Source organism: Miscanthus floridulus, chromosome 16 (genome assembly GCF_019320115.1).
Source record: "Miscanthus floridulus cultivar M001 chromosome 16, ASM1932011v1, whole genome shotgun sequence".
Classification (NCBI taxonomy): domain Eukaryota; kingdom Viridiplantae; phylum Streptophyta; class Magnoliopsida; order Poales; family Poaceae; genus Miscanthus; species Miscanthus floridulus.
The window spans coordinates 50,261,619-50,333,707 of record NC_089595.1 but is presented as its reverse complement, the minus strand read 5'-3'; the positions used below and the strand labels follow the sequence as shown (position 1 = coordinate 50,333,707).

The 72,089-nt window shown below is 41.7% G+C and overlaps 1 protein-coding gene and 2 long non-coding RNA genes across 6 annotated transcripts; 1 reads left to right on the top strand and 2 right to left on the bottom strand.

Moving 5' to 3' along the window:
* Positions 1 to 47,756: 47,756 nt before the first annotated feature.
* LOC136513369 (uncharacterized protein At5g01610-like) lies at positions 47,757 to 53,240 on the top strand. 3 transcript variants are annotated; one of them, XM_066507370.1, is made up of 2 exons: positions 47,757 to 48,480; positions 53,100 to 53,240. In XM_066507370.1, exons 1-2 carry the CDS (start codon positions 47,964 to 47,966, stop codon positions 53,126 to 53,128), a joined length of 546 nt encoding a protein of 181 aa, XP_066363467.1. In that variant the 5' UTR covers positions 47,757 to 47,963; the 3' UTR covers positions 53,129 to 53,240. The 3 variants fall into 3 exon arrangements, with proteins under 3 accessions (XP_066363467.1, XP_066363469.1, XP_066363468.1); XM_066507372.1 differs by lacking the exon at positions 53,100 to 53,240 and adding an exon at positions 50,473 to 50,593 and having other exon boundaries at positions 47,760 to 48,480; XM_066507371.1 differs by lacking the exon at positions 53,100 to 53,240 and having other exon boundaries at positions 47,767 to 48,608.
* Positions 53,241 to 60,434: 7,194 nt separating this feature from the next.
* On the bottom strand, positions 60,435 to 61,339 carry LOC136510117 (uncharacterized). The gene is made up of 3 exons (XR_010772618.1): positions 60,897 to 61,339; positions 60,715 to 60,781; positions 60,435 to 60,606 (listed from the first exon to the last, which is right to left on the bottom strand). It is a non-coding gene; the product is annotated as an uncharacterized lncRNA (long non-coding RNA).
* Positions 61,340 to 62,553: 1,214 nt separating this feature from the next.
* Positions 62,554 to 64,281, bottom strand: LOC136509854 (uncharacterized). Of its 2 annotated transcripts, none has more exons than XR_010772558.1 (3): positions 63,908 to 64,281; positions 62,914 to 63,828; positions 62,554 to 62,798 (listed from the first exon to the last, which is right to left on the bottom strand). It is a non-coding gene; the product is annotated as an uncharacterized lncRNA (long non-coding RNA). The 2 variants fall into 2 exon arrangements; XR_010772559.1 differs by having other exon boundaries at positions 62,554 to 62,794.
* Between the last annotated feature and the right edge of the window lie 7,808 nt (positions 64,282 to 72,089).

Sequence of the window (72,089 nt, the reverse complement as noted above, 5' to 3'; positions counted from 1 at the left end):
CCCTTAATCTCTCATACCATGCTCTAGGTGCTTGCTTCAATCCATACAAGGCCTTTCTTAACTTGTACATATGGTTGGGTTTCTTTTCATCCTCAAAACTAGAAGGTTGCTCAACATACATAAGCTCATTAATGTACCCATTTAGAAATGCACTTTTTACATCCATTTGGTACAACTTGATGTTGTGGGCACAAGCATAAGTTAGCAAGATCCTAATTGCTTCTAATCTTGCAACCGGGGCATATGTTTCTCCAAAGTCAAGACCTTCAACTTGAGTGTAACCTTGAGTCATTAATCTTGCTTTGTTCCTTATTACTATCCCATCTTGATCTTGCTTGTTCTGAAAGACCCACTTAGTTCCAATCACATTATGATCCTTAGGCCTCTCAACTAAATCCCATACTTGGTTTCTTGTGAAGTTGTTTAACTCTTCATGCATATCATTGATCCAATCAACATCCTTCAAAGCTTCATCTATCTTCTTAGGTTCAATGGATGACACAAATAAGAAATGCTCACAAAATGAAGCCAATCTTGATCTTGTTTGCACACCTCTTGAAATATCACCAATGATAGTGTCCAATGGATGATCTCTTGCAACATTGGTTGGTTGAAGCACTTGCACTTGATTGCTAGCATTTGATTGATCACTTTGTTGAGATGATGAACTAGCCATTTGTTGATCTTGCACATTGCCATTACTAGTGCTTGCTTGGATTTGATCATGAGAACCACTATCTTGCACATTTGAGTTAGAGAGCACTTGATTCTTGTCATCTTCAACATCAATCACTTCTCTAGGCCTTATATCACCAATGTCCATGTTCTTCATTGCATTGACCAATTGAGTGCCTCTTACATTATCTAGATTCTCATCTTCCTCTTGGGAACCATTTGTTTCATCAAATTCCACATCATGAACCTCCTCAAGAGTACCACTAGCCAAATTCCAAACTCTATAAGCCTTGCTAGTAGTGGAGTAACCAAGCAAGAAACCTTCATCACATTTCTTTTCAAACTTGCTTAATCTAGTGCCTTTCTTCAATATGTAGCATTTACAACCAAAAACCCAGAAGTATGCTATGTTGGGCTTTCTTCCATTCAATAGCTCATAAGGTGTCTTCTCTATCATGGGGTGATAATAGAGTCAGTTGCTATAATAGCAAGCCGTGTTGATTGCTTCAGCCCAAAATGAATGACTCACACTGTACTCACTCAACATTGATCTTGCCATATCAATTAAGGTTATATTCTTTCTTTCAACTAGCCCATTTGATTGAGGAGTATACTTGGCCGAGAATTGATATCTAATTCCAAATTCATCACATAACTCATCAATTCTAGTGTTCTTGAACTCACTTCCATTATCACTTCTAACCTTCTTGATTGTTGTTTCAAACTCATTGTGAATGCCCTTGACAAAAGATTTGAATGTTGCAAACACATCACTCTTGTCACCAAGAAAGAAAACCTATGTGTATCTAGTGAAATCATCCACAATCACAAATCCATATTTATTTTCTCCAATGCTAGTGTATGTGGTTGGTCCAAACAAGTCCATGTGCATTAACTCAAATGCCTTAGATGTGCTCATCATGCTCTTCTTAGGATGTGTGTTACCAACTTGCTTTCCGGCTTGACATGCACTACATAGCTTATCCTTCTTAAATGTGACATCTTTCAAGCCTCTAACTAAGTCATGTTTAATCAATTTGTTCAATTATTTCATTCCAACATGACCAAGCCTTCTATGCCATAATCAACCCATGCTAGACTTAGTGATCAAACATGTTGACAATTGAGCTTCTCTAGCATTGAAATCAACCAAGTATAGATTCTCATATCTAAATCCTTTGAATATCAAGTTAGAGCCATCTACACTTATAATCTCTACATAATCCACACCAAATATGCACTTGAAACCAAGATCACATAGTTGAACTACCGACAATAGGTTGAAGTTCAAGCTCTCTACTAATAGCACATTAGAAATGCTCAAGTTATTGGATATTGCAATCTTATCAAGCCCTTTGACCTTGCCTTTGCCATTGTCACCAAATATGATACTATCAATCCCATTGCTCTTGTTTTCATTGATTGAATTGAATATTCTTGGATCACCGGTCATATGTTGTGTGCACCTACTACTAAGCACCCAATGCCTTCCTCCGGCTTTATAATTCACCTACAAAAGAAGATCAATTCCTTTTAGGTACCCAAACTTACTTGGGTCCTTGTAGGTTAGTCACCAAGATCTTTGGTACCCAAATGGCCTTCTTCTTTGGGTCCACAATTGGTGTACCAATGAACTTAGCCTTCACACTATTGGTGCCCTTATAAAGCATGTAACAAGAATCAAATTTGATTGATGATACATTAGGTAGCTTGTTCTTGTTAGTCTTGCAATTTTGCTCTATATGCCCAACTTGCTTGCATCTATTGCAAAACCGACCATTGCCCTTCACAAAGCTAGCTTTGGGAGTGACAAAGGCTGCCTTGCCTTTCTTGGGGGTATAGCCTAATCCCTCTTTGTTGAGAGAAAACATTTGGCTACCCAAGCACTTTAGCAAGTGGGCTTCTCCACCATAGGCATTGCCTAAGGCACGAGTGAGCTCATTCACCTCCTTCTTGAGGTTCTCATTTTCCACCATAAGTGAGGCATCACAAGTGAGACCATCACTCAAAGGTGAAGTGGAAGTAGTAGTGCTACAAGAAGTGTTAGTGGAAGCAACTAAGATGGACTCATGAAAAGATTCATCAATAAGATCACATGTTAGTCCCACATCACATGTTATGATCACTTGCTCCTTCTTGGCTTCCTCCACTTTGACTTGCTCAATGAGAGAGGAGTGAGCCTTTTCAAGCTTAGAGTGAGCTTTGCCAAGCTTCTCATAGGCTTCCATTAGCCTCTCATGAGTGGCATTGAGCTCATCAAGGGATTGCTCAAGAAATTTGACTTTCTTGTTCAATTCCTTGCACTCCTTTCTTTTCATCTCAAAGCAAGTATGCACTTGCTCACACATGTCCATGAGCTCCTCCTTGGAGTACTCCTCATCATCATCATCATCACTCCTACAAGCATCACTTTCACATTCATCATCATCACTCACATTATATTTTACCTTGGTAGGTTTTGCCATGAGGCATGTCAATGGAGTGTCGAAGATGGAGGGCTTGTTGTTGATGGCGATGCTTGCTAGTGCTCTCTTGGTAGATTTCTTGTCATCATCACTAGAGCTATCACTATCCAAAGAGCCATCACTATCCCATGTGACTACATAGCCTCCACCCTTCTTCTTCTTTTGGAAGGTCATTCTCTTCTCCTTCTTCTCCTTCTTTTCTTTCTTATCCTCCTTGTGCTTCTTCTTCTCATCCTCATCATTGTCACTATTATATGGACAAATTGCTACTACATGATTGGGGCTCTTGCAATTGTAGCATCTTCTCACATGCTCTTTCTTCTTAGTGTGATCTCTTCTCTTTCTTATACCATAGCCCTTCTTCTTCATGAATTTTCCCATCTTGCGCACAAAGAGAGCCATAGCTTCATCATCAATATCACTAAGATCATCATCATCACTTGATTCTTTCTTGGACTTGCCCTTGTTCTTTGATGATGATGAGCTAGCCTTGAATGCTATGATTTTCTTCTTCTTGTCTTCTTCTTCCTTCTTGTCATCCTTGTCATTCTCCTCCCTTTCCACACGATATGTATCTTGTGTCATAACATCACCTAGTACTTGGTTGGGGGCAATATCCTTCAATCCTCCTCTTATGATTAGCAATCTTAACATCTCAAATCTTAGAGGTAGGCGCATCAAGAACCGATGAGAGATGTCATCATCCTTGATCTTCTCTCCCAAAGCCTTCAAGTCATTGACAATTACTTGCAATCGATGGAACATCTCTGAAATGCTCTCATCTTCCTTCATCTTGAAGCTTGTCAATTTGTCCTTGAGAATGTACAATTTGGCTCTCTTCACCGCCGGTGTGCCCTCATACGCTTCCTCCAATCTTGTCCACACCTCATTTTCTCTTTCACAATTCTTGATTTGCTCAAACACCTTGGAATCAATGGTATTGTATATGGTGTTAAGAGCCATTGTGTTGCATTGCTTGTTAGTCTTGTCTTGGTTGGTGGGATTGTCGGGATCAATGATAGCATAATCATTCACGGTCACTTCCCATACTTGATCATTGATTGAACCAAGATACATCCTTATCTTTCTCTTCCAATAATCATAGCATATGCCATCAAAGAACGGTGGTTTGCCCCCACATGGTTGAACACAACTTGAGCCATAATTTGACACTGAGGTTGTTAAGCCTTTAATCAAACGGTGACCACGGCTCTGATACCACTTGAAAGGTCCTAGTATGGCTAGAGGGGGGGTGAATAGCCTATTTAAAAATCTACAAATCAACTAGAGCAATTTGATTAGTATGACAAAAGGCGAAATGCAAACTTGCTCTAGCTCTACAAGGGTTGCAAGCCACCTATCCAGCAATTCTAGTTGCAATGATTACTAGACACACAACTTGCTATGATACTACTCACTAAGAGCTCTCAATCTTGCTACACTAAAGAGCTCCACTAGATGAACTTAAATAACAAATCAAGCTCTCAATTCTAGTTACACTAAAGAGCTTGCCACAACTAGTTTGCAAGAATATAAAAGAGTGAGTAAGATGATTATACCAACGTGTAGAGGGATGAACCAATCACAAGATGAAGATTAAGCCAATCACCGAGAGAATGCAAATGACAAGAGACAACCGATTTTTCTCCTGAGGTTCACGTGCTTGCCAACATGCTAGTCCCCATTGCGTCGACTAACACTTGGTGGTTCGGTGGCTAAGAGGTGTTTCACAAACCTCGTCCACACGATTGGACACCATAAGAACCTATCCACAAGTGAGGTAACTCAATGACATGAGCAATTTACTAGAATTACCTTTCGGCACTCCGTCGGGGAAGGTACAACTCCCCTCACAATCACCGGAGACGGCCACGAACAATCACCAACTCGTGCCGATCCTCCAACGCTGCACCGAGCCGTCTACGTGGTGGCAACCACCAAGAGTAACAAGCGAAATCCGTAGCGCAACACGAATACCAAGTGCCTCTAGATGCAATCACTCAAACAATACACTTGGATTCTCTCCTAATCTCACAATGATGATGGATCAAAGATGGAGATGAGTGGGAGGGCTTTGGCTAAGCTCACAAGGTTGCTATATCAATGAAAATGTGCAAGAGAGTGAGCTTGAGCCGGCCATGGGGCTTAAATAGAAGCCCCCACGAAATAGAGCCGTTGTACCCCTTCACTGGGTACTGATCGGGGTGACTAGACGCTCCGGTCCAGTTGACCGGACACTGCGCCTCAACGTCCGATAACCCGATGGCGGCCATGTGTCTCCTGCGTTCAACGGTGATCATTTGATCTCAACTGTCATCTTCTGACCGAACGCAGCAGCTTCAACTGATCAGACGCTAGACCCTCAGCGTCCGGTCGTTTATAGTAAGGTACCGACGCCGACCGGACGCGTCCGGTCAGTCGTGATCGGACGCAGCCCTAGCGTCCGGTCATTCTCCAGCGACACTGCTTCGTCCGACAACAGGACCGGACACTACCACCAGCGTCCGGTCACCTTCAGAGCCAGCGTCCGGTCGACTGACCGACGCTGCACGCTAACTGCCACTACTGACCGGACGCTGAGCCTTAGCGTCCGGTCACTGCGTGACTAGAGTCCGGTCCACTCTGTGGGACCTTTCTCATCTCCGTTTCACCTTTAACTTCTTCACCCTTGGTCAAATGTGCCAACCACCAAGTGTATCACCTTATGCACATGTGTTAGCATATTTTTCACAAACATTTTCAAAGGTGTTAGTTCTCCACTAGATCCTAAATGCATATGCAATGAGTTAGAGTATCTAGTGGCACTTTGATAACCGCATTCCGATACGAGTTTCACCCCTCTTAATAGTACGGCTATCAATCCTAAATATTATCACACTCTCTAAGTGTCTTGATCACCAAAATAAAATAGCTCCTATGGTTTATACCTTTGCCTTGAGCCTTTTGTTTTTCTCTTTCTTCTTTTTCAAGTTCAAGCATTTGATCATCACCAATGTCATGATCTTCGTCATTGCTTCATCACTTGGAGTAGTGCTACCTATCTCATGATCATCTTAATAAACTATGTTAGCACTTAGGGTTTCATCAGTTAACTAAAACCAAACTAGAGCTTTCAATAGGATGGAGCGGACCTGGAACCATGGCAGCACGGACCAGGGCGGACCACGGCAACGCGGACTAGGGCGGCGCAGCTCGCGCTGTAACGCAAGGGAGCGTTACATTCAGCAGACTGATAGGTGGGTCCCACTAAACAGCAGGTGACGGCGTCAAATCCACCATCCATCCCAATCCTATTTATTCCTTCAACCAAATACAAAATGAGTACATCACATCCCCTGTCAATCAAATAGAAAATAGAGTTGTCCCGTCCTAGAAATAAAAAAACAGGACGGTCACACTCCATCTTGACTCTCAACCAAACGCTACCCTAATACCCGAACAAAAGTTGTCACGTTGCCAGCGAAGATGCAACCCATAGTAGTAGAAATGAAACGAAAAAGTTGCAATATAAGATTGGATTATAAATGAAGGCCGGAATCGAAGGGGTTACGCTTGTGAAGCTGGCTAGTTGTGTGCACACATGTGCAGGTGGTGTAAATTCCTTCCGTCCATGCGAGGGGCAGCACTGGCTCGTGGCCTCGCACTGTAGACGACCCTAATCCCTGTTCAAGGGAGAAGGAATATTCCTGCGCTTGCGCAAGGACGGATGCCTCCTACTGACCTTGCTTGCACAAGCATCCTACCAAAGTCTAATCTGAAAGCAAAGAGGACTGAGGATCCAAACCTATAGAGATAGAAAGCCCCTCATAAAAAAACTAATTGACTTATTTAGATGATATTTTCCTAGATTGCTCACTCTGGAAAAAAAAACTAAAATTCCAAGACAATTTGAGTTTCGGAACTAGCCCTAGGTCTTGAACCATCCTCCAAACTTTTCCACTGGTGGTTTATTAGGCCGAGAAAAGCTTGGATCATGCGAGCGCTTGTATTGCGAACACTCCCAGGCTCAACCGATCGAAATTGCAGTTTCTCCATGCAGATTAACAGTTTCGTGTGGGCATAACAATTAAAACTAGCTGCTGCGTGCGTCGTATACCTAGTAAGCACTGCGAAGCCTAACAATAGTTACGGTCTTAGTACTTCATTTGAATTCATATTTGCACAATAATTCTATTAGCAACAAGCCAACAACCACGTCCAAAATAGGAGCAAGACAATTGTAACACCCCAAAATTTATCTCTTTTAAAAATAGGTTTAAAATAATTTATTTATGAATTTTATGCTCATGACAATGTAGAAAATAATTTTTTTTGTTAAATTAAAATTCATCATAAGGTAGCAACATGTTTGAGCATACATGCCTTTGCATTTGATTTATTTGGGTTGAGTGGTTTTGATTGAAAAATTAAAATGGTCTAAATTGCTTTTGCAAATGAAATTAAAAATGGCTTTGAAATAAAAGAAAAGAAAATTAGAAAATGAAAGAATTTAAAAAGTTATTCTTGGAAAACTTACCCAAAATTTGCTCATTTTTGTTTGAATTAAAAAGTGTATTTTAAATCATATTCAAATTTGATTTGGTTTACATTTGGATTTGAATTTGAAAACAAAATGGAAAAAAAAATTGGGAAATGGAAAATTTCCTTTTCTCTTGATCTGGCCCGAGGCCCAACTCTTCCTTTTCTCTGTTGGCCTGCTTCTCCCCATCTTTCTCCTGTTTCTTCCACGCGTAAGCCAAGCTCCGTGCCCCTCCCGCCTACTCCCTCTGTCCACTTGGTCCCACGCCTCCCCCTTCTTCCACTGACGCGTTGGGCCCGCATGTCAGGGTCGTCACCTTCCGCCAGTCGTTCCTGTTCTAGACTCCAGCCGACGAGAGTCCGCCTCCACCCCGCTCCGTCGACTTGCGTGCGCTGCAAGCCGAACCGCCCCATAAGTATCAGCCGAGCACCTGCACCGCTTTCCTCGAACCCGAGTGCACGCCGCCTTTGCTGCACCGCCGCCTGGAACCCTAGCGCTGCCATCTCGAGCCGTCGAGAAGAGCTCTACGTCGCCGCGTTGCTTAGTTGGTCCTCTGTTATGGTAAGAACATCCTAGAGCTTCTAGTTAAGTTCCTAATCTCGCAAAACTCCTTAATTCCCTCTGTCTCCTTCTGTTACGGCCTACGCCGTGTCGCCAATGCTCCGCCGCCGCCCTAGCTTGCAGCCCATCGTCTCTGTCCGCCAATAGATGCAATAGATCATAGAGTCGAGTTCGCAGTGGTGTTCTCTATCTTCCAATGCCATTACCGAGCCTAATTAAGCCCCGTAGATGTTTCCCCAATTGCTCTGACGAGAAATCGTCAATGCCGGCGTATCCACCGCCGCACGTTCACTGTTTCGGCGCCGGCATCTTTTCCCCTCCCCATCTTCTAATCTAAGTCGATCAGTGAAGATCCAACGACCTCAATTAGTTAATACCCCTTCGCGTTGCTTAATTTCATAAGAGCCCCTCGGGTTTTTAATTTAGAACCCGCCGTCCCTAGATTCTTTCAAAAGGGCCCCTGTTTTTCATCAAAATAGGATCCGCAGTCCTCGGCCGGATTTAGAAACCAGATTTTAATTATTTAATTCAAAAATCAAGTTCCATCTATTTACAAGATTGACACTATCTTCTGTAGGCTATATCTTCTCTATTTTAACTCTGATTTGACCCGTTCAACTTGTGTTAGGTTCGTAATTTCATAATCTACATGTTTATACTACTGATAGATAAGTTTTCAACTTTTAAAATTCCTGGTTAGATTTAATCTATTATTTTAAAGGAAATCTTGTTTAATTCATATCTTCTACGTTTTAGCCCCGTTTTGATCCATTCAAGTTGCATTGGATTTGTAACAACGTAATCTACGCATTAGTAATAATTTTTACTATGGAATTTCATGGTTTAAGCTCTAACTTGAATAATAATTATGCAACTAGATTTTATAAATAAAATATAATTTGTTTTACTTTAGTTTTATAATTCAAATCCAAATTTGACTTAATTCAATTTATATATGCTTTTATATAGTTCAAACACATAAAGTTTATAGTTGTATATTTTCTCTTATGAGTAGATCTTTTGGTAGCCGTTTCTTTTCTCATAAGAGCCCCTCGGGTTTTTAATTTAGAACCCGTCGTCCTTGGATTCTTTCAAAAGGGCCCCTGTTTTTCTTCAAAATAGGATCCGCAGTCCTCGGCCGGATTTAGAAATCAGATTTTAATTATTTTAATTTGAAAATCAAGTTCCATCTATTTACAAGATTGCCACTATCTTCTGTAGGCTATATCTTCTCTGTTTTAACTCCGATTTGACCCGTTCAACTTGCGTTAGGTTCGTAATTTTATAATCTACTTTTTCATACTACTGATAGATATGTTTTCAACTTTTAAAATTCTTGGTTAGATTTAATCTATTATTTTAAAGGAAATCTTGTTTAATTCATATCTTCTACGTTTTAGCCCCGTTTTGACCCGTTCAAGTGCGTTGGATTCGTAACAATGTAATCTACACGTTAGTAATAATTTTTACTATGGAATTTCATGGTTTAAGCTCTAACTTGAATAATAATTTTGCAACTAGATTTTATAAATAAAATATGATTTGATTTACTTTAGTTATATAATTCAAATCTAAATTTGACTTAATTCAATTTGTATATGCTTTTATATAGTTAAAACACATGAAGTTTATAGTTGTATATTTTCTCTTATGAGTAGATCTTTTGGTAGCCGTTTCTTTTCAAACCGTAGCTCTAATTAGAGTGCTTTTCGTGTCTATATGATTGTAGCGAGACATAGATTCATTTTACAAACTTTTCATCTTGATTTTATGTCTGGTGTACAGTTCTAATTTAGATCTATTGTTTGCTTTGTGTATGATTGCATGGATGCTTGTGTGGTGCTTTATGATCATATCTAGTCGGTGAGCTTTGCGTAGAAGGATCTAAGTTTTAAGATAAGTATAGCATGGGATCTTCCTTGTTGATCTATACACCTTTAATCATTTAATTCATGTTGTATGTGTCTACCTCGATTACCACTAAGGATTTCCTAGTACTTTGTACCTTTTGCCTTGATACCTATGGGATAATGCATTGGGTAGTATGATGCTAGTGCTCAACCACAACCATGATCTTGTAACTTGACTAATGGAATATGCAATAAACGTTAAAAGATGTTTTTAGCAACATATAACAAGGGGGCTAGAGCATTGGGCTATTTTATGGTGCTCTAGATTCCTCTCTCTAAGGACTTATCTATAAGTGATCATCCAGGACTTACAGTACAGCTATGAGGGCTACATGGCTCTAGCTTTAGCTCAGTATGAAGACCTTTTATAGCTTGTTAGTGGTTACCTTTATGGCACAAGAGGGGTGTGTTCTAGGTTGGATATAGTGCAGCCTCTGTCCATCAGTGTATAGGCTCGTATCATTGTGCCTATCGGAAGGGGAGCCCTACATTCGTAGGCCATAGAAACCTAGCGGCCCTAACTTGTTAGATAAACCTTTGAAAGGCTTCATAGTGAACCCTATCGACCTTCTTTGGTAGTGGGTCAAGAGGTTGATCACCTCAGGCGAAAGGGTAAATCATGACTTATAGTGAAAGTGTACAACCTCTGCAGAGTGTAAAACTGGTATATTAGTCGTGCTTACGGTCACGAGCGGCCTTGGAACCCTTCCGGAATAGATGATAAACACTGATGATATTGATGATAAAGATGCTGACTAATGATTACTGTTTATGCTATTTATTATTCATATTTACCTGATCATGTGTTTATGTGGGCTTGTGAATAAACTTGTTGCCACCCAATTGCTAAAAGATGACTCATTAAAAGCTAATCACAATTGAACCAGTGTCAGCCTTTTGAGCCTCATGAACCCCGTGTTATATTTGTTGAGTATGACATGTACTTACGCTTGCTTTATTTTTTAATTATTTAGATAAAAATCCTAAATGGGTACCAGACTGCTAGTCTAGAGGAGTTAGGCTTGTGATCAACTAGTCAGTTATCCCTATGAATTGGAGTCTTTACCCGAAGATCGGAGTTGTCTTTCCGCTGTTTGCTATCTAAGGTTATATTATCTATACTAAGTATATTATATATTGAGCATTGTCTTTCGATATTACCTTTATTTGTAGCTATATATGAGATTTGATTTCCTGAGCTCACATATGGTGTGTATCTAGTTTTGTTCTTAAAACCGGGTGCTACAAAAATCTAGAATGGGACTGTGTACGTGTGTACTTTATTACTACAGATAACCAAACATGAGTTTATACTAACATGTGATTAGTGAGTGTAGCTAGACTAGAAGGTGTGGTGAAGTATCTAGGGTATGTTTGGATCCATTGTTAGTTACTATATAACCTTGCCAAGCTAGGATATACAGTGAAGCTGCTTGTTTGGATTTCTTGCTTGGGTGTCTTGGAACCTGTGCGAGGAAGGATTTCCTTGTTAGCAAGGGAGAGCCAAAATGGCTCTTTTGGTGGGCAAGGCTGGGCAAGGCAAGACTAGAAAAGGAACCAAGCATGCCCTAAGTTTCAAATAACTACCTAGTTTTAAGTTCCTAATGACTCAAGTTTAGATTTAGATGCATATTTTCTTCCTTAAGCACTCTTTAGAACAAAAGAAAAGCATAGAAATTTTAGGTCATTGTAATCCTATAGAAAACTTTCATATATGTCGGATTAAATACTTAGATATTCTCTTGGATACTTTGGGATGCATGAATGCATATGGATAATTGTTGAGGAAAACCAGTATGAGGTTTAAATCTCATGGAATATTTCCTTTCTCTCTCCTAGAATTCTTATATTTTTCTTGTGTTGCATCCGAGTGTCACCATAGAAACATTCTTGCATTTTAAATTCATGTTGGATCGTAAGTTTCAAACAACTTCAGTTCTACACTTAATTTTCATATCACTATGTTTTAAGAATCCATCATTTCAAAAAGCTCTAACAAAAATATAGGGTGCACGTCATTCTTTAGTGTCATAGGCTATAGCGTGACATGTCGTAAGTTTTTTTTGTGAGAAATGTTCCTACCTGCCTATTCCATAGTAAAGGGGTTGAAGAAACAACAGTGGTTGGCGAGAGGGACCATGTGAGGTAAGACGAGACAGACCTAGTTATAGTGGTGTTTGGTTTAGAGTTAAGCCCGAGTCAATGACATCTCACTCCCCTAGATGTGGGATGACTCTGCCCAAAAAAACTAAGGGACAGAGTCATCCAAGTGGGATGGGAGCATGACATTGTCTCATCTAATAGCTGGGTCCCGTACTTCATTGTCTCATCTTACTTTTTGATGTCCCTACGTCATAGAAAAAATAGGTCGGTTCATTCCCTCCTTAGCCAAACAGAAAATATCAGTACTAGAAATATTCACTTCTATGACAAATAGCTTTCGTCATTGAAGGAACCAAATTCATCATAATTTCAGTTTTATGATGAATTTATGATGAAAAATGGTTCATCACAGAAGTCACGTCATACTTCAACTTTTATGATGATTTTTGCAAATCGTCATAGAATTGGTTTGATCTGTGACAAAAACAGAACGTCATAGAACTATTTTGGCATGCGTGGCAGGGGGCCTGCCACGCTGGTGGGTGCTTTCGTTGAAGATGCTTTCCACGTGTACATGCTATGTCCAGTTGCATTGGAGATTGTTCAGGTATGTGTCACCTTCTTATTGTACAACGTGGCCATCTCTAGTTCTTGCACATTTTAGGTTTTTACTAGACCACGTGTTAGTTCTTTGTTGTTCCACAAGCCAGTTTTCTACTGGCACATGTGTCGTGTTGCCATTGGATCATGTGTCACTTCTTCATTGGACCACGTGTCGTATTTTTATTGGTCCACTTGTCCATTTTTTTATCACATGTCATGGTATTGTCTGTCCATGTGTCATATTTTTATGCGTCCACGTGGCTTGATGATTTCCTTCCACATGTCGGATTTTTAATAGCCCACATGTCATGCACTAGTTGGTCCACGTGTCGCATTTTTATTTGATTATGTGGCCTCTCCTGGTTCTACCGCGTGCAGGACTAATTACATTAGAAAAGTAATTTCAGATCGTCACTACTGCATAGATTGACAACATATTTATTTAAACTAGCAATCAAATACCAACAATTAACATTCACACATCAGCAGCAAGCCACTGACAGAGTTTCACCACAACAAACCATCACATGAGTCCACACAACAGACCACCAATGTTCACCGCATCAAGCCATAGGAGTTGAAGACTGAGAGTTAATTCCCAGGAGAGCTTAAGCGCATGACTTGCTCATAGAGCCTATTGTACTCCTCCTATCGCTATTTTTTGAATTCCTCAAACTCCCTTTTAGACTTTTCTGTCTTCCTCTTCAGTTCATCTACTAGTTCGACAGGACAGCGATACTTTCCTGTTCACCAGCAAGTTGCTTCCGAAGTGTCATCTCCGCTGATGTCTCTACTCTAGTGGAGCTTCTCAGGATACCAACATTCTTTAAAAAAGGTTTTTCCTACTTGCGTGGGAGGAGGGCTTGCCCTGGTAGAGGTAGAGGACCTTAGAAATAACATCAGTACTAGTCATTGGTTGCTACCCATCAGCAACAGGTTCTGCTTGCATAGCTTCCATAGCTTCCTATGAAATTCAATCAGTAAAACATTAGGTTATAGATAGTAGAAGAGGACTTCAATTGAAAACCCAAGAGATTAATTCATAACAAGTAATGCATATGACTTCCTCAGCCTATTGCTGATAGAGATTACATAAGCACAATGCATAGGTCTTTTGTAGCCTACTGCCGATAGATATTACATAAGCACAATGTACATGTACCATATTGATTGGTGTAAAATTGCATCTACAAAACTAGATGATGTTGCCACATTAGGCTCCTGCTGCATTTCCTTCTTTTATGGCAATGGATTCAATAGATTTTAAGGAAAGCAAATGAGGGTACTTACAACTGTTGCTCTTGTACCATCGCTCATGCCCTTTTTTTTACTGGTATGGAAGTCCTTGAAGACTTCCACAGCATTAACATCTTCATCAGGTCAACCATGTTGTTCAAGTCCTAGATCATCATGTTGTTCATCAAGTCCTTGATCGTGTTCTATGGCATTTCTCTTGTTATCCTTCTATTCACATTGCGTATGAGTTTCTATTTATATTTATACAAAGGCAAGAGTAACAATAAAACACAACCATCACTTACAAATGTTGGTAGCTAGACAACATAGGAGCGAGATCCTATAGACTAGTGGTACTTCACTTTTGCATAGTTTCGCTTGTTCTTCTCAGATGTTTGCTATAACTTCATTTGTGTTAGACTACAGCACAAGTAGACCATAGCAAGACTAGACAGGAAATCGATAGGTTAACACACACCTTGTTCTTCGCACTAGACCAAGTCTCGACAAGTTCACACCACTATGCCTTGTTATGGAAGGGACAGAAGAGGTCGTTGGGATCTGATCAGCAGGGATGCTATTGAAGTAGGTTTGCTTCAACCTGTAGCGTGCCTGCCATACCCTAGACTATAATACATTCCAACATGCTTCTTGCGTTGGTGGGTGAGCCTTGTCAATGTCTAGCCTTGACTACACACAGTAGTGTGAATGAAAAGTAAATCCATTAAAGTTGCTAAAAGAAGAGTTGAATGTCAAGAGAGGATACCCATACATACAGTTAGCCTGTCCATAAAATTCCTGTAATGGACGACACCGTAGGGCTTCTTGTAATATTTCCAATGCGTCAAAATTAGTATTTGATGCCTTACTACTACACCTGCCTCTAAGGCAAACTTGGTAGCTGGCACTGGATCATGTGGCCTTCTGTTCCCCTCAGCAACAGAGATGGGCATCCTCAATCCTCCCATTGATTTGCTCATTTTGTCAAGCAAAATTCCACGAGTTTGAGGCCTCGACTTCCTCGTACTTCTTAGCAATGGTACTACAAAGTTTTCGTACAATCAGATTGTTAGAAAAGTAACATGGATATCAAATGGCTAGTGCAAATTGATTGATAGACATGTGTAAGATAATACCAACCTAGGCAACTTTTATTATTTTGCATGGGGTGGAGATGGGAGTTTGCTTAGAGGGCTCCTCTTCGGCATGGCTATCATCATCTGGCCGTGGGTAGTCTCTCACAGGGCTAGATAGCTCAGAGGGCTCCTCTTTGACATGGCTATCATCATCTGGTTGTGGGTAGTCTCTCATAGGGCTAGGTAGCTCAGAGGGCTCCTCTTTGGCATGGCTATCATCATCTGGCCATGGATAGTCTCTCACTAGGCTAGGTAGGGTGCCATCCCGATAAATGTCTCCAGTCAATTCATGAAGCTTGAATTGATCCCTACGTACATGTGTCCATGGTGATGAAGAATTATGTTCACCTACTGCTGATACATCCACCCTTTTGCCAGTGGCAGCCCTCCGAGTTCGAACTCCATGACCAAACTCTCCTGGTCGTGTTGAATTCAACCACTTGTAGTGTCTTTGCCTAGGACTCATGGCAGTACTGCCTTTTGTCCTTCTGGCAAAGCCTCCTCTATGGCTCCTTCGACCCATACACTGAAATTGGAGATACAAACTTAAGCAGCAAGCAGTACAAATTACATTGCTATCCAAATAGTAAAGCATTGCATTGCTACCTACACCCCCTCCAAACTAAATACAAGATAGAACAAATACCTCAATTGCTAGGGGTACTGGGTCATCTTCTAAATTTGAATCTATTTCATCTGTAACATCAAATCCCTCAACTACCTCTCATGGTTCAGGGATATATTCGAAATCTTCACTATGTCTACCCTTTGTGGTTGACTTTTTTGCCTTTGAAGACACAGGTTTTGGGCCCACATGTATTCCAAGTTCTTCCATCTTTCTAGATTACAAAGGCATTTATTAACTAAAGCTTCAATGAAATGTCAACACAACATTGCAAGAGTATGCAAATAAGCGTCTAACTAGTAACTACAACTTATACAGAAGTCATTAATCCAATAAAGCACATGTCAGCTACACTCAACTGTAACCCCATCACTATCTACATATCCTTGGTTCAGCCTCTATAGTAGAGCACACATCATAAAAGGAATTTGGGTACCTCTTCCTTTCGTATTCGTGTTCAAATCCGGTCAGTCATGGCAGGTACTGAGGTAGGGGATCCAGATGTGTCTTGTACTGTCGTCATGGCTAGGGTTCAGAAATGTATGATAGAGGGTGTGGCTGAAGAGTAGAGAGGGAGTTGAGCTATTGTGCTAATGGTGCCTAGGATTTGGAGCGGGGTGGCAGAGGGGGGCGACTGGAGAGTGGAGAGGGAGGCCATGGGACTAGGATTTGGAGCTAGAGGAGAGACGGTGCGGCTAGAGAATGGAGATGGAGGCGGAGACGGTGACCCTTTGCACTTTTATGTGACCATCACATTACCATAGATGCCCTTGTCTAAAATCAATGGTGTGGTAAACCTATTTTCTGCGTGAAGGGCAAAAGAGAGACATCTAATTTTCAGTGCGTGTTGGCGGGACTGCTCGGCGTGGTGCAAAATCAAATTTTCAGGGCGTGTTGGTGGGACTGCTTGGCGTGCGGTCGCGGTGCTCAATAGATACCATAATTTATTCCGTGTTTTAATAGGAAATGATTACGACAAAATGTTATTTACCTAATATCCGTCTTTTCATTTTTTTCTCCTATGCGCCTGTTTATATATCCGATGAGTTAGTTATTGCCTTTTTGGTTTTTTCATAATAATATAAATAAACATAAAACTAAAAGAGGATGATAATAAATAAATAATTAAAAGATGCATAAATTTGACACCTCAAAATTACCATAAAAAATAAAAAATAGAGCTACTCACTGTAGCTTGTTGTGCTGCATCTATCGATTATTTTTTTTATGTGTGTGACTACATCTGTGGCTGTTTGAACTAAGGCCTATAATTTGGAAGCAAGGAGAAGGCAGGCCCAGGGATGGAAAACCCTCCATAAATAACTAAATGGGTTATTGATATCCCTATGTTTTTTCCAACATGGAAAAGGTAATGGATTCTAAGGGGATTTGAGTTTCCATAGAAAGAGAAAAAAGAATCCTCCTCCTCGCTAGTGCTCTGGTGATTCACCGACTCGCCAGACTCATCGCTAGACAAGTCACAATACTTTGGATCATCCTCCTCCTAGTTGGAGTCACAGTTGGTGTTGTACATGCCATCGCTTGAGTATGTCCCCATTCCTCGTTGCCGTTACTACTTGAATCGCCAGTTTAGTAGTCGAGGGGTTGACGCGTTTCCTACTTTGATAATGAGAAAGTCTGTAGCTCTGTGTATTTAACGCGCTGGACTTTCTCGTAATCAGAGCAGGAAAACATGCCAACCCCTCGACTACTACTCTAACTACTCATATTCTAAATTTATTTTACTAGTAATTAGTAACGCTATGGGGACTCACGTCTTCTAACGTTTGTTTACATCTGCGTCGAGTATAAATATCCTACCTAGTTTCTTTTACTTTTCACTTGCAAGTTGTAGGCAGTGTTACAACTTTGTTAGCAATTGTTGCCCATAGAACAATAGTGATCATCCTTGTTGAGGTGAATTTTAGTTTGTTTATCATTTTATTCTAGTCAGGATCTCAATTGAGGCTATGATATGGACTAGGCAATATTCTGCTTTGTGCTAGTTCTTGCTTGTTCAAGGTGTAGTGTTTCATATGTGGTTTTTTCTAATGATTTTTTTCTTTATGTTTTTTTTTGTTTTGTATGTATATAGGGAGATGTCATCGTACCACAACACCCATGTTTACTCCATCAGCAACCTTGCGCTTTGGCAACTAGGAGTGTCACCAAGTATCGTACAAGGGGTGCTTTTTGCTTGGGGACATCATGTTCATCAACAGCCCCGATGGATCGTTGTTGAAGCTACAGTTCGTTATATGCTTGGTAAAGATTGCTTTGTTATAGTTTCCAAAGACTATGATAGTGGTGAGATTTTTATCCGTGTTAGGAATTTTGAGCAAATGAAAAGACTTGGTAGTGTTACTGTGTTTGTGGGAGGAGACCCTGTCATCTTCACTCATGTTGATCGACTGAATGCAATTTGTCAACCGTCTGACATGAGTCCCCTTGGGGAGATGAGTTCTTTTAGATATTAGAGATTAGAGAAATACTATGTAATGTACTTTTGTATATAATAGAATAAAGTTTTTATGTCAGTCCAACAATATTTATCTTCCTTTATTTCTTTCATACTCCATATACTTCAGTTGATTCTTATTACATTGAGTTTTTTATTTTGTCAAATTTGACAATTCTGACTCATCAATTTGGGATGGAGGAGTAGTTAAATTCAGATTTGGGCTTATCACAACCGTCAAAGGATGGATGCATAGCTATTGAAATGTTTCTGCACCCTATAGACTGAAAAATCCTTCAAAATTTTCACTAGCCGGACACTAGTGGAGCGATAAGTTTTATCACAGAAGGTCCAGCGGTTTGAAATCATGACTACCTAGATAGTATTGATGAACAACGTGTGGTGTTCGGTTTTGTCTTGTAGGCTCCTTGATTCCCGCACAGGCATGCGCGTGTGGGTGGCATCAGTAGGTAGTTCCAACAGGGACGTTGCCTCATGGTCTGTCACATTGTTGTGATGGGGCAAAGTCGAACTGCCTGCCCACACAAACGTGTTAGTGGTTGTGGGGCGTGGGGTGGTTCCAAGGCCCCCAAACTATAGAAGACACAAGGGCACGAGAGGGATGGTTATCCGATGCCTTCTATGATCATCTACCTTCCCTTCCTAGATCTCATCCTTCCATCCCAAAGCTTTTGCCCTCCACCCTACTGCGCCCTTTGTGCCATCGACGCATCCTATGAGGACCATGACCACACAATGGACAAAGTCATCCATTGACTATAAGGCGTTCGATGAGCTACGACTGAAGGCGGTGATCCCGAAGGCCGCCGACGTGATCAGGTGGAGAGTCCCACCGAGAACCAAAGTGGAGCCGAGGCCAGAGGAGAATGAGGTCATCTCTTTCACCCATTTCCACTCTTTTGGGTTCGTGGTGCCGGGGCACCTCTTACTTCGGTGGTTGTACCACTATGGGCTCCGCCTCCACGACTTGACCGCACAGGGGCTCCTCCACCTCTCAGTCTTCATCATGCCGTGTGAGGGATTTCTAGGAGTCCCTGCCCACTATGAGCTATGGTGGTCTTTATTCCGGGTGGTTCGCTCAGTGCCCAGGGGGTCCATCTTCCTTAGATATGGGGCGCCTTGATCCAACTTCATCCCAGAATGGAGGACAGGTACCTGAGCCTTAACTGCTACCCTTCCATAGACTTGGGGTGGCAAAAGTGGTGGGTCTACGTGTGGTAGAACCACCTAATCTAATGCCTCTCAATGGTACTTATCTTCCATTAGACACTGAGTACCCAAGCGAGGACACTAAACTACGTAGTTGTATCGAGCACACCCCAAGGGAGAACTCAAAAATCTATATTTTTCTGTCCAGATCATAAATGAGTGTGTAAAGCTTACAACATCTTTAGGCATTTCTTACATCACTCTATTACAGTAGCAGAATATTACCTCAATTGATTATAACAATGGAATATAACAATGTTATTAGGGTTTTTAGCGGAAATGTGTATAACAACAAGTTTAAGCGCTAAGATGAAGAACATTTATATACAAGGATTGATAATAGACTATAAGTCTTTTCCTTTGCAAAAACATTTTGTGAAAATTTTGAATAAACTCTACGCCAGCAACGTAAGGAAATCCTCGCTGAGCTCACCATGGGGTTTCCACACACAAAAGCCATCTACCATCCATCGGTCACCTACAACAGGGGAAATAAAACCCTAAGTACATGGTTGTACTCAGCTAGACTTACCCGACAGGAGGAAAATAAAAGACTCCAAGCATATACAAGGCTTATTTGGCTTGTGGGTTATTGCATCTGTAGAAGCATTACTAAACATGCATCCTTATATTCAATTATTATTAGCAGTCGTTATTAGTTCATTAACTTACTATTCTATGTAAGCACCTATGCTACTTTCAAGTAGGTGGTAAGCAATCAAAACCAATTTACCATCTTTCATGTTCCAGTTCTTACTACGATGCTAGACCATAGCCAAGTCATACCATCTCATAGAAATGGCGATTCATGAATCAATGTATCCTAGCTGGGTACCCCGAAACACACGCCTCGCTTGTACCCCAGGCACAAACAAGACCAACCCATTCCACTCCTATCAAGGGGTCCAGGTCCCATCCAAACTTGGACTCCAAGCCCCCAACACCTGAGACCCGGTCTCAGTATGGTGCTTAGACCTCCACCTAATATCCACCCCAAAAAGTCAGTCCAGAAAGAGCCAGAACCCATGACAAGAGTGTAACGAGCCTTTCCGCTCCCATAAGCAAGTATGTGCTCAGGATAATAAGTTTGTGACCTGACTACCATCCACAGCAACGGACGGTCCACAATCAACACAAGCGAAACAAATGCAACCAGAGCCTCACTCGGTTGCCTAACCAAATCCAAATCTAAATCCAAAGCACAGTCCCACCTGGTCTCCAATTATCATCCATATATATTCCATGTGATAGTTATATGATAATAAGAACAATAATATCTTTCCTATCTCTCGCAAGTGATAGGTAATCACTTGACTTCTACCAGAATCCTTTAGCATAGCAATCTACATGATCCTGACATACTAGTAGGACTCATAGGATAAGGATATATATATCCAAGTGGTTTTCATTCAACTCCTTGAAACTTAATGCACAAGCATAAATTAAAGTGTAGAATAATAGGGGTAATACACCGGGGCTTGCCTGGGAAAGATATAACCAAGGATTTGCATTCCACCATGGCGACATGATCACCAAGGCACCATCCTCCTACTCTGATTGACTCTAGATCCATCATTTTCCTATTATGATATTCGCAGATGCAGCGCAAAAAACATAATTAACCAACGACAGCCACAACTCTAAAACACTATTACGCTTCGCAAGCTATGAGCTAGCTCTAATGGCTAACATACTAGTCTACATATCCACATTATTAAGTAAGGCTTTGTTTTTAGAAAATGTTTTAGTTCTACAATCCCAAGGTGTTTCGGTATTTTATTGATTAAATATATATTTTTGAACTAGGGCTCATTTTGCTACCCAAGCAACTAATTATTATGGTGCTACAAAAATTACAGTGAGCACCTAATAATGTTAGGAATTTTCTATAAAAATCCAGAGCCAACACCACTACCAATTCCTCACAATAATTCCTACAAGTTGATGTTTTAATAATATTAAGTGCTTCCAATTAATTAGATTACTCTTGAAATTTCCATGAAACTATGTGAACAAAATACACTAACAGGTAGATAATGATTTTAGGAACTGAACAAAATTGGTCTCACAATTTTTGGTCAACTACACAAATTTCTATTGAATTTACAAGTTTGGTTTTTAGAAACTCATTTAGGTAATACTTTAGAAAAGAAAAGGGTCGGTGGCGACTTAATCGGCCCAGCAGCCCAGCGCGGAGGCGGCCACATGCGCGTCACGATGGCACAGCGCGGCCCAAGACCAGATGGCCCGCTGAAAGGTCCTAATGGCTAGAGGGGGGGTGAATAGCCTAATAAAAATTTCTACAACAACACTTAACCAAATGGTTAGACACTTATGAGGTGAAGCAAGTGTTGCGCTAGCCTACTCAAAATGCAAGCCACCTACCACAATTCTAGTTTAGATAGTGTCAATTCACACAAGAGCTATGACACTACCCTATGTTAGTGTGCTCTCAAAGGCTAACTAAAGAGCCGTACTAACCAAGCAAGCAAGCTCTCACAACTAACTACACTAAAGAGCTTGTCAACTAGTTTGCGGTAAAGTAAAGAGAGCGATCAAGACGGTTATACTGCCATGTAGATGAAGGAACCAATCAATCACAAAGATGAATAACAATAAAGACCAATCACCTCGAAATCAATGATGAACACAATGATTTTTACCGAGGTTCACTTGCTTGCCGGCAAGCTAGTCCTCATTGTGGTGATACACTCACTTGGAGGTTCACGCGCTAATTGGCTTCACACGCCAAACCCTCAATAGGGTGTCGCACAACCAACACAAGATAAGGATCACACAAGCCACGAGCAATCCACTAGAGTACCTTTTGGCTCTCCGCCGGGGAAAGGTCAAGAACCCCTCACAATCACCATGATTGGAGCCAGAGACAATCACCACCCTCCGCTCAACGATCCTCGCTGCTCCAAGCTGTCTAGGTGGCGGCAACCACCAAGAGTAACAAGCAAAATCCACAGCGAAACACGAACACCAAGTGCCTCTAGATGCAATCACTCAAGCAATGCACTTGGATCACTCTCAATCTCACTATGATGATGAATCAATGATGGAGATGAGTGGGAGGGCTTTGGCTAAGCTCACAAGGTTGCTATATTAATGCAAATGGCCATGAGAGTGAGCTTGAGCTGGCCATGGGGATTAAATAGAAGCCCCCATGAAATAGAGCCGTTATACCCCTTCACTGGGCACACTGCGCTCTGACCGGACACTCTGGTCTTATTGACCGGACCCTAGACCCAGCGTCCGGTCCACTGATTTATGCCACGTGTCACTCTGAGTTAAAACTGAATCGTCAGATCACAACGGCTAAGTGCCGACCGGACACTCCGGCAAAACTGACCGGACCCTAGAGCCTCAGCGTCCAGTCAAGTACAGTAAGGGTCCAAATCCGTTTTTCCTCGACCGGACGCGTCCGGTCCACCTCGACTGGACACAACCCAATGTCTGGTGGAGTACCCTAGCTACTGTACCGCCAGGTCAGCGCGACCGGACGTAGGCAAGTCAGCGTCCGGTGCATTCAGATCCAGCGTCCGGTCACTGGATTAACGCTAGCATCTCCTCTGTCTTCTTCACCCTTGCTCAATTGTGCTAACCACCAAGTGTATCACCTCATGCACATGTGTTAGCATATTTTCACAAACATTTTCAAGGGTGTTAGCACTCCACTAGAACCTAAATGCATATGCAATGAGTTAGAGCATCTAGTGGCACTTTGATAACCGCATTCCGATATGAGTTTCACTCCTCTTAATAGTATGGCTATCAAACCTAAATGTGATCACACTCTCTAAGTGTCTTGATCACCAAAACAAAATAGCTCCTACAAATTATACCTTTGCCTTGAGCTTTTTGTTTTTCTCTTACTTCTTTCCAAGTACAAGCACTTGATCATCACCATGGCATCACCACATCATGTTATGATCTTCATTTGCTTGACCACTTGGAGTGTGCTACCTATATCATGATCACTTGATAAACTAGGTTAGCACTTAGGGTTTCATCAATTCACCAAAACTAAACTAGAGCTTTCACCTGTGCGTGTGCTCATGTTTTGCAAAAGAACCCCCGGACTAACCGGTTATTACACGGCGCCTCTGATCACTATTGCACAAGAGACGTGCTTTACATTAAGGACCTTGGAACATGTTACCTTCATAACAGGGCGGTCCCCGGTGTACCCACGCGTGACGACACGGCACACCGATGGCAACGACGGTTACGCTGGGCGAGGTAGACCCACTGTGACAGGAATAAAGGGCAGACCACCATCTACGACTAAACCTGCAAGCATGGATGGCGGTTGGGAGCTCAGTGGTGTACTCCCGAGAGTGGCAGTGGCGAGTAGCTAGCCACGATGGCGGCATGCCTATTCCAACAAACCTAAGCACCCTTGGAAGGGTAGAGGTAGCATAGAAGCATTAGTAGCTCACCGTGGTTCACGCTCCAATGACGGTTGAAATAGGGGAGCACTAGGGTGATCTAGCCACGTGTGACCGAGCGGGTGGCGGCTCTCCAAGCACGGCACTGTCGCTTCACCGCACCCATGACGAGAAACCAAGCCCACCTATCATGAGCACCACCTAGAGTGGATCAACATGAGTCCAGAAATGCCACCAATTGGGTTCTTTCCCCATGGATTGGGAGTTACCCCTGATCCACTTGCTACGGTGACACCCATGGCCGGCGGTGAGCAAAACACTAAATAGGCAGTCGGTAGCGCTCGACCAGGAATGGGGAAGATGGTATGCCTAGTTGCCATCCTATTCCACCTACTAGTACGAGGAATCAAACTGTGAAGCTCTAGCCATGGTTATGCTATGGAGAGTGCACCTGAGCGTGGGCAAGCGGATTAAGACGGGGTAGCTCCATTTGAAGGTGGTAGCTCGAACACGTCAGCACAGGTGATAGTTCATGGGCTTGGCGCGACATGGTTGAATGGAGCGGCAAGACCCAAGCGGGGCTCACTGGCATTGGCTAGCGGGAGAGGCAGGGAAACATCTCATCACCACAGTGACCGGGGTCATCAACTGAGGCGTGGCGGTAGTGGCACACGTCCAAAGACTCGACACAGTAGGTAGGATGAAAGGTGGGGCGAGCACCACAACAGCAAGGTGTTGATAGCCGTAGCTCCACCATGGCCCCACACACAGCTCGATGGCTGGCATTGGTGTGCGCAAACCACGGATGGGTGACTAGACCACTGCCAGCCGGGTTAGGCCACGCAAGACCTAGGCACAGCGCGGCATGAGCCGAGCGCACGTGTGGGCCGGTGACCGTAGCTTGGTCGCAATGTGACCCTGGCGCCACCACGTAGTGCCCGCAGTGACCGTGAACCCAGTCCAAATGGCTGCCCTAGGTGATGTGCACACATTTCAAAGCGTAGCAAAAGTCACTAACAATCATAGTTGAGGTTCAACTAACTCCCCTATCATAAAGTCCATACTGCCAACGACCTAGCAATGCCATCATCATGACTAGAGGACCACCAGGGAAGGAGATAGACGGATGCCAATGTGAGCTCATCGCTCTGACATCAGTTCACAAAAAGAGCACCAACGACATAACTTTGACACATTTTAACAAGGTTCAGGCAATTTTTGCGAGGGTATCGTGACACCCAACACCACTACCACCTAAGCCATGCTCAAGTACTCACTTATAGGCAACCAACAGAATGAGAACATGCAGTTAGTGTTTAAACAATTTGGTTAGAATTTGAGTGTCAAAACGGCATGGTCTACTATCATTTCCAGACTTAGAAGAGGGCAAGGTTCGGTTAGAACTAACAACAATTAGCACTTTTGTTGCAATTTTTTTAATATGTCTAAACCTTATTAACTTCAACCAATGAATATTTCACTCAATAGCCCATACTACATACTAACCCATCAGAGCAAAACATCTAAGCACCTTTTAACTATTTTGCTCAGTATAACTCACCAAAAATGATGTTCGTAACCTAAGTTCAATTTCTTGTCGATTCAACAAAAAGTTCTAGTTTAAATTTTGGATTCAATTTTTGAGCTCTCAAGAACACTAGTTAACAACATTTGTTTTCAAAAATTAAAGCTGCATTTTTAACTACACCACTTGCTCATCATCTTTACTTAAGTACTACACACAAGTTATATTTTATTTTTGTTTATATAAATTGTTTTTCATTGACCTTAACCTAGGTGCTAAGAAAGCTCATAACACCAAAGGTATTACACTATGTCCCCAATGAGAGCCCGCCACTGCCATCTTATTCTCCTGACCGGCTGCGTGGTGACCTCCCGGAGTCATGGGAGGAACTATCACCCTAGGAGGACACGCAAGATGTGCCCTACTTGTTGGATGCGATCATGGACCTGAAGGGCTAGGGCCTGATGGGGATGAGGGTGATTCGTACCTTCATCAGCCGTCGGGTCCTCCCCTTGAAGATGAGGCACCACCCCCAGTGAGAGTTCTATGGCACGACGGACCCTACAATCGAGTCGAGGCTCACCATCCATGAGGATGACCTAGACCAATGGGTGATGAAGGTTATGGGAGAGTACATGCTGGATCATGGCAGGGGGAGTCTCTAGAGGCCTTCAGCGCTGACCATTCTCCATCGATAGATGGACCTCTCATTGGTATGGTCTCACACCCACCCCCAGTTCCTATTAATGAGATGATTTTTTTCATGTATCGCTATTCAAGTTGTTTCTCTTCATTAAATTAACTAGAGTATGCAAGCAATGGTCATGCTAGAATTTGTGTTCATGCTGCTTAATTTAACTAGTAGTTGGAAATTGCCTACTCTCTCAACAGGTGGACGTGGGCATGATGGCGTCCCGAGGATTGTTGGCTCTGGAGCTAGTTGTGGCAGAACCGCCTAATCTAATGCCTGTCAAGGGTACTTGTTTTCCATTAGACACTGAGTACCCAAGCGAGGACACTAAACTACATAGTTCTATTGAGCACACCACAAGGGAGAACTCAAAAATCCACATTTTTCGTCAGGATCATAAATGAGAGTGTAAAGCTTACAACATCTTTAGCCATTTCTTACATCACTTTATTACAGTAGCAGATTATTACCTCAATTAGTTATAAGACCAGAATATAATAATGTTATCAGAGTTTTTAGTGGAAATGTATATAACGACAAGTTTAAGCGCTAACATGAGGAACATTTATATACATGGAATGATAACAGACTATAAGTATTTTCCTTTGCAAAAACATTTTATGAAAATTTTGAATAAACTCTACGTCAGCAACGTAAGGAAATCATCGCTGAGCCCACTAGGAGGTTTCCACACACAAAAGCCATCTACCATCCATCGGTCACCTACAATAGGGGAAATAAAACCCTGAGTACTTGATTGTACTCAGCAAGACTTACCCGACAGGAAGAAAATAAAAGACACCAAGGATATGCAAGGCTTATCTGTCTTGTGCATTATTGTATCTATGGAAGCATTACTAAACGTGTGTCCTTATATTCAATTTTTATTAGCAGTCATCATTAGTTCATTAACTTACCATTCTATGTAAGCACCTATGCTACTTTCAAGCAGGTGGTAAGCAATCAGAACCATTTTACCATCTTTCATGTTTTAGTTCTTACTACGGTGCTAGACTATAGCCAAGTCGCACCATTTCATAGAAACAACGATTCATGAATCAATGTATCCCAGCTGTGTACCCCGCAACACACGCCTCGCTTGTACCACAGGCACAAATAAGACCAACCCATTCCACTCCTATCAAGTGGTCTAGGTCCCCATCCAAACTTGGACTCCAAGCTCCCAACACCTAAGACCCGGTCTCAGTATGGTGCTTAGACCTCTACCTCATATCCACCCCTAAAAGTTGGTTCAGAAAGAGCCAAAACCCATGATAAGAGCGTAACGAGCCTTCCCGTTCCCATAAGCAAGTGTATGCTCAAGATAATAAGTCTATGACCTGACTACCATCCACAGCAAGGCACGGTCCTCAATTGACATAGGCGGAACAAATGCAACCAGAGCCTCGCTCTGTTGCCTAACCAAATCCAAAGCATAGTCCCGCCCGGTCTCCAATTATCATCCATATATATTCTATGTGATAGTTATATGATAATAAGAACAATACTATTTTCCTATCTCTCGCGAGTGACAGGTAATCACTCGACTTCTACCGGAATCCTTTAGCATAGCAATCTACATGATCTTGACATACTAGTAGGACTCATAGGATAAGGATATATATATGCAAGTGGTTTTCATTCAACTTCTTAAAACTTAATGTACAAGCATAAAATAAAGTGTGGAATAATAGGGGTTATGGACCGGGGCTTGCCTAGGCAAGATATGACCAAGGATTTGCATTCCACCATAGCAACATGATCACCAAAGCACCATCCTCATGCTACTCCGATTGACTCCAGATCCATCCTTTTCCTTTTATGATATTCGCAGAAGTAGCGTAGAAAACATAATTAACCAATAGCATTCGCAACTCTAAAAACACTATTATGCTTCGCAAGCTATGAGCTAGCTCTAATGGCTAACGTACTAGTCTACGTATCCACGTCATCAAGTAAGGCTTTGTTTCCAGAAAATGTTTTAGTTCTACAATCCCAAGGTGTTTTGGCATTTTATTGATAATATATATATATATTCAAACTAGGGCTCATTTAGCTACCCAAGCAACTAGTTATTATTGAGCTACAAAAATTACAATGAGCACCTAATACTATTAGGAATTTTCTATAAAAATTTCAGAGCCAACACTACTACCAATTCCTCACAATAATTCCTACAAGTTGATGTTTTAACAATATTAAGTGCTTCCAATTAATTAGATTACTCTTGAAATTTCCATGAAACTATGTGAACAAAATACACTAACAGGTAGATCATGATTTTAGGAATTGAACAAAATTGGTCTCACAATTTTGGGTCAATTACACAAATTTCTATTGAATTTACAAGTTTGGTTTTTAGAAACTAATTTAGGAAATGCTTTAGAAAAGAAAAGGGCTGGTGGCGACTTAATTAGCCTAGCAGCCCAGCGCAGTGGCGGCCATGCGTGCATCGCTATGGCCCAACGTAGCCCAAGGCTGGAAGGCCCGCACGCGACGGCGTGGCACACCAACGGCAATGGCGGTTACACCAAGCGAGGTAGACCCGCTGTGACAAGAATAAAGACCCGCAAGCATGGATGGAGGTTGGGAACTCAGCGGCGTACTACCGGGAGCGGCAGTGGCAAGCAGCTAGCTAGGGCGGAGGTGTGCCTATTCCAACGAACCTACGCACCCTCAGAAGGGTAGAGGTAGCGGAGAGGCATCAGTAGCTCACCGTGGTTCTCACTCCAATGATGGTTGAAACTGGGGAGCACTAGGGTGATGTGGCCACATGTGACCAAGCGGGCGGTGGCTCTCCGAGCGTCGCACTGTCACGTCACCGCACCCACGATGAGAAACCAAGCCAACCTGTCATGAGCACTAGCTAGAGTGGATCAACATGAGTCTAGAAACACCACCAATTGGGTTCTTTCATCATGGATTGGGACTTACCCCTGATCCATTGGCTATGGCGATGCCCACGGCTAGCAATGAGCAAAATGCTAAATTGGCGGTCAGTAGTGCTCGACTGGGCATGGGGAAGATGGGACGCCTAGTTGCCTTCCTATTCCACTGCCACTAGATGACGAAGATTATATGGATGATCTGTTTAAGCGCGTCGAGCTAGTCACCAATGCTATCTTAACGAAGGTGAACGTGGATGATATCCTACACGCCTGCCTCGACTGTTGATCTATGTGGGATGTATCAGTAGTACAAGTTATGAATAGGTTTGGTCTGTGGGACAACCGTATGTGGAGTCTTAATTATTTGCATGCATGTATGTGTTAACTTTTGTTAAACTTTTGGTGAACTTTGTATTAGTTCAGTTAAACTCTACTGCTTTTGCCTGTAGATTTCTTTCTGGTTCTCTTTCTAATCTATAATATACTAACAGTGTTCGCCCTTTCTGATCGGAGGACATGGGTGTATAGATGTTGAAATTTTCTTTGATAAAAATTGTTGAACTTGAAAGAACCATGCAGCAAGGAGTTCATCTGAACAAGTCTTGCCCTGATCTAATGCAGAATGGATGAGCCATAGCTATTGACATTTACTATGAACGTAAGAAAGTCCGCCCGCTGTGTATTTGATCTCGTAGGATAGTATAAAGTGTCATAGCAATTAGTCTACCCCTCAACTGTTGTGATTGTTTGGATTGGAGTGAAATAAGTATATAGAAAAGACCTATCACAACCACACTAGACATTCAAGTGTCAAGCGTGTCATGGTGGTCAAAAGCTCTTTTTTTTCTTCACTCTCGTTAGCCGTGCAAGGTCTATATGAAAGGAGCATCCCCCCTTCTCCTCTGAGAGTGCATATGATCAAACATAGCTGAGGGAGTGCAGACGATCAAAACCTATGAAACCATATAGCCATCTCTAGCTATTTGCTGCCCCTAGGCAGTTGTGAGCCAGCGACTACTTGGATTGGATTGCACTATGCCACTGTATACTTCATCGGATGATAGAAGGTCCGACCTGTCTAAAATATTCACTACTTGGAAGCCTGTAGCAGCCCTAGCGTCCCTGTGTGTACAATGCCTGGCCTCACTTGCATTATTTGACTCCCCCTTTGCATTGCATGAAAGTCATTGTGAGTTCCCACGCTAGTTCGTAGAGGGTATTTCAAGAAATCCTACTATAGCCCCCGCTCGGCGGCCTCCCCTACCTCCTCCTCAATCAACCTACGTCGCTCCACTTTGCCTCTCTAGCCCTCTGGCTCACCACCATCCACACACCATAGCTCAATCCTCAATCAATCATGTCCCTTACAACGCTCCCTACCGAGCTACAAATTGTGATCACCGGCCACCTCGCTGTGACCTCAGAGCGGCCCATGGATGACCTCCAAAGCTTATGGGCAACCTGCTCATCCATGCGACGCATCTGTGGTGACCCCACCGTCGATCGGTGTCTAGCACTGGATCGGTTCAGACATGGGAAGATGTGGGATGACCCTGTTGACTATGAAGCCCTCCATGCTAGCATGACCCGAGTAGGCAACACAGAGGCTTGCTTCCTCACCGATATACAAAATGTATTCATGGAAAAGTACAGCCCCCGGCCATGTCTTGATGAACTCACCCGCACCGCTGATGGTAGGCACAATCTGGTGACATATCTGGTCACCCCATTGCTCTATAAGCACAATGGTGATGTCGGCGGTGACAACACTATGAGGTAGTTGTTGGTATTTCTTAACGCATATAGAAAAAATCTACAAGCGCACGGAATTACCATTGTAGCACTTCACCCTGAAGTATTTAGGGTAGCGTATTTTCCACAGGGAATGAAGGTACTCTTCTAGCTAGTTCATCCAAGGACAACACAAGGGTAGAATTAGCAGAGGTTGAAATGGATTCCTATGGTTTTATGGTCTAAGGATAGATAAACACGACTCCTACTTGCTCACTTTGGGCGCTGGCTTACACCTGGTCTACCAAGAGATACCGGCCCTCGCTCTACGTCAAACCTAGATGTGGGGGAGTACGAGGGACGAATAAGGCTGTCACCAGCTACCGCCTACCCCTCAACCATGGGGAATGAAGCAAACAAATATAGCTTCTAGCCCAGACACCACGTCTATGCTATCAACTATTACTCTAGCATGCATGCAAGGGTTATCCATCTCTATCGGGGCCCTTCTACTAGAGTACCCACCATAAGGACGGACGATGAACCAACAAACAAGTAAGAGTATAGCTTAACTAGTCAAAGACTTTATACCAAAGGAACCACGAACACTCGCTTAGCAGGAGAACCCGTTGAAGTAAAGTTGCTCGTCGAGGTACAAGTTCGGGAGACACCGACAAACCCAGTCTTCCTTGAACTCTCCCTCACATCTATCCCTTACTACTCTACTAGCTACTAGGGCCTAAGCCCTTTGGAGTGTTGCTCAAAAGTGGAGAAGCTCATTACCTTGTTGTGTGTCTGGAATAAGGAGGGGGAGGCCTCCTTTTATAAGTGGAGTAAGGCAGTGTGTGCGTCTATATTTGGCGTGAAGCCTGGTCTCCACCGCCTCTGCATGGCGCCATGTGACCGCCATTCAAAGGAGTAGCAGAGAGGCACCAGGGAGGGGGTGGGCGACCCTAGGGGTCAGTCGACCCCTGACCAGGCCCTCTCACCACCGCCTTTGCACGGTGGGCCTCTAGGGTGTATAGGCCATGCCCGTGAAGTTTTACGCCAATTGGAGATCATTTGATTTGGGTTTGGGCTCTCTTTCTCCACATGGTTGGGCCTTGATTTGGCTTGGTAGTGGGCCTTCTCCTTTTGGGCTCTTTTTGCTTTGCACAATACCATGTTGTACTTTGTTTCTTTGCGCATTTTGAATGTATTTTCTATGTATTCCATGAATGCCCTCCTACAAATGGTCAAACGCCAAAACTTGTGAGATTGTTAGTTCTAAAACCCTATGTCTAAGCATTGTGTTTATTTCATTAGTTTTTATATGATAGTTGGCGGTTAGAAATGTGAGTTAAAGACCGCCAACAAGCTCCCCCCACACATAGCCCTTTGCTCGTCCTCGAGCAAAGCTCTAGAGATAAAAGTAATCATGAGCATAACATCCTAAGATATATGGCTTACAAAAAAGTTATTCTAACACAATCCTTACACTAGTGGGATTTGTGGTGTCAGCTAACATGTTACCTTGGGTTGTTGAAAAACCAAAATAGTTCTCGAAACAAAGTTGGAGTTTTTGGAACTTGGAGTTTTTGGAAGTTTTTCTCAAGAAAAAGCATAGTTCACTTTATACTCCTCAAATGGCACTCTCAAATCACTCAATAGTGTATCAATCCTTACCAAGGCATAGCAGTGTTTTGCCTTCTTTTGTTTCCTCCTACTTCTAAAAAGGATTATGTGGAGCTTTAGGTAGGGGTAAACAATATAGCATACTTGTATTGCATATGTTGTAAAAGTCAAATCGAGGATCTAAGGAGAGAAGTGTCATACTCTTAGATCAAGACATGCATGTGTGTGGAAAAAGGTAAACTAAAACTATACTCCTTTTGTAGATATGATATCTCTATAACTTATTATTTTGAACTTATTATTTTGAAACATGGCTATCATTCTTTCTTCTTTTTTTCAATACATGAGCCTTCATGTGCTCATTGTTTTTCATTTTTTCTTTCTTTTGTACTTGGACCTTCATGTGTCCATATTTTTTTACCTTTTCGCATAGCCCATGTCTCTTCTAAACCACATATTTAGAGAGAGAGATCATTATCTTTTTAGAACATGGTGTATTTCCCTAATTGACATTGTTTTTGTGTCTACTCCAAATGTAGGAGCAGAGTTTCTGGTGGATGGAAGCATACTTTTGCATACTCCTAGTGTAGGAGCAGCATGTTTATGTGGAGTGTATGTGATCTTGATCTTGGGAGCATGATAAATATCTCAACAAGGGTCAACAAGACTTGACCAAACTCAACACAATAACAAGTAGCATATGTGGAAGGCTTGAAACTTGTAAGAGATCATATTTGGCTTTGTTAGGAGTTGTTCACCAATTGAGGAGTATGTGATACTATGGTTTTATAACATTTTTATCAAAACAAATTCTCTAAGTACTTTAAATAGAAATGGTAAGTTTTTTAAGTCAGAACTATATCACATTTCACAACAACTTAGTCAACGTGATTATCCTATTAGAATATTTTCCCACAAGCATAAGCGTGTGTATATGGAACAAACTTTATGCAAGCTTCTATCTTAAACATGTTATGAACATGTCACTTTTCAAATTTTTAGTGTGTTGCATAGGGGCATTGTTCATCAGGAGAAGATAGCAGGGATAAATTGAGTTTAACTTTTTTGTGATCAAGATTCATGTATGTTCAAACTTAGAATTGTAGGGAGTTGAGGGTTATGTGCAAAAACTATCGTTGAAGAAGAAGGAGCTAAGTCAGAGGTGGTTTGACTAAACCAAAGGTTCAGCCAACCCTCTTTAGGACTATCTGTTTGTCCTTCTTGCATGTTGGATCGTTCGATGTTTGTGCAACGTGTTGGTGGGAGATCTCTAATGTGTGTTCACCATGCTCGAGAGATCTCCCCCACACTTATCTTGCACCTATTTTATTTGATAAAGAGAAACAAAAGTGGAAACAAACAAGGGCTCTCCGATTTGAAAACACTGGGAAGCCTTCATTATTTAATTATTATAATAATTTATTTTTTAAGTGTTCACCTAACTTTTTATTTTTTTTAGCATAACTCAAACAAGGCTAGAGTAAGGTTGCAATTTTAATCATAGCCTTGATTCATCTCCATTATAAATTACTTCCATTGGCTATGACAACAATTACTCAAAGTTCATTAATCAAAATTTAACACCATGTTAAGTTTTGATTAAAGAAGGCTATTTCAACCTAGGCACCATGCTTAATTTAAAAAGCCTATGGGTGTACAAAATTTGAATACACCCAAACTAGACCATTCATCATAACCAGGGGAAGTATGAACTTCAATCTATCTTTTTATGGGGACAGATATGAGTAAAGGAGTTGGTGAACAATGAGCGACCTTTGCATACCTAAGTATACTTACTATCAGCATATGTGGATGGAGGTTGTGAGACTGCTGCAGCGGTGGCTTGATTGTAGTGGTAAGCAAAGGCCTTCAAAGAGGAGAACCCTTCTGCTCTTCTTTTTTTGTTTAGCTCTTATATATTTTTTGACTCTTTTTTTAACTTCCTTTTTTTAGCAAGTTAGAGCTGACATCATTTTCTTTTCTTTTTAACCAAGATGGTCTTTGGTGTGAATGGAACTTGTGGTGAGACTCTCACCATCCTCCCCCATACTTGGACTTTTGTGTAAAAGTCAAGTGTGTTATGTCGGGGTCTACTTTTCAAGCGTGTTCCATCACCAAAGATCATCAAGGTATGTAGTAGATGTAGCTTCCATGTTTTTAGGCATCATATGTCCCCTGTTCTTCTTGATCTTAATTTGAAAGGGTTAGCACACAAGAATACCCGAAGGTGCATACTATCTTGTCAACATGTTCTTGCTTTTATTAAAAAGGAAAGTTGGGGTTTTTTATAATAATATATATTTTTATAATTGTATATATATATATATATTTATAATCTGGGGTATCTCCTAGTATTGCTTAATTTATGGTCTTAAGCTTGACTATGGGAACTTCACCTTGCAGCTATGAATGGTGGTATAGTTCCCAACTTTATCACCAAGCATTTATCATTTAATGTTCAAGCTACAAGGTTAGTACCACAATGCCACTATGGGATTTGCAATATTTATGATAAACGTAAGCATCAACAACCATCCTCTTGAAAAGTTTGAAAACAAGGATCGAGAGATGGTTGTGATCCTCGTAGGGGCATGTGGGACTAAACAAGATGTCCATGGCACATAAATTTTTGCTCTCAAGAAATATATCGTTAAGGACCAACATTGAATCTCGACCACCATCGAGAACAACGTTTTGATGGCTAGAGGGACATGGTTTTTGTTCGAGCGAGGGTGATGGTGAAACGAATAGGGTTACAAACTTTGCCTCCTCGAACGGGTCATGGTTGGGGTAATGCTTCACCATTGGAATTTTTGAGTGGGTGGCGAAAGCAGTTTTCCCAAATTTCTCATCAAGGCTCCCAGGGGAAGGTTTTTTCTGTGAAAAGTTTATCTAAAGGGTAGCCTATGAGAAGATCAAACTCAAGGTTGGCAAAGATGTTAAAAATCTAGATGAACCTCGGTTTCATCAATTTCAATTGGTACATCCCTGACAATCCCACTACACTCAAAGATGAGTCATGAGGTACTTTTGAAAAGTTTGTTGGTCACGATTAGTGGTATGTTGCCCAAAAGATTTTTCACTAGAAATTCTGACATGATACTAGTCCCAACTATGGGGTTGTGTAGGGCTTCTATGTTTGTTCCCCTTAATGAACAAGGCATGGTCGTGGAAGGTGAAAGAATCCAGATTGCTTTGAAAGAATGTTTTACTTCCAACAACCATTCATTTGATGTTTCTATTTTAGGAGAAACTTCCTTAGAAGGACGTGTAATTTTTTCATGCCCAAAATATTTTGAGGTATTGCTGAAATCCCTGAATTTGATAGCGAACTCTGAAGGATAAATCATTGTTTCCTTCAGTGTTTGTGGTTCGGGTGAGGGCTCATTAGTTGAATCTAGGGATGGTATGGGTCTAGATTCGACTGATGAGGCCTCCTCAACGCTTGACATGACTTTTGCCTGAAGGATTCTATTTCTTATGATGGGGGAACTGTAACTTTCTAGGAAGTTTTCAAGGATTTTCACTTGTTCTATCATGGGTTTGTGTATAAACTGGCCACCGCCAGTTGCGTCTAGGCATAGGTCAGCATGCATGTCGATACCTAAACAAAATAGTCACAACAATATGCTATCGGGTAAAGACAAGTTTGGGCTGGTGTGTATTAATGCTAAAAATCTATCCCAGACTGCACCTATAGACTCCTTCCCATACTGCTCAAAGTCAAGGATCGCCCTTGGTAGAGAGTCGATATAGGACATAGGGAAGAATGCAAGGTAAAACTTGTTCTTAAGTTCATCCCAATCCCCATTCATACTTTCTACAACGTGTGTGTACCATTGCTTCGCCTTCCCTGAAAAAGAGAAGGGAAACAATTTTCACCTTAGTATTTCCTGTGTCATGCCTAAGATGCTCAGGCATGAACACATTTCCTCGAACTCTAGTAGCTGATTGCATGGGTTTTCATTTTCAAGCCTAGAGAAGGGTTGTGTCCAAACCATGGCTATCAAGCCAGGGCGGAGTTCATAGCCAAATGAAATCTTTGGTTTAGAAGGTCGCTTAGGCAACTCGCCCTTTGAAGCAGAAAGGGTTGGATTTGGTGTAGGCTTCATGGTAAAAGTATTTTTTGTGTTTTTTATACAAAAAGAAAATATACAGATATGAGGACAAACTAGGTTCAAAGAAAATACGGCTACCGTTCCCCGGTAACGGTGCCAAAAATACTTGTTGGTATTTCTTAACGCATACAGAAATAATCCACAAGTGCACAAAATTATCATTGTAGCACTTCACCTAGAAATATTCAGGGTATCATATTTTCCATAGGAAATGGAAGTACTCTTATAGCTAGTTCATCCAAGTACAACACAAGGGTAGAATTAGCAGAGGTTGAAATGGATTCCTATGGTTTTATGGTCTAAGGATAGATAAACACGACTCCTAGTTGCTCACTTCGGGCATCGGCTTACACCTGGTCTGCTAAGCAATACTGAACTTTGCTCTACATCGAACCCAGACGTGGGGAGTATGAGGGACGGACAAGGCTGTCACCACCTGCCGCCTACCCCTCAACCGTAGGAAACGAAGCAAATGAAGATAGCTTCTAGCCTAGACACCATGTCTACGCTATCAACTATTACTCTAGTGTGCATGCAAGGGTTATCCGTCTCTATCAAGGCCCTTCTACTAGAGTACCCACCATAAGGACGGATGATGAACCCATGAACAAGTAAGAGTATAGCTTAACTAGTCAAAAACTTTATACCAAAGGAACCACGAACACTCACTTAGCGACAGAACCCATTGAAGTAAAGTTGCTCGTTGAGGTACAAGTTGGGGAGACACTGACAAGCCTAGCTCTTCCCCAAACTCTTCCTCACATCTCTCCCTTACTACTCTACTAGCTACTAGGGCCTAAGCCCTTTAGAGTGTTGCTCAAAAGTGGAGAAGCTCTTTACCTTGTGGTGTGTCTGGAATGAGGAGGGGGAGGCCTTCTTTTATAGGTGGAGTAAGATAGTGTGTGCATCTATATTTGGTGCGAAGCTTGGTCTCCATAGCCTCTGCATGGCACCATGTGACCGCCATTCAAAGGAGAGGTAGAGAGGCACTAGGGAGGGGCGGGCGACCCTAGGGGTTGGGCGACCCCTGACTAGGCCCTCTCGCCACTGCCTTTGTGTGGTGGGCCTCTGGGGGTGTATAGGCCATGCCCGTTAAGTTTTACGCCAATTGGAGATCATTTGATTTGGGTTTGGGCTCTCTTTCTCCGCATGGCTAGGCCCTGATTTGGCTTGGTAATGGGCCTTCTCCTTTTGGGGTCTTTTTGCTTTGCACAATACCGTGTCATACTTTGTTTCTTTGTGTATTTAAAATGTATTTTCCATGTATTCCATGAATGCCCTCCTGCAAATGGTCAAACACCAAAACTTATGGAGATTGTTAGTTCTAAAACCCTACATCTAAGCTTGGTGTTTATTTCAGTAGTTTTTATATGATAGTTGGTGGTTAGAAATGTGAGTTAAAGATCGCCAATAGCGGTACATAATACGGGTCGAGGGTGAGAAAGTATCATGGGTGATAGTGGCAGACCAACGAGTAGGTGGCTAAGCAACAAGGGGTGTGTGCTATGTCGCTTCCCGATCGCCGAGGTGGTCCTTCAAATGACATGGGGCAAGTTATCGCTGCCGCCACCGGCATAGGAGCGTGGTGATCTTCCATGCACAGGCGGTGTCTATGGCTATGCAGATGGATGGGAAAGAAGGCCTCTGTATTACAGCGAGGACTGTAGGCTTTGCCAAGAAATCCATATTTTCGAATGGAAAATTGGAAGAAGAAACTAGTAATTCACTCTTTTCGAATGTAGTGTATTCTGATATTTGAAATTTGTCCTCAAATATAGTATATTCTATAGCTTTTAATTTTCTATTGCTTTTGCTTTTCTGTTGTTTTGTTTCAATTTTATTTGTTTCCTTTAGGCCTTGTTTGGATGAATGTGTATCCACTTCAATCCACGTGTTGGAGTGGAATGGAATGGAACTTAGTTTAATTCCACTCGAATCTACTTCAACACATGTGGATTGAGATAAATACATGCGTATCCAAACAAGGTCTTAGGGATTCAACAAAAGTACAAGTACAAAATAGGTTTCCCTGTATAACGTGAGATGTGTCTGGCTTGATTAGATTTATGATGCTCGAACTTTCTTATGTGTGCAGTAAACTTCGAACAGCTATGTGGCTCCTCTGTTAGGCATTAGATCTATGGGAGACTTGATTGGATGAAATCTGTTATGCATATTTACCATACCATAGATCAGAAAGAGAACCAGAAAGAAATCAGCAGGCAAAACCAACCAACAGGGGCTAGAAAATTGCTACCAAATGACCAAAGGACCTAATCTACACCACACTCAATAGAGCTTAACCCACGCAATCGATATGTCTGTGTTACCTTTTATTGAAATTTGTATTAGGTGGGTTAAACTCTATCTAGCCCCAGTTGGTTGCTTTGCCTATAGTTCTCTTTCTGGTTCTCTTTCTGATCTATTGTATACTAATGGTGTTCGCCCTTTCTAATCGGAGGACATGGGCGTATAGATGTTGAAATTTTTTGGATCCTAAGATAGTTTGACCGTAGGAAATATAGATGATCCGAATCACTACGAGTCGATGAACAATGAAATACAGTGATGGCAAGTACCAGGGGCCATCCAACTCGTCCATAGAACCCAACAATTAGTTCAGGATACAAATAGGTATGGCCTAATAAAACAACTAATTAGCTAATTTTTAGCCATGGCTAACTAGTCGCAGTTCATCCAAATAGGGCCTAAGACAGTCCAATACTTAGAAATCTTGACAGGTCGGATAATAGTTTTGATGAAACAACAAAATACAGATCGTGTCCACTCTTGCGCCGAGTTCACCACCTCCATCTGCCATTTATCTTGTGCACCTCCACCTTGAGCTTAGCTTCATCATCATCCAGCTCCTCCCATTCCTCATTGTCATCATTGCTATAGGTGGCCTCACGGATCACGCTAAAGAAGCAGGTGTCACCGATGTTGAGGTTGTTGTCAGCGTAGAAGGCACCCCACCCGTACTTGAATGACACACACAAGACTTTGTTCATGAAGGTCCTCTCTAAGCCCATGAACTAGGTCTGCCCAGCCATCTGCAGCTCGACCATGCATCGCTGCTTGTAGTCGTGCGCTCGCTCGAAGTCCACTAGGACGTTCTTCGCCTCGCACAAAAAAAGACTAATGACAAAGAGAGCAATGGTAACTTGCGACATCATCGGTACGTTCTGTGTCTCGCGCGAGTGCTCACTAGATACTTCGCTTTGAGGTGGTACTTCTTCAGGATCACTACAAAACTCCTCGGCTCCACGATGGGTAGGGAGAGCTAACTATCATCGGCCTCGAAGTTGTGCGGGTACTGCTTGCGGCAGGTGGTAAGGTCAAAGACCTTGACATTAATATATGTTCGGCCATCATATCGCAATACAAGAGAGAACTCGTCTTGAAGGTTGAGGGCATGGGCGAACTGCTTCGTTGTCCACCGGGCTAGGCTCTTCTCGTCGTCCAAACAAAGCTTGAGTTTCTAGAGACCTCCGACAGCCTAGGCAATTGCAGTCGGCAACTTCTACGTTCACATAGATCGACATAGCTAGATAAAGGGACAAGTTCGTTCCCAATGGCAAACCCCTGTAGATCAAATTCAGCAAATAGAAAACGGACACTTACCAATTTTTTTGCATACGTTCTAGGATGAAGGACCTTCAAGCACTCCAGGCCGCTCTGGCTCAGTCCTGCCATGTCTTCTTGCGGACCCGCCGTGCCAACTAGGGTACTTGACAATATTAAAGAATCCTTGCTGATATATCTCTGTTCTTGTTCTCCTCTCATGGGGGGCTTTCTTTTTATGTGTTTCTGGTGTTGTCACAAACATAAGGAGTGCATGCACTAATGGGGCATCAGTGGAGGAGCTAACATGTAGTAAAAACCAACGCTGAGGCTCATGTTGTCTCATCAGCTTAAATGGAGAAGACGTGCTCTGTTTTGATCAGTGAATAGTTGGGAACATCAATGCTCCTGCATCTCTGGTCGAACACACCTTCTGTGGTATGACAAGTTGTGATTCCCTAGAGAGCATGATGGTACCCGAGGCAAAGCACACCGGTTAGAAAAAAAATCTTTATCTTGCGTTGCCCTAGAGTTTCTGTGATGGTCTGAGCATTGTAAATCTAACCGAGCTGGACACGCCTTCAGTCTGCCCCTCGACTACTATGATTGCTTGGATTGGAATCAAATAAGTACAAAAAATACCTATCAGAACCGCACTAGGCATTCAAATCTTGAGCGTGTCAAAAGCTCCTTTTCTCGAGTCACTTCTTGTGTCTAGCTTTCCTAACGCATTTGCTTCACTCTCTTATTTTACTATGCTCATAAGAAAGTCCGACATACAACACATTTGATCTCGTTGGACACTATATAGTACCAAGCTATGAATATAACTATTGCCTATGGAGTGCACTCAGTCATAACATTTGTATCAGTAGTAGTACTAGTCATGAGTGACTTTGATCTATGTTGAACCCAACTCATCTTATTTTTGTGTATTTGATAAGATTTATTGAACTTGCAAGAACCATGCATCAAGGATTTTTTTTTATTCAGAAATTTTATACTTTACAGGATCACACAAGGTTCGGATGTCTGAAATCTTGACTACTCGGATGACATGCTCCTGCATTCCCGCATAGGCGCGCGCGCATGGGTGGTGTCAGCAGCCTATTGCAGCATGGGACGTCGTCTCCTGGCCTGTCGCATTGGCGTGACGTGGCGAAGCCTCGCCGCCCACCCACGCAAATGTCTCGGTCGTAGGGTAGTCGACGGCTCCCAAACTATAATAGCAGAGACAAGGGGTGAGAGGAAAGGTTATACCTGCTACCTTCTCTCTCTAGAGCTCCCGATTCTATCCCAAAACTTTTGCCTTCCATCCTACAGCGCCACCAACGCCTCCTGCCAAGACCATGGCGGAGCGTACGATGTCGTCTGTCGATGTGGAGTCCCCGGAGGCCTTCAACACCGACAATCCTCCACCGATAGATGGATCTCTCATCGGCCTTCTCTCTAACCCGCCAGTTCCTCCTTTGGAGATGGATCATCACTGCTCTTCATGTTATTTATCTTCATTTAACCAATGTATGCGTGCAATGCTCACACTAGTATTTTTGTTCATGCTATTTAATTTAACTAGTATTTGGAATTTGCCTACTATCTCAACAGGTGATCATGGCCGTGATGTAGGGTTTTCCGCCGGTGTTCGACGGACGATGACATCGCCTATCTGATTGAGAGTTTCGAGCCGACCGCCAATGCCATCTTACCAAAGGTGGACGTGGAGGAGATCCTACATGCTAACCTCAACCCTTGATCTGTGGGACACATCAGTAGTATTAGTAGTCATGAATAGGTTTAATCTATGGGACACGCTTGCAAATATGTGAACTATTATTTGCATGTTGGTGTTCACTTTTGTTGAACTTTATATTAAGCCTTGTTTGGATGCATGTGTATCCACATCAATTCATAAGTATTGGAGTGGAATAGAATAGAATTTAGTTTAATTCCACTCTAATCCACTTCAACATATGTCGATTGAGATGAATACATGGACATCCTTATTTGGATGCATGTGTATCCACTTCAATCCACATGTGTTGGAGTGGAATGAAATGGAATTTAGTTTAATTCCACTCCAATCCACTTCAACACATGTGGATTGAGATGAATACATGCGCATCCAACCAAGGCCTTAGGTGGGTTAAACTCTGTTGAGCGTGGTGTAACTCAGGTTCTTTGGTCATTTTGTAGCTGTTTTGTAGCCCCTATTGGTTGCTTTTCGCTGTAGATTTCTTTTTAGTTGTCTTTGATCTAATCTATAATATGCTAAATATTCATGAGTGCCTTTGATCTCTATTGAAGCCAACTCGTATTTTTTATAAAATTTGTTGAACTTAAAAGAACCATGCAGTGAGGAGTTCATTTGAACAAGTCTAGAATATTGTTTTTGCTTTTGCTTTTCTGTTGTTTTATTTTGATTTTATTTGTTTCCTTTAGGGATTCAACAAAAGTACTTGTACGAAACAGGTTTTTATGTATAACAAGATATGTGTCTGACTTAGTCTGATTTACGATGCTGGGACTTTCTTGTGTGCATAGTAAATTTGAATACCTATATGGCTCCCTAAAGGAAACAAATCTGAAGAAGGTACATGTGACAACTATTACAATTTCAGCACCAGGAGCAAGTCTCGCACTTACAATCTGTTGAGCGTGATGTAGCTCAGGTCCTTTGGTTTATGTTTGTTTTTTGTTGTCTTGGTGTCTTTGTCAATCTTTGTTGAACTTGCAAGAACCTTGCAATGAGGAGCAAGTCTCGCCTCAGTGTAATGCAGAGTAGAGGAGCCATTGGTGTTGAAATGTGATTGCACATGTAAGAAAGTCGACCGCAAGTCTCGCCTTAGTCTAATGTAGAGCAGATGAGCCATTGGTGTTGAAATGTTATTGCACACGTAAGAAAGTCTGACCTCTGTACATTTGAACACGTCTGATAGTATCCTCCGTAGTTTTCCTTGTCTTCCTGTGATGCTTGTTACTATGTCGTTTATGATTTTAAGTTTGACTCACTTAATAGTAGCATAGCCTAGTAGTACAATATGGTGGGTGCATTGTAGTGCTTTCAAAGTGTCATTTTTTGTGTATTTTGGAGTGCCCTCATCAGCATACCTCATGTACCCATGACATTAGAAATCAATATAAGTATTGTACTATAGCTGAATTAACGGATGAAACAGCGACAGGAGCTATAACACCACCGTAACACATGTGCACACCAAACAAATAATTCAATTTGCAAACAAAACAAAGATAGCACACTAGTTTAGCTGAAATAATGACAACATCCATCATTAAGCAAATTAACATGTCCATAGACAAGCAAACAATATTGGTCCATTTAAAATACATGACAGAGAGATACATCAAATGCAGCTTTATTTACTACTCTACTAATGAATCCAAGAACAAAAAACATAAGGAAGGTAGTATGGTCTACAGATGAACTCTTTTTTAACGGTACGTCTACCATACCGAAAGTCACAAATAGGGATGGCATGAATTTGTTCCATCCTCCCTAGCAAAGAAAATCAAATTCTATTCTGGGTGAACTGTGATCACTATGTCCTTGTCAACAAAATATGGGTAACCAAATCTCATATTAATCCTTCCAAACAGGATCCACGTGGTGACCGTATATTTCAATGACCAATTATCAGTACCAAGTCTTCAAGGATCTAGATTGAAAGCTTGAAATCATTGGGACCATCAACAGTACATACACACAAGTGACCCTAAGCTTGATGCATGGAGTGGTGAAGACCATCTGGCCTATCAATTTTCCTCCATGTGTTTTCCTCCATATCCACAGCAAGTATCATATAGTACCTCCTAAAGTGTCCCATAATGTGCAAATAACCGTTAAGAAACACACTTGGTTGTCTATAAAATGTCACAACAGTATGCTCGCCCCATTCAGATTTCTTATAGATCCATGCTACAGTTGAGATGAGTAGATCTCCACACCTGCGCACACAGCGTTGACATCCATATATTTAATCACGTGGAAGTACAAGGAGGCTGTGGATCGAATGACACCATGGCCAACATCATGGGTGCTAGGGGCGGCAGAATTTTAAACTTCTAGGTCATTAGATTGCAGACGACATAACGGTATCCATCAGTCCTAAGGCACCAGCATAGGATGAGGCCATTGCAGCAATCTGAGAGAGCTACATTGTCAATATTGAAGAGCAAGAATTCCAAGGAGTGGGGCCGTACACCACGGACGACACTAGTGAAGTTTTGATTGTCGTTCTCACTATCGTAGAAGAAGCCAGCCATAGTTTGGGACAAGTTCTTATGGTTGTTGGGGTCTGAGATGAGTTTTTTCTAGGAGTGACATACACATTTGCAGCAGAACAAGGAGCGGGTGGGGAGGTGGTGGGCGATCTAAAAAATGACATCCTCCGTGAGACTGGCTAGTGCGTTGCTCTTGTTGGGGGCCTCTTCCATTTCGTTAGTGTGCAGTATGATGAGAGCTTCCTCAGTAATGAGAACACTAAAGAGGAAAATAATCCAACAAAGATCCATCAGTGAAGTCCATAACTCATACCAAAGTACAACTTTAACAACCATTAACAATTTTTATGGTACGACCTCATCTAAATTTATAGTAGCACCACATAGATATATATAACTCAAACTAGAGTAGCAGTTAATGGAGCTGTAACCATTACAATTCTAGCTAAATTAAGTCTAACCATCACACTTACAGTCAGTACATGAGCTCAAAGCTTACCTCCTCTATGCTGAGATTGGCAGTGAGTAAATTTTATAAATCCACAACTTGTATCAAAATGCAACTTTAACAACCATTAATAATATTCGTGGTACACAATGCACAAACTTTAGCTTACATTACAAACAAGTTAAAGTTGCTGCAAAATAATAACAACATCCATCCAAGACAATCAAACAACAATGATCCATTTAAACATGTCATGACAAAGAGATACATCATGGAACTTTATTTATTCCTCGGCTAATGACTCCAACTCCGAGAACAAGGAAACATAGGAAAGATAGTAAGGTCTGCTATTGATTTCTGGTAGGATGCCATGTTTCAAAAACTAACTATAACATGTAGGGATGATATAAACTTTTTTGTTGTCCATGTTATATGCAACGATGCCATTCCCCCCCCCCAACCCCAACAAAGAGAAGCAAATTCTATTCTGGGTGAACCGTTGAGTAGTACTCATTAACATCGTAGTACGAGTAATAACTAAATCCAATGTTAGTCTATGCAAATACCTTCAAAATGCTGACAATATGCTTCATTGTGCATTTATTAGTACCATAGTCATCAAGTATTCAGATTGAAAGTTTGGACATATTGCGACCATGAACAGTACATACACACAAGTGACCCTAAGCTTGATAGATGGAGGGCAAAGAACCACGCGGGTAAGGAATTTTCCTCCATGTCTCTCCCTCCATATCCATAACAAGTATCTGAGGGTAAAACCCCGAGCACCCCATAATGTGCAGACAACCGTTGAGATACACAATTTCTGATGATCTTATTTCTTCTGATCTCTCAATTATCACACAAGTATTCGGTCCCTATTTAGATTCCTTACAGATCCATGCTATAGTGTTAGATGAGTAGATGTCCACACCCTTACACTTATCATCCTACTCCTCTTCTATATATTCAATCACATGGAAGTGCGAGGAGACTGTCGGATCGAACCCCAATCGAGCCTCATCAACTGAATGGATGCTAGGCGGTAGTTTCTTGAACTTCTTTGTTGCCGGATTACAAATGACATAGCGATATAATCCATCAACCCCTCGCACCAGCATAGGATGAGGCCGTTGTAGATATCTGAGATAGCTATATTGTCCAAGGTGAAGGGCAAGAAGGACAAGGATGGGTGTTCATCGGTGACTCTGGTGTAGCGTCGATGGCCTTGGTTGAGGTCATAGAAGAAGCCGGTCAGAGTCCAGAGCAACACCTTATAGTTGTTGTAGTCTTTGATGAGGTGGTTCTAGGAGCGACAGACACATTTGCAGCAGAACAAGGAGCGGACGGGGAGGCGACGGAGGATCTTGACAACGACATCGTCCGTGAGGCTGGCCAGTGTGTTTCTCTTGTTGGAGGCCTCCTGTATTTAGTATGTGTGCAGTAGGATGAGAGCTTGCTCAGTAATGAGATCACTGAAGAGGAAAATAATCCAACAAAGATCCATCACACTTATAATCAACACACGAGCTCAGAGCTTCTTCCATAGGAGACATTATAGTAACAAAACTGAACATATGCAGAAAATCAAGACATCAGCAAAAAACCAACCAGTGCCACCTCCTAGTTCTTTTCATCATCATATCATTGGCCTAACCAGATCTACAACGCAAGAATGTTTCTTGTATACCTCATGTTCAAGCAAGGACCAAAACAGTGAAGCGAACAGGAAAAGGCAAGAAAGGAGACCTGCGGATCAGATCTGTCGCCTATGCCACAGCACACAACGGACATGGACGCCAATGCAGCCGCGCTCCACTTGCAAGCCCTACCGCCTAGCCTCCAAAAGGACACGGAGCCACCACAGCACACTGGGGATCCTCCACCGCCGCCGTCGCTAGTCTAACGGGCATAGATTTGTTTTCACTTGAAGGAAAAATATCCAATATTGGTTAACCTGTAGGGCATCCACACAGAAAATATAATACTATAACAACTTCAAAGACATGTCAATACAACCAGGCATTTAGCGCAATGGTAAAGACCGTGCATTCATTCCTCCGGGTCCTGGGTTTGATTCCCAGGCATTGAGGGGGTTTTTTTAATTTATTAGACTCCGGCGGCACAAAAGGTACAAGTGACACGCAAGGCATTGGGTCCTATAGGTCGGATGGAGATAGAGAAAGGTCCCATAGGTACACATGACACATGAGCCGTCGGGTCCCACAGGTCGGATGGTCCCACAGGTACACGTGACACGCAAGCCGTCGAGTCCCAAAGGCTGATGGAGATGAAGAACGGTCCCACAGGTACACGTGACACGTAAGCCGTCGGGTCCCATAGGTCAGATGCTAAAGTGTCCCATAGGTATACGTCGGACGGAGAAAGGACCGAGCGGAGACTTTTACGATGAATTGCAAGCGTCACGGATGAGTAACTGCAAGTCCCACAGGTACACGTCGGATGGAGAAGGGTGTGGAGATCTATGACGAAGCCATTCGTTACAGATCGAATATTGTTCATCACAGATGTGTAATTAGTTCAATGACGAAGCCCTGTTCGTCACAGGTTTAAAGAAAATCGTCACAGATAAGTCACGCGAGTGATCTGTGACGAAACCATGCGCTCTTCTATGACGTTTTTTATGACGATGCCTAATTTCGTCACAGGAAGGGGTTGTAGGACCATCACCTCCGATCTATGATGAAACAAAAATATTCATCATAAAAAACGATCTTCTATGACAGTTTTAGATTCTTAAGATTTTCATCGTAAAAGTGGATATTTCTACTAGCGTTAAAAAGTGGATTTTCGTCGTAAAAAGCGATCTTTTATGCCAGGTCCGACGAGGGCGAGCTCCGATGAGGGTGAGCTCCGGCAAGAGGGGAGGGGGAATGGCAGGCACGCTAGGGCTTGGCCAGAGTTCCGTGGCCCTAGTGCGTCGCGGCAGGGCTTGGGCAGCGGCGGCCGGCGGGGGCGAGAGCGAGGAGGAGAGTGGCCACCGGCCAGGAGAAAGAAGAGAGAGGGTGGCGAGCAAGAGGTCGAAGGCGGCCATGCGCACCGCCGCCGTCTTTTTTACAGTTGACCCGACGGTATAGGACCTGGCGTTTAACCCCCGAAAAAAAAAGAAAAAAAGAAAAGAAAGAACACCCATCCACTCTTCTCCTTCGCCTTGTTCACCAAACCAAACAGAAGCCGTACTCCACCGCTCCTCTCCCCAATCAGCCATGCTCGCCCACCGTTTCCTCCTCGTCGCCGCCGCCGCCGCGGCTGCTGTGAGCGTCACCGCCTTCGCTAAGCCGACGGCGTATGAAGCCCTCGCCGACTTCGACTTTCCGCCGGGGATCCTCCCCAAGGGCGTGGTCGCCTACACGCTCGACAACGCAACGGGCGCCTTCACGGCCACGCTCGATGCCTCCGCGTCCGGCACCGGATCCTCCGTCTGCGAGTTCTCCATCCAGGGATCCTACTCGCTCCGCTACCAGACCAAGATCACCGGCAAGATCGCCCCCGACCACCTCACCGACCTCCAGGGGGTCTCCGTCAAGGTCCTCTTCCTCTGGATCAACATCGTCGAGGTCACCCGCCGCGGCGACAACCTCGAGTTCTCCGTCGGCATCGCCTCCGCCAACTTCGGGATTGAGAACTTCCTCGAGTGCCCCACCTGCGGCTGCGGGTTCAACTGCAACGACCTGCTCATGCTCCAAAAGCCGGGGGCCGCCACCGCCAAGCTGCGCCTGCGAGGTGCCTTCTAGAATTCCACTTCTGCAGATTCGGTGACTGCTGCTGTAAGCTGCCACTACTAGTATGTCTTAGTAGATGTGGGTTAATAAAGAGGGCAAACTTGAAAGATCCCAGCTTTTAGATGTGGGATGGGGGTAGCAAGTTCAGGACTCGATTTCATGTTTCACCAACTGTTTCAGACAGTTTTAGGAACGACCAGAGAAGCAATTAAGATCTTTCAAATATTTTAATTTATATTTCTCTATGGAAATTGTCTTCTTTCCATTGAGATGTTTGCCCTCATGTGAATTAGTTTCTGAAGTGGTGACAGTTGAATCGTATGGTTATGGATGGTTGCTTCAAGTGCTTGTTGTCACGCAGTTTTCTTTTTTGATGGGACAAAATATTTGTTCTCACACAGTTGGGAGAAGCTTAAATCAGTAATAGAGTAACTTTTTACTTTACAAGAGCAACACCATTGTTGCTACTGTGATTTCACTTCAGAAGCAATCAGATTTAAGAAAGGAGTTAACCTTTTTTCCTAAAAAGGAGGAGAATTGCAACAATATTTAAAGTCATTCAAAGGTTTTTTTTTTGGTTTACAGTTGGAAAACAATGATGAGAAATAGAAAAGTATAATTTGTTAATTTGTTGTAGTTGAATTGCCGGTTATATATGGTGTGCTTTAATTGTCTGTTTGTAGTTGGTTTAAGGCTTCTTTAATTTGCCATTTTGAGAAGAAATGAAGTTTTGCTTTTGGACCATTGTGTGTGTGTGTGTGTCTGGAGATTGTTGCTACAATGATTTCAAAAGGAGCTAGATTTTTCTAAGGACACTACAGTTTTCTTCCAAAAAGAGTGGAATTGCTTAGTACAAAGCACCATGTACCTAGTACCTTTGACATGGCAGTTTCTGCTTCACTATAGCTAGTTTACTATCATCTTCTCTTTTTTTTTTGTTCTCGAACATGCAGAAGAGCTGCATATGCATTAATAGAAGAAAAGAGTTACAACACACAGGCATGCTAGTTTATTATTATCATTTGGTTATGTTTATAGTTCCCTTTTCTATACTTCTCAGCTTTTAGTTTGATAGCAAGTTCAGAAAGAACTTGATTTCATGCTTCTTGTACTATTTCAGACAGTTTAGGGGCTGTTCGGTTGCCAGGGAATGCATCCCTGGAGCCATTCCAACCAGGAATGATGTGTTAATTTAAACTATCTTTGATCACCTGGAATGATTCCTGGTGGAATCAAGGCCAAACGAACGAGCCCTTAGAGAGACCAGAGAAGGAATTAAGATCCATCATCGGTTCTAATTTATGAATCCCTTGTGGAAATTGTGTTCTTTCCCTTGTGATGTCTGCTGCATGTGAATCAATTTCTGAAGTGCTGGTTGTTGAATCCAATGGTTATGGATGGTTTGCATTTTGATGGGAAGTGGTTTCTTTCCATCCTAGTTGGAAAATAAGCATGGGAAAGGGAATAGAAATTTATGTACATGTGTATGTGAACCTTATATGCTGCTCCCAATCTCCCATTGGAATTCCAAAGCTTACTTTATTATGTCCTGGTAGTTGAAACCCACGGCTGTGAATGGTGTGCTTTAATTGTCTGCTATTGTAGTTGGTTGAAGCCATGAAGGCTTCATTAGTTTGCCATGTCAAGTAAAAATGAACTGTTGCTTTCAGACTGTCGAGAGAGATCTTAATTTAGTATGTGTGGTAGAAGAGATATTATTGTTGCTACATTGCTTTCGAAAGGAGCTAGAATTTTCTTCCTTTGTAATTTTCTATGCTTAGTATAAAACACTATTTACCTTTGACATAAAATGTCTTATTTTTGTCCAGTTAGATTACTAGTATTGTCACTTGGTAATGTTTGTAATTTCTAATAACTGCACTCTCTATACTTCAGAAGCAATCAAATTTTAAGAAATGAGTTGACCTTTTTTCCTGAAAAGGAAGAGAATTGCAACAACATTTAAAGTTATTCAAACTTTTTTTCTTTCTAGTTGGAAAATAATGGAGAGCAAAGGAGCTACATTTTTCTAGGGACACTACAGTTTTCTTCCAAAAAGAGTTGAATTGCTGAGTACAAAGCACTATGTACCTTTGACATGACAATTTCTGCTTCACTATAGCTAGTTTACTATCATCTTCTCTCCTTTTTTCCTCAAACATACAGAAGAGCTGCATATCATTGCATTATGGAAGAAAAGAGTTGTAACGCACAGACATGCTAGTTTATTATTATCATTTGGTTATGTTTATAGTTCTCTTTTCTATACTTCTCAGCTTTTAGTTTGATAGCAAGTTCAGAAAGAACTTGATGTACGCTTCATGTACTATTTCAGGCTGTTTAGAGAGACCCGAGAAGGAATTAGGATCAATCATTGGTTCTAATTTATGAGTCCCTTGTGGAAATTTTGTTCTTTCCCTTGTCATGTGTGCTGCATGTGAATGAATTTGTGAAGTTAGTTGTTGAATCCAATGGTTATGGATGGTTCGCATTGGTTATCTGTCGTGGTTGTTGGCTGAAAACTTCAGTAGTTTGCATTTTGATGGGAAATGGTTTCTTTCCATCCTAGTTGGAAAATAACCATGGGAAAGGGAATATAAATTTCTGTGCATGTGTATGTGAACCTTATATGCTTCTCTCAATCTCCCATTGGAATTCCGAATCTTAATTTATTGTGTCCTGGTAGTTGAAACCCACGGCTGTGAAATGTGTGAATGGTTTGCTTTCATTGTCTGCTATTGTAGTTGGTTGAAGCCTTGAAGGCTTCATTAGTTTGCCATTTCGAGTAAAAATGAACTATTGCTTTCAGACTGTCAAGAGATCTTAATTCAGTATGTGTGGCACAAGAGATATTATTGTTGCTGTAATTTTCTATGCTTAGTATAAACACTATGTACCTTTGACATGAAAATGTCTATTTCTGTCCAGTGATATTACTAGTATTATCACTTGGTAATGTTTGTGCTTCGTAATAACTCCACCTCTGTACTTCTCAACTTTCCGTTCGCATGGCAAGTTCAGGAAGAACTTGATGTCATGTTTCATGTACTGTTTAATACAGTCTAGAGACCAGAGAAACAATTTAGATTTGTCATAGGTTCTAGTTTATGAATCCCTTTCGGAAATCACGCTCTCTACCTTGTGATGTCTGCTTCATGTGGATGGCTGTGATAGTTTAATCCCATGGCTTTGGCCTATGGATTGTGGTTTGAACATCTGTTCTGGTAGACTGGTAGTTGTTTGATGGGTTCATGCCATTTTGAGTGGACATGAAGATGCTTCCGGGCTGTTGAAAGATGGCTTAGTTGAGCAATCATTATTGTACTATAGGAGCACTGTCTTTTTTTTCAGAAGGAATTAAATGTTAAGAAATAGCTACAATATTTTCCCTAGAGAAGAGGGGATATTGCTATGTAGTTTCTAAACTGCAAAGAATGGTGAAGAAGGAAAAAAAAAGACATAATTGGCTTCAAACATTCCTGTAGATATGTCTTTTTTCCCTTCCCAAACACAAAGGATAACTGTGCATCGTTGCATGAAGAAGAGAGTTATTTCTAGTTTGTTAGATTACATTAGCACTGTTTACAAATTGAAACTCCAACATAGCGTAGCTGTCTATTTTGTGCTGTGTTGATATGTCTTTGAGATAGTAATTTCAGCTGCTCTGGAGCTATTTCGCAATTATTACTTGGTATTGTCTCTAGTTCCTTATCGGTACCTTCAGAGAATTGCAAGATTGTGTGCATTTATATTAAATGCTGTAATTTAAGAGGTTTATACGTAGCCTCATGCTTTGATATTCAGAATCAACAGTGGAGTGATCTTTGGTTTCATTTGTGAATTAAGATTGCTACATTGTCCTTCTATGTGAGTTTCCATTTCGAGGAGTCGTGGTTGTTTTCTTTAGACATTCTGGCTTACAAAGAGGTCATGGCCTCACCAGTTGAACTAGCTATTGGTTGGCGTGTGCTGTAGTTATTGCATAGGAAGAAAATGGGATATAACTGTATGTGAATGCAGGTGTTCTCCCCCTTTGATAAAAAATAACATGGACCTCGAAGTTGGTCAGGTACTGAACGAGTTGTAGACTTCTAGTGGACCCAAGACTGAATCTATTTGGCTAGCACACAAGGGTGTAAACTAAGTTCGTAGGCATTGAAGAGTTCCAGTATCCAGATTGCTCAGAAGAAAGAAAACTCTCTGATTAGATTGCAAATCATTTGAGTGCTTTGATTCCAAAGCTGGTCACCCATTGCCTCAGTAGGAAACTTAATTCAGAACAAGAATACAACTGTTTGAACATTAGAAAAGGGTCAGCCACATACAAAATTAACTAGTTAAGGTTTAGATTTTACATCCCTCAGCTAGATTTCAATGTTCTCTGATGCAACAATTTTGAACTGAAAGGGAAAAAAAAGCAAATATGAAACCACAAAGTGAAAATTCATGTGTTTCAACTATAACAGTTTTTGTCAGTATTACTATGTAGGCAAATGCCTATCAACATCCAATTACTGAAAATTTTAGTCAAGCTGTGCTGTGCAATATCACTCAGCAACCAGCATTGAGTCTGGCAACTCATACTACTAAACGGAATGGATTGAATTGTTTCTGTTGCAGTTACACAGCAAAGAGGCTTACTACATTAGTAAAGCAAGAATATGAAGGGAGATCTTCATAATTGTGTTGACAAATTAGAATCACCATTTGAAGTTGAAGGAGACGAGTTTTTGCTTTATTCTGTTATGTACCCATTTATGTTGTTAGAGATGTATGCTAGATTTGCACCAGAATTGTGAACTTGGCCCCTCAAATACTTGTAACTATCATTGTTATTCCTGTTAGTGAAGGGGTAAAACATCATTTATAGTGTTGCAGTCTGTTTTGCAAAATCAGCTCGTTATTATCTACAAGAATGAGAGATTCTTCTAGCTTCCATAGTTGAAAGATCAAAATAGACGCTATTACAGTTTTAAGGCCAGGTTGTTCAGGACAGATTATATACGGTAGCTTATAACAAAAGATGCGCTCCAGTGTCATAGGTGTAAACTGTAAAGAAAGAACACAAAACACCTTTCCTAGTGGAGAAGATGGAGTTGTTTTCTCTTGTGGTTGTGGACAGTTCACTCTCCAACCCTGAAACCAACGGGATAACAGTGGATTGAAAGGTTTGTTTTGTGCTGTTATAAATGTAGTTAATTCCGTGCTTTCACTGTTGCTTTTGGTATGATGTCCCACCGTATGACGACATGAGCATACAATGGACCCACAAGAATTCCCAATGAACTGCTTAGGAACCGGATCAGTTGGCACAGAAATTACACGAAATTCCTCTCAAATTGGCCCAGAATTAGGATAGCCAATAACAATCGGCTGCCATCTTCAGATAAATAGATGTACATGTAGTTTGGTCGTGTGATCTTAACGGACAGTGCATGCGTCAGTCGTCCTGCAGCATCCTCTGCTTGAGCATCTCGGCGCGCAGGTCGGCGGCGTCCACCTCCTTGGTGCCGGTCACCGGACAGTAGTAGCCGGTCTCGGGGTCCGGCTCCCAGAACGCCGTCTTCTCCTCCGTCGTGGTCGCCATGGCGCTGGCGATGTCCTTGGCCACCGTGCCCAGCTTCACCGCCTTCTCCTCCACCTTCTTCAGGGACTCCTCCGCCACGCGCCATCCGATCGCGATCCGACGACAGATTAGGTTCAGCTCGATCTAGCCTTCTTCCCTGTTGATTCTCGGTGCCCGACTGCCCGTTGCCTTCTCTCTCGATCTTCTCGGAGGAATGAAGGCTACGGCCAAGCACACTAATACGCTTTTACTCCCATTATTATAGAAAAAAAAGGATGGTGGAACCTAATAATGAGCAATGGCAACGAGAGGTTGTTAGAACTTGCCGGAAGGCACGTTTTGTCACACTTACCGTTATGGTTTCTGTTTTTAGGGTTTTTTTTTTTTGGAGTGAATTCTGTTTTTAGGTAGGAAAGACGATGATGATGACACTTAGCCCATTAGCGTCTATTTTGTGGGAACAGGCCTTCAACATAGATGGGCTTCCAGATATTAAAGGCCCAAGGAGCTTTGTATTTCATTTCGTTTCGTGAAAGCTGAATGATTTATTATTTCACCAGCAAACTTGACGTACAACTTATAGCCGTGTATTACCTAGACCCACTCATGCCAATGATAATGAGCTAACTATCTTTCTTTTGTTTAAGTAGGCTTGACCAACCATATTTTGATTAAATTAAATAAATTTCACCAATAAATGTTAGGTGCAATAAATAATTCATTTTATAGGAGAAATTAGTCGGAGATGGACCTAGCTTAAATTGACTTGAGGAGGATACAATTTTTGTGTATTGGGCTTCAGCGTAAAAGCAAGAAAGTGGGGTGATAGATGACATAGGAGTATTGCAGGACAGAAGAAGAGGCGTTGGAGTAAGGGATTGAGATCTAGTGCAGTTGGTATCACTACCACAAAACCAATTGTAGGAGACAGTCTCTCTGATTAACCGAGGCAGACACATCTAGCGACTGTCTCTGTAAATGATCTAGCAACTTCTAGGAAAATGCTGGCCTCTGAAATCATTTATGGAGACGGGCATATCCTCCAGGAAAATGTCTGCCTCGGAAAATCATTTACAGAGACGAACGTCTTAAGGCGACCGTATCTGAAAATCATCGATCAACAGAGGCTGTAAATTGATTTTTTAGAGGTGGACATCTTTATATGCTTGTCTTTGAAATTCACTATTAACAGAGACAACCATCCTAAGTAGTTGTTTCTAAAAATCGATTTTCAGAGACAGACATAAATAGTTGCATCCAAAAATAATTCATAACTTTTTTATATGAACTCTGACGAAGACAAACTTCATATCAAAGTTGTAGCCCTCAACACGATCTACAACTTTATAGTTAATTTTTTTTATTTGAATGGCTTAAAGTTTCATAATATTGTTTTAAATTTATTGATTTTAAAATTTAAAATTTGAAATTTTCAAACAACCTCGGATGTTGACATGGTCTATATCAAAATTGTAGTTCTCAATACAATCTAGAACTTTGTAGTTGAAAAGTTTTTGATTTGAAGTCGCTTAGAGTCCAAAATATGTGTTTTAAGTTTATAGATTTTGAAATTCAAAAATTTGAATTTGTAAATGGCCTTGAATGTTCACATAGTTCATACCAAAGTTGTAGTGGATGACACAATATACATTTTTTTGGTTGATAAGTTTTGATTTGAAGTTGTTTGGTGTCTCAAATATTTATTTTAAATTCACATGTTTTTTCAAACAATCTTGGATGGAGACACATTCTATACTAAAGTGAAGGAGCTAGGACCTATAAATGTGAAGCATTAGAGATGAATGATACATGCCGATCTGGGGAAACAAATTTGAAGGAGCTAGGATCTATAGGCAAGAACAACTGCTGATGTTGAAAGCTATTTTGTGTTGTTTGTGTTTGTATCCTGTTAGTCTAGTTTCTGATGCTGATTGTATTGTTGGTGAAGTGAATTCCATGTACTTGTGATGTGTTAATGTTGTTGACTGGTGTGAGTTGTGTTCAATATCAACTGTATTTTGTACCTATGTTAAATACATGTTGTTGTGTTCTTGAAGGCCACTGAAATGCCAATTGTTGGTAAATGCTATGGAAGATGTATTTCAGAAATACAGTGCAATGTTTGTGAGTGTCAAAGTTGAAACAAATAAAGCATCATAGAAATGGAATGGAAACAAAGTTAAGGCAGAATTCTGCAACATGTTTCGTTGCTTTTGTTGACTGTTTCCCAGAACTGAGCATGAAAAGCATCACAGTTTGATGCATCCATCTATATCTGACCAATTAATACCATACACAAGAGTAGACAACACCCATCCAAGCATCATTGACCATAGTTTGATGCATCCATCTAGCTATCTACTCGAGCCATAAATATCATACAAAATAGTAGAAAGCACCCATCTAGACAAATTTTGGTGCATTTTGTACATTAACATTGTCCTTATCAGTTCCTTCTCCAAAATGTATGCCTATACGCACACATACAAAAAGCATCGTCCTTTTGTCATTGACGTGACATAGGAGGAAATAGGGGTGCTCAAGGGCCACGCATCCTCATGCGCGCATCACGTGCGGCTAGGCACCGGTTCAGTCCACGTTGTCCATGCCACGTCGGCAAAATGACGCTAACGAGGTAGAATGAGCCTACACTGAACTAATAATTAAGTTCAAGGGTCCATAAATGCAATTCCAAAGTTTATGAACCTATATGGCACACTCAGACAAGTTTATGGACTTCCGGTGTATTTAACTCATGCATATATCTACCACTTTTCTAAGATACTATTTTTTTGAAAGGGAAAAGAAAAAATGACAACAAAGACCCTCTATATACTTGGATGTTTATAATCGTGTTAATAAGGAACACCGATCCCTCTCTCTAGTTCCCCGCTCCCCACTCCTGTTTCTCTGCACATGCATGCGGTCAGATCGTATTCAGAAACGCACCATGCCTGGCCCCAAATGGCCAAAGAAAAAGCCACTTCTCCGGGGCACCCCTTACGTTGCTCCCGTCACCTAGAGATCTAGCATACGAGTAGTTTTGTAGGAGCGTGCGTGCACACACCCCTGCCAGTAGGCTGCCACAGTGATCAGATCAGTCATCAGTTCCATGCGTCATGTATATCAAATGTGTTTTTGTTGTCCATAGCTTCTGGCTTCTGCCGTCCGAACTGGTTCGTCAAAGATGGATGGAACCATGGTAACAGGCGGACAGAGTTAAGTGCAAGGAGCCAAGCAAGCAACCGTCTAATTCCAGGTGGTTGAGTGTTGGCGACGACCAAGCAAACCTCCCCGTTCCCCGGTCGGCCGTCGTCAGCTATCCAAGTCGAATGCCAACGCTACGGAAGTGGCCGGCCGATGTGACTTTTTTCCTCGGAATGGGCCACTGCATGCAGCGTGCGTCTGTCAATTGACGATGACTAGTACATCATGCGCGCCATCGTGCGCGCCGGCAAATCACCTGGTTAAGACGTAGGTAAAGAAGATGTTTAATATCTGCATGAAAACAATATTAGGAGTTTAATGTAGATATGTCATGCACAAGAATTGAACGATTGGAGGTCTTTTTATATTTAACATGGTAAAACTATTCAGAATTGTAAACATGAAATGATTGATGTGGTAGATGATATTTCATAGCAAAAACATAGAAGGCAATGCAATAAACTATTTGAGGTGTTCACACTGCATGAGAAATATTCTAAATCCTCTGTTTTCACACCGACCATGAAGCATGATTTTTTTTTCTCTAGAGTCACATAGAGATTAGATACTGGAAGGACATGGGATTTACCTTACCCGTGTATTTGCGTCTTTGTGGCCTACACCCATGAAATCTGCACTTAAGCAATCAGCCATAAATATAGTGTTAAGTTTAGGTACAACAGGTGTGGGAAAAACACTTTTTGAATAAAAGTAGCCGATTTGTGAAATGTGCTAAGGCATCTGAACTTGCTTGAATACTTTAAATGCATACAGAAGCAACTAATTAACTATTTCTAGATTTTAACATCCTACCTTCTTCATTTATACAGAACGCTTAATCTCTTGTTAAAATAAATACAACTGTTTTATAAGCCACAAGATCGTGCTACCTTCCTGGTAGAAGCTTAGTAACTTCATAAATTAGGTCAACAGACTATATACAGCGCAAACCACCTTTCTGGCTTGGTTGAGAAGGAAAAAGGCCTGGAAAACTGTATAATCTACTACAAAAATAAGCATGCTAAAATCCCTAGAAAAAAACAACAATAAAGGCACATCATCTCTGTTGGAACCATACTCTCTTGTACTGAATGACTTCTGTCATCTAGAATGCTGTTTTTCCTGTACTAAATGACTTGTATCATCTAATGCTATTTCAGTTGATTCATAAAAGATTGCAAGTGGTATGGCTCCAGTAAATTTGTTATATATAGGACTGTGGGGTGTTTGGTCAACAATACTACACAAATGGTGCTATGTCACCATAGATCTTTATCGACTAAAACATCTTTTTTTTGTGACCTCCAATGCTCAGCGCCCAGATTAGGCCACGAAAGAGGTTTTTTTTTCTCTGAAAACCAAGTAGGAGACACCAAAACAAACAAGACAATGCACAACCTGAAATCGATAAGCTCATAATTTATCTCAACACAAGGTAAGAAATAGTGGTTATGTTGAAACCTGGGTAGGAGTCATAATAATTTTAGCCTGTATTTGTATCAATCAGATACAAAGCAGGAACACAAAGGTGCTTTGATCTGACCGTCTGTACCGAATCTGGAGGTAATGTTAAAATGTTTGTTTATTTCAAAATTTCGTACGCCTTATAGGTAACACCCAAAAAATTGTAATGTTTTGCACAATGATTATGAGAATAGTGCTGTCCAGATATGCAGTTAACTAGGGGGTTCAATATGGCATTGGAAGAGGTACGTAGTCTTGGGTAGCAAGCATTTGACAGCAGGCTACGGAACCATATAGGAAACCAAAGACATCATTCTACCTGAAAATAATACCGATATGGGTGCTGAAAATAATAACCATGCAACCACGAAACTAACGATGCTGAGATTATTGCCTTGCTGCAGGCAGCCTTGAAACTGAAGCATGACTGACCTGGTTTTTCAACAAGCATGGTCTGATCATGCACCTAAAAAAAGAGTGTGTTTCTGAAGATTAGCTATCTGGGAAATTAATGACTGTAGTGCATCAAACTATGTCGACGAGATTAGTTAAAACACGGATACATCGATAAGATTGTTTATTGCAGCTAAAAAGACCATTAAATATCTATGTCGCTTTGAAACGTATAAACTGAATATATATCATCAACGAGGGATGATGTATGTGTAGAGCCAAAACGTCTTAAGGGACAGGTGGTGGTACCTTGTCGTCAAATGTATGGCCCATGAGCCTTATGGTTCTGGCAGGGTGCACCATGTCACAAAAAAATATGTACATGTACATGGCAGTCTTCCATGCATGCAGATGGCAGCCCGCAAAACAATAACAAATGCAATCAGTGCTTAGCATGTAAAACCAAATTCATGTACTCCGTCGCAGCAGGCGGATGGTAAGAAAATAAGCACAAAAGTAAACCATGCACGTGTTCCAAAGCAAGACAACAAATTGCATAGTGTGTAAACCTTTAGAATCACATACTGGGAAAAATTAAGGATGTAATCTATGCACTAAAAGTATGGAGCAAGAATGTTTTGATGCAGGATGATTGTTTGTAGAGATTTGGGATTAACCTAAACATGAGGGAAATTGAAAGGAACCTGCGAACTAATTGTATCATCATGCTGAAATTATTTGTACCTGTAAAACTATCGCCTCAAAAAATGAAGTAACTTTTGAGAAATTGTACTGTCGCTGCATCATATATGGGAGACGTTGACTCTCAGGAGCTAGCTGAATTTTAGATGCTGGTGCCTAATGTGTATATTTTAGGTGGCGGTATCTATAAGTTTAATAAATCAATTTATCACCTAAAGGAAATGAGATATGTGCTTATTGTGTAGATTTTAGATGGCACTTCATACTGGGCAAACCAAAAAAACTTCTATGATTGGTTTTGGCAATAGTTTAATTCTTTGTACTGTAAAGGTTATATGGTATTTTGAGCAAAGAACAATAAATCATTATATCACCAAAAGCATGAGATCAACTATCTCTGTCGGTGTACATTTCATATGGGAGTTCATATTGGCCAAAGAAATAATATCTTATAAATTATAGAAGTAAGAGTACTGCTCCACAAAATTATAGAAGCAAGAATAATTATGTCTACGGAGAAATGTAAATAGCTGGTAGAACAAAAACAATAAAGCAAGCAAAATCATAGCCTCTACGTATGTGGTGGCAATGTTACAGGATGAAGCAGGGAAATATTAATAACATCAAGGTAGCGTTGTTGAGGCATAATACATCAGATGTAGGTATCTTACCTGTAGCCTGAATAGCTTCACTCCAAGGATAACAAGGCGTTCAAAGAGAGCTTGTGGTAACCCTGCATGTTTTTTTTGACATGATGACTGGACCCAGACTGCAATGATCTCCGACAAGGACCACCTACAATTTCAAGAGTATAAATAAAGGATAATAAAATTAAACTTTTTTTTTACTTGGTTGACACCAAGCACGAAAGGAATAAGGCGTTCAAAAAGAGATTGTGCTAACCCTGCATGGGGTGTTTTCTGCACATGATGAGTGGAGCCAGTTGGCAATGATCTTCAACAAGGACAGCCTACAATTGCAAGAGTATAAATAAATAAATAACTGATAATAAAATAAAGCAACAAATCTAGATTGTGTAGGTACGTGGAGAAGCACATAGGTAAACGCACGCTGTTATCATGTACCTTGGACCAACCATAGTAACCATACTCATTCATTTGATCTAATCTTTTAGTATGGTATAAGGCATAGTAGCACAGTACATCAACATATAACCATATATGATTATTTAACCTTAAAATTTATCAAAATAGCAGCTCGCTGTAGTCCACGAGATATATCAGCATTTAGAAACAAACCAACTGTGTGATGTTGGATTATGGTTGGTTGCTTCTTTGTACATTTGGTGGATCAATCTAGCTGAGACCATATGAATAAGTGAGAAGGTAAAAAGATACTAAGAATCTTAAAATCAGTGTAAACTGCAGTGAAGAGCCCAAACAAATTTAGCTGACAAATAAAGATGCTAAAATCTCAAATAAAAGGCACCGTGCACACACACAATCATAGGAGGAAGGACAATAACTAAAATGACTGAACTGCAGGTACAGTTAAGGATTTAGGTGCGGAAAGGGGAAAAAATATTTGTTGGAAGTATCTAAAGGAGTGGTTGTCCTCACTTTTCATGAGGATATGATAGATTAGCAAACTTAGTTAGATGTGCATGTATATCTGTAAATAAAGAAGGAAGAATTACATTACCAACATACAGCACATAGGAAGATATTTTGCTCTAAAATTTTTGAGTGTTGCATGATGTCTAAGCTGTAATACTCCTATGCATGTTTCCTGATTTCCTGCATGAAAGCATATATAGGTGGATTCAGTTTATATATTAAAAAAAGAAAAAAGGAAGAGTGGTCAGTTATGATTATAGAGTGGCACAGATAAGAGAGTAGCCAGCATTAGATGAGGAAACCAAATAGATAAATTGATGGATAAAAATTTAAAGACGGTGGTGCTATAATAAATCTGTAAGGAAGGCGTGTGTATCAGCTGCAAAAATTACAGTACTAATCAAATATGTAAGTTGCACATCAGATATAGAAATTACAGAAGAAACTACTGAAATGGCAAGAGTAGAGGATGGAATTCATTAATCTTTTTGCATTGGGAAATCTGAATACCGACAAAATAGACATAGCTTTAATTTTGAAGAGTAGACTATGTAGATATAGCACTAACTTTACGCGATCGTAGGTATGAATTCCATCACACGCGCCATCGCGCGCGCCGGCAAATCACGCACATAGGTCTGGCATATAAAATTGAAGGTTATATAGATTATGTTAGAACCCATGCGCATGTCTAATCTTCATCATGAATAATAATCATGTAATCTAACATGATTGCTGTAAAAATCTGCATACCTATGTGGGGCTGGAGGGGATCAAACCCATTTTCTCTGCAATACTCAACCTCTTTTTGGCATAGTCATAATAGGTCTTGAGCCTTGGAACCTACAAATGAAGTTAGCTTCCAGATAAGTGAAGTCAAGTGAATATTTGGAACACATTGAATAAAAATCCTGTCTAGAAGGATTTGCAAGGATACACATGTTTTAACCAACCACTGAAAATTCCTGTAAGGAGAAAGAAGTATAAAATATTTAACAAATAATGAGCATGACCAAACGCTGTGATCTGAACTTGATTATGCATGAGAACATAGAACCTTAGACAAAACCATAGATTACTAACTCTATTAAGGTGGTGGTGCCGACAATTCTAATATACAGATGTTGACTATGTTGGTATAGTAGATCTTCTTTTGGTATACCAATCATCATAGCTCGTCATATAGTATGTAAGAACAATAGGAAAATAATCCAAAAAGGTTGAGATGGCTTTCACAGCGCCGATGCTTTATGGTCTAAATCAAATCATGGTTGCGCCATTGTAGTAGTAAATTATATATTAAACACATTTGGATTCATAATATAGATATCCTGATTCAGCAACATATCAGCTGTAAACCCACCAATCAACCTGCATGTCATGTTGCCTGGTATGGAAGGTACTGCCTGGCTTGAAATTTGCACAGGACACGGTTCTAACATTAGTATCTCTATTCAATACTGTAGTAACTTTGAAACGGTAAAATCGTAAGCATGTCTTGATGGAAAACGTACATGGAACTTACTTATGTGTCAGTAGAGGCACAAAAAACACTTGAGTGACCACCTTCCACTTGCCAAAGCCCGCAGATGTTAGGGCTATACCATGCATCATTTCTGCAAAACAGTTGTGGCAATGATTTCAGCAGCAACAGGGAGCGTCTTATGAAATTTTAAGGTTGGAGCTACATACTGTAAGCGAGAAGCAAAGATGATGGAGGTGGAGACAAAACAAATAGGCACTGAATTAACCGACATAGGTTCTTTGAACTTTATTTTTTTAGAAAAATCTATACAACTTTGCCCTGAACCGTTAGACATGGTTGTACAAAACTTTTGTTGAGGTAGAAAATAAAACTATTGCTTACTATGAGACCTGCTTCAGACAGTTAGAGTCAACAGTATAATCGAACTAACAAACATGATAATTCTTTCCTATCAATTCAACATGCAAGTGCATTTCTCAAAGGTAATTTGTACACATCACCCAAATTTGACCAATCGATCAACATGCAGTACCAATGGTTGGATTTGGAATCATGGTTGTGCCATTGCAGCAGCAAATTATATATAAAGGTCATCAACGTCCACAATGTGGATCAAACAAGGAGACCCTTTTTCCCAGAAGACGAAATCAATACACTAATGCTGTAAATAATGCCCGCACTTTCGACGAGCGAACTAAACCTATGATTCATGGGGAAGAGTTATTTGCTCAGCAACTATTTCTTCACATCAAATTATCAATCATCACTGGAGCCAAATCTGATATCTTTGTTTCACAAAAACTCACCCTTTTTTATATTCTCGAACTCATCCACATCTGCAGTAGAGAAAAGTGTAATTCAACAACGCTGTCGTTGACCGGCCATGGCGTCCCTTAGGCTTGAACCAATCAAGATAGCCCATCCCCTTGCTATTCCCTTGGGAGGATCACGGATCTACGAAGAGATGAGATAGGAAGCTGAGGGCTACAAGAGGAGGAGGAAGTCGAAGAGGAGGCAAGCGACAAGGACTTACCTCATGGCAGGGAGGCGCTCGAAGAGACGACGACCCCGGCCGCATGGGGCAGCCTTGGAGCGGCAGGCGCTGCAGCCCTCGAGCCAGTACTGGACGGCGCTGAAGCCTTGGGGCCGATGTTGGGCGATGAGGTCGGGACCCACCGGCGCGAGGGACGGGTTAGGGGCCCGCTTCAGATCGACCGCCGACTTTGCTGATGAAGCACGGAGGTCCCTTCGCCGGCAGAGCCTGCCGTCACGTCAGGGCCTCAGCTGGCTGCGCGCGCGGCCGTGGGGACGATCGGAGACGGAGGGGGCCAAACCCTAGGCCGCGCGACCCACTGTCTTGCGTCGCGACGAGGAAGCGGCGTGGCGTTGGTGGTGTTGGAGGAGGAGGAGGAGTGTGCGCGGCGGGCGCGCAGAGGGCCGGCCACCGCCGCAGCTCCGGCAGGGGCTCGCGCGGTCAGCTGGCAGCGTTGACCCGGCGGGCCTACGGCGACGCGAGGGGAGGAGGAGGACTTCGTGGCCGCGCCGGGAGGGAGAGAGGAAGGGCTGGAAGAGGGGGCGCCGAGCGTCGCGGAGAGTTCGAGGGAGGCTTCGAGAGGTAGCGGAGGCGGTGAGCGCAGATATTTTCAGGCGGTGACTGTAGGAGACGATGGGAGGAAGCAGGACCGTTGATCGACGAATCCAGCGGCTGAAGTAATATAATCGGGGCGACGTGGCCACCCTGAGGAGCGGCCGAGGCTCGCTGCTTTGATAGTAAGAAATGGCGCAGCCATGGCCGATACTAAGGGTGTGTTTAGTTGGGGAGGTAAAAAATTTTGGGTGTCATATCGGATGTGTCGGAAGGATATCGGGAGGGGTTTTGGATAATAATAAAAAACAAATTACAGAACCCATCAGGAAATTACGAGACGAATCTAATGATACTAATTAATCGGTTATTAGCACATATGGGGTTACTGTAGCACTTAAGGCTTTCCATGGACTAATTAGGCTTAAAAGATTCGTCTCACGATTTTGCCAAGAACTGTGCAATTAGTTTTTTTTTTGTCTACATTTAGTACTCCATGCATGTGTCCAAACATGCTCTTTTATTGCTACAAAAAAAATTAGAGACTAAACAGGGCCTAATTTTATTGTACAGCTAGCTCACAGGTCACAATGCAATGTTCCAGTACAAAGATCGATGACACTGCGGTTCGTTGGTACCATGCAATAGTAAAATATCCCCTCTCTAGTAAAAACAAGTAGTTATTTTTGAAACAACTATGACACAAATCTTTACTATTCCCTCCTGCTCAGAAAATGGCTAGGAGGAGAGAGAGCCAGCCCACCTGCCCAACCCCGCCGGTGAGCTCGCTGGAGGAGCAGAGGAAGGGGGCCAGAAGCTGTGGAACTTTGGGGCCTTTAGCTTTGGCCCTGATTTCGGATGGACCGATCAACTGTACAACAACAACAATAAAACCTTTAAGGCCCAAATAAGTTGGGTAGACTAAAGTTGAAATCCAGCAAAAACAATCAAGGTTCAAGCATGTGAATAACTGTTTTTCAAGCACTTCTATCTAAGGCTAAGTCTTTGGGTATATTACATCCTTTCAAGTCTCTTTTTATTGCCTCTACCCAAGTCAACTTCGGCCTTCCTCTACCTCTCTTCACGTTACTATCCTGGCTTAGGATTCTACTACGCACCAGTGCATCTGAAGGTCTCCGTTGGACATGCATAAACCATCTCAGCCAGTGTTGGAGAAGCTTTTCTTCAATTGGTACTACCCCTAATCTATCACGTATATCATCGTTCCGAACTCGATCCCTTCTTGTATGACCGCAAATCCAACGCAACATACGTATTTCCGCGATACTTATCTGTTGAACATGTCGTCTTTTCATAGGCCAATATTCTGCACCATACAACATAGCATGTCTAATCGTCGTCCTATAAAACTTACCTTTTAGCTTCTGTGGTACACTTTTGTCACATAGGACACCAGATGCTTGGCGCCACTTCATCCACCCTGATTTGATTCTATGGCTAACATCTTCATCAATATCCCCGTCTCTCTATAGCATTAATCCTAAATATCAAAAGATATCCTTCCTAGGCACTACTTGACCTTTCAAACTAATATCTTCCTCCTCCCGAGTAGTAGTGCCGAAGTCACATATCATATACTCAGTTTTAGTTCTACCGAGTCTAAAACCTTTGAACTCCAAAGTCTCCTGCCATAACTTCAGTTTCTGATTCACTCATGTCCGGCTTTCATCAACTAGCACTACATCATCCGCGAAAAGCATACACCAAGGGATGTCCCCTTGTGACCTCATCTATTACTAAGACAAACAGATAAGGACTCAAAGCTGACCCTTGATGTAGTCCTATCCTAATCGGAAAGTCATCCCATGTCTCCATCACTTGTTCGAATGCTAGTCATAACATTGTTGTACATGTCCTTAATGAGCCCGGCGTACTTCGTTGGGACTTTATGTTTGTCCAAAGCCCACCACATAATATTCCTTGGTATTATATCATAAACCTTCTCTAAGTCAATAAAAATCATATGTAGGTCCTTCTTCTTCTCCCTATATCGCTTCATAACTTGTCTTATTAAGAAAATAGCTTCCATGGTTGACTTTTCGGGCATGAAACCAAATTAGTTCATAGAGACTCGTGTTATTGCTCTCAAGCGATGCTCGATAACTCTCTCCCATAGCTTAATAGTATGGCTCATCAACTTAATTCCCTGGTAATTAGTACAACTTTGAATATCCTCATGGACTGATCAACTATGAAAAAAAAGGGTGACGTGGCAAAATAACGTGCCGGATTCCCTGGTACAAAATTCGTCTCGTAAGAGATTACATACTACTACGTCTATAAAGATCGAGCTCATTTTTAAGGTACCCTATCTATTCACGAGCTAGAATTGCGTTCTTTTGTAGAAAACCCCGGAGTGCTAGATTTGCATTCTTTAAGATTGAGAGGGAGTGCCATACAGGGCCTGTTTATGAACCCAAATAGATCCATAGTTTATGAACCCATATTATTTAACACTACCACGCACTATGAAACTACTTTTGAGGGATAAATAAAGCACATATATGAACATGTTTGCAATCAGAATGTTTTGCAATACAACACATATAGTGAACATGTTTGCCATCAGAATATTCAGAACGTAAGCTTCAAACGGGCATCTGATTTTAGACGTACTATGTTTTGCAATACAACACATCTACAGTGAACATGTTTGCCATCAGAATATTTAGCAACGTAAGCTTCAAACAGGCATCTGATTTTAGAGGTACTTCCTCCGTCCTATAAAAAGAGTTATTCTCGCTTCCCAAAATTCAAATATTTTTAACTTTGACTAAATATATATAAAAGAAAACATTAACATTTATTGCACATAATTAGTATTATTAGATAGATGATTGAATATATTTTTATAATAAACTTATTCGGAGATACTAGTGCTGATAATATTCCCGTAGCGATTCTTTTTACGTGACTGAGGGAGCATGAGGTTGGATGGAGCTGCTGCCTGACCGCGGCTCGAGCCTCCAGGCCAGGTCGCCAAGCAAACACGCCCGTGGCAATGTACTCCTACTCCACTCTGGATACATAAACACAACCGAGACATGAAGCGTAAGCAATGCGTGACGAGATGAGATGATGGATGATGTGATGGTGGTCAACTGGTCTTGCGCTGGCAGTGGAAGCCGTGAAGTTAGGGCGTCTCCAAGGCTCCAATCATGATGGGGACGCACGCTCTGCTCTGCGCTGCGTGCTCCGACGACCTCTCTCATCTGGATCTGCTCCACTAGTCCACACCACACTGCATGAGATTGCATTGCTTGCCATCCATGCATCCAGTCGAGGTACGGTCGAGCCATGCTGCATCCCATACCTTTTTACTGTTTCCTTGCAGAAGCAGCAACAGTGTCGTGTCAATCGAGTGCTTGCCCTTTCATGCATGCATGAGATCCAACTAGCTGGACGTACGGACGAACGTACATATCGCAGGCTTGCACCTTGCAGTGTGCAAGGCAAAGCAACCGGTCGATCCATCGGACGGCCCGTTCGGTCTGCAGCGACGACGACGACGCACGTCGGAATTGGAGTATTAACTGCATCCATGTTTGGGTCAACGCAAGCTACTAGCTACTCAATCCATCATTCCATCTGTCCATCGATCTATCCATCATCGTCTCTTTCTCCTCACGCAACCACTACTCATAGCTTGTATGGTCAGGGCGGAAAATCGTATAAATTTCTCACCTAGAGAGAGGGAGAAAAAAAAGGTTTTCACCGACAGTACTAAAACTGCAAGAAGGGGCCCGTGTTTAATTTCACCGACCCTACATGTAAAATCGTATAAATAAATTTCGATCGAGAGAGAGAGATTGTCTTAAATTTTATTAGACAAGAGATATACTTCTCATCTAATAATATGCGCATTATATTGTTGGAATATCATATTACTTCTTGCACATACTCCTATCTATTTATATGTGCATATGAATTTGTTATAGTTTTAGGCCTCGTGTAGTTCCACTCCTGATGGCTCCGGCTCTGGCGTGTCCTGTAGCGTCATTTAGCGAGTCCCGTAGCAGCTCCGGCAGGGACCAGATAGGAGCCGAAGGAGCCAGTATTATGGCGGCTCCAATGGCTCCACCACAGTAGCGCAACTGCAGTGCCGGAGCCAGAGCCACACCAAACTGCCCCTTAGTACACTACTATATAGAATGCACAATCCCTACCACTCATCACTATTGGAAAATTTAAAACCGACAAAGTTAGAGGTATCACTGTATGTTTCGTAAGTAAAAACATATCACTACCGCAATTATCACTATCGATCGGTAATACAACCTGATATTGATAATTGGTTCCCTTGTTCTGGATCCAAATTTTCTTTTAAGTGTGATTAATTATGAATTTCTGTAAGTCCATACATACTCCCTCTCCCTTATCTCCTTCTCTCTTCCCCCTCTCCCACACATAGAATCGCCTCTCCTCTCTCTCCCCCCCCCCCCCTCCCTTTCTACGTCGCTAGATATCCTCCTCGGCGGGGGCGAAACGAGCCACGCAGAGGGCTGATCCGGTGGCCTTGGTGCGGATGCCACTCCCCGGGTGGCTTTTCTCCTTTTTTGGTGTTTTTTGTGTGAAAATGGGCATCTTTGTCGATGAGCACCCAACAGTACCAATGCTAACACTGGATTACCCATTGCTGGTTCAAAATCCGATAGTGAAAACCGATTTAGAACCAGCAGTGATTGCAAGTTGCACGGCTGTGATATAATAACCAACTTAGTATCTTGGCATGAAATTTAAAATTGTTCTAAGTCAACCTTCTCTAAATTTGATCAAATCTGTAAAACATACATCAATATCTACAACATCAAATTAGTTTTATCAAATTATTCATGAAGTAGCTTCATATTGCATTTATTTATTGTACTTATATTTTTAAAAGAGGTAGTTAAAGTTGGAGAGGTTTGACTTAACAGAAAGTTAAAATAAACTTATTTTAAGAGCAGAGGAGGGCGCATGCACGAACATCTCCACACCACAGTACCACACACGAACGGAGCATCCCCATGAAGGGTGTGTGGTGGTTCGTAAATTTCGTACCTGCCGTACATGGCTCGTGTTCCCTGTTCATATATGTGTTGAAACATTTCAGTTGCTAGCGTAAGCGGTACAGCCACAGGCATATCGCCTGTCAATAGATCCAACTGTGCACGTTGTGTTTGTTCAGCATGTACTACTATATTTGTTCATTTCAGTACGTACGGATACGCTTGTTTATTTATTTATACATATATACAAACCGTCAATGTCTCTGCGTATATAGGCCCGGGTGTTCAGGCTACTCGATTTTTTTGGATCGGGTATTTCGGGTAATTCAAAATTCAAGTAATGAAAACTGTTACCTGATATTAGTCCAAAAAAACACTACCCGTAATTTCGGGTATTCCCGATATACCCGATTTTACAAAAAAAAAACAGCAAAGTACACAAATATATTCAGTAGCAATTTATATATAATTTCAGCAGCAATTTATATAGAATTTCAATAGCATTTTGTAGAGAATAATGTATTACAATCACTTGTTCAAATAGAAAGAATTATCTATACCTAATACTAAAGAAGCAAAATCTCTAGACTATTTTTTTTTTTGTCCAGCCCTGCCAATGACCGACTCGGTCTAGAATATATCTATACCTATAATCCTAAAAAGGCAAAATTTCAGACTATTTTTTCATGCACCTCCCCTAACTAACTCATTGAATGTGAACCGTCTTCATTTTGTTTGCAACCCTCATATATATATATATATATATATATATATATATATATATATATATATATATATATATATATATATATATATGTGTGTGTGTGTGTGTGTGTCCGATCCTAAATCTAAATAGGAATTCTAATCCATATAGAAAAAGAATGTATATTGTAGTCTGTACACCATCCCGCAACTTAAGAGGAATCATGATGGAGGGGAGTAAACAACCAATTCTATGCCACAATGAATCAGGTAAAGTTCGAATCAAGATTGAGTCCAAATCAAAATAAATACCAAATAAGAACTCAAACTAGGACACGTGTTTTTTTTTCTATTTTTTCACGGCTGAACGGCTGTCCGTTTCAGTTTCCGTCCAGGTCCTGGTTTGGTGTCCAGGTGGTTTCTGTCCTGTCCTTTTTATGCTCGCTCCATGCTCGAGTTTCCATGCCGATTCTGATTTTATTTTTGTTGCCTGCTTCAGATCAGTTTTTGTTAGATTTTTTTTTATTGTGCACATTCCTTTGCTCGGGTAACTTTCTCATATAAATGCTAAAAGAAATAGTAAATATAATATTTTTTGAACCATTGACCATTTCCTAACAAATAAAATATTTTTATCATCAATTTGTTGATGGTAATTTTGATTAGAAAAAATATTTTTATTAAAAATTAGATCAGCCTATAGTCCGACTAATCAAAACCGTATATTAAAATTAAACCCCTTCCCTAAGAAATAAATATTTTCATCGCCAAATGGTAGAGGATAGTTTTGATTAGAAAAAAATATTAAAACTTAGATCAGATCAACCGTATATTAAAAAAAATCTCGGCCAGTTTGTTTTCTATTCCAATCTAAATAAATGTATATATGCAATCCTCAATAAGGGCCGACACATGGAAAGTCGAGAGAGGTCTTACATCATATCATCATCAGCAGATAGATAAATCCTTGATATGTCTACAACTAACTCATTGTCAACTTTAATCAGATCTAGAATACATATATTTCTGGATCCTTATTCTTAAAGAAAGTCATGGAACTTGATATTTAACTTTACCAACACATGGATAGTATGAAAAATAAATTTATGATATATTTACATCTAAATAGGTTGTTTATATGTTTTTCAATAGGAGGGAAAATGAATCAATCACTACTACAATAAACTTAACGGAGGCGGGCGTTTTTTATTTTTGGAGGCAGGCAAAGGCAACCGCCTCCGTCCAGAGGTCACGCTTAATCCGTGAACTACGGAAGCGGTTGCCTTGCCCGCCTCGGTTAAACGTTTAATCGAGACGAGCGCCTTACAAATGCCCGCCTCGGTTAATGGATTAAAAACAAAAAAAGCCTAGAGCCCGCCAACGAGCCCGTTTTTTAGCCCACCGGCGAGCCTATTTCTGCCGCCGTGTACCGCAGCACCAGCGCCCTCCACTAGATCTGCCGCTCGGGGAGCCACCGCTGCCGCCGCTACCCGCCGGTGCTGCATCCTCGCTGGATCGCTGGATCTACGTCTCCAGCTGTGAGGGGAGGAGCTCCAGCCGTCGGATCTGCGCCTCTAGCCGCCCTGCCACGAGGAAAGGAGCTCCGGCCGCCGGATCCGGCCACCCCATGCGTCGGCCGTGCTCGAGCTCGAGGGAGAGGGATGCACCATCGCCGCCAGGTCCACCCACGCCATGGCCGGATCCGGCCTCCCTGTGTGCTAGCCGAGGCCAAGGTCAAGGGAGAGGGAGAGGGATGCGCCACCGCCGCCAGATCCTCCCGCGCGAGGACCGGATCTAGCCTCCCCGTGCGCCACCGTCGCTGGATCCATCGGCGTCGAGGCCAGATCCGGCCTCCTTGTGCGCTAACGGAGCTCGATGGAGAGGAATAGGGAGAACCATGCGCCACCGTCGCCGAAGAT

Excerpts from the sequence above, each read along its gene's own strand:
- LOC136513369 (XM_066507370.1), top strand. The coding sequence starts at position 47,964 with ATGCTCGCCCACCGTTTCCTCCTCGTCGCCGCCGCCGCCGCGGCTGCT. Across the intron at positions 48,481-53,099 it reads CGCCAAGCTGCGCCTGCGAG|TTACACAGCAAAGAGGCTTA; the intron begins GTGCCTTCTAGA and ends TTTCTGTTGCAG.